The sequence below is a fragment of the Phocoena phocoena genome, chromosome 11 (assembly GCF_963924675.1).
Source record: "Phocoena phocoena chromosome 11, mPhoPho1.1, whole genome shotgun sequence".
NCBI lineage: Eukaryota > Metazoa > Chordata > Mammalia > Artiodactyla > Phocoenidae > Phocoena > Phocoena phocoena.
Genome location: NC_089229.1, coordinates 59724982 through 59795788, shown reverse-complemented (window position 1 = coordinate 59795788; position 70807 = coordinate 59724982). Strand labels below are relative to the sequence as shown.

The 70807-nt window shown below is 44.9% G+C and overlaps 3 protein-coding genes across 6 annotated transcripts; 1 reads left to right on the top strand and 2 right to left on the bottom strand.

Annotated features, from left to right (window-relative positions):
* Positions 1-16556: 16556 nt before the first annotated feature.
* On the bottom strand, positions 16557-43639 carry CBX5 (chromobox 5). Its single transcript, XM_065887306.1, has 5 exons — positions 43505-43639; positions 26468-26646; positions 21659-21845; positions 18501-18601; positions 16557-16843 (listed from the first exon to the last, which is right to left on the bottom strand). The coding sequence occupies exons 2-5, from the start codon at positions 26602-26604 to the stop codon at positions 16693-16695; spliced, it is 576 nt and encodes a 191-aa protein (XP_065743378.1). The 5' UTR covers positions 26605-26646; positions 43505-43639; the 3' UTR covers positions 16557-16692.
* Positions 43640-44234: 595 nt separating this feature from the next.
* Positions 44235-48800, top strand: HNRNPA1 (heterogeneous nuclear ribonucleoprotein A1). Of its 2 annotated transcripts, XM_065887791.1 has the most exons (11): positions 44254-44331; positions 44891-45007; positions 45276-45422; positions 45568-45778; positions 45876-45968; positions 46055-46147; positions 46402-46476; positions 46680-46829; positions 47368-47523; positions 47791-47856; positions 48091-48427. In XM_065887791.1, the coding sequence occupies exons 1-10, from the start codon at positions 44317-44319 to the stop codon at positions 47844-47846; spliced, it is 1113 nt and encodes a 370-aa protein (XP_065743863.1). In that variant the 5' UTR covers positions 44254-44316; the 3' UTR covers positions 47847-47856; positions 48091-48427. The 2 variants fall into 2 exon arrangements, with proteins under 2 accessions (XP_065743865.1, XP_065743863.1); XM_065887793.1 differs by lacking the exon at positions 46680-46829 and having other exon boundaries at positions 44235-44331; positions 48091-48800.
* Positions 48801-52724: 3924 nt separating this feature from the next.
* NFE2 (nuclear factor, erythroid 2) lies at positions 52725-60220 on the bottom strand. Of its 3 annotated transcripts, none has more exons than XM_065887460.1 (3): positions 59924-60220; positions 55187-55355; positions 52725-54013 (listed from the first exon to the last, which is right to left on the bottom strand). In XM_065887460.1, the coding sequence occupies exons 2-3, from the start codon at positions 55298-55300 to the stop codon at positions 53012-53014; spliced, it is 1116 nt and encodes a 371-aa protein (XP_065743532.1). In that variant the 5' UTR covers positions 55301-55355; positions 59924-60220; the 3' UTR covers positions 52725-53011. The 3 variants fall into 3 exon arrangements, with proteins under 3 accessions (XP_065743532.1, XP_065743535.1, XP_065743533.1); XM_065887463.1 differs by lacking the exon at positions 59924-60220 and adding an exon at positions 57209-57249; XM_065887461.1 differs by lacking the exon at positions 59924-60220 and adding an exon at positions 55566-55794.
* Between the last annotated feature and the right edge of the window lie 10587 nt (positions 60221-70807).

Below are 70807 nucleotides of genomic sequence, written 5' to 3'. Positions count from 1 at the left end.
GCCAGTTGCACCCACCAGATTGCTAAGACACGGACTATGTTCGTTGCTGTGTCCCAGTTCCCACGTTCCTGGCCCTCCTGCCCAGGAGATGTTCAGAAATACTGAATGAATGAATGAAGCTGCAATTGCCCCAGGCACTCGGAGTAGGACACAGCTGAGACACTGTGCTGGTCCCAAGCATCCTTTACATGACATCTGTGAGCCCACAGGAGAGCTCCTGCTCCCACCCCATTCCCTTTTGGTCCAAGCACCTCTCCAAGCAACAGAAAGATTGTGGGGAGTGAGAAACCAGGATTATGAGAGGAGAGCCAGTGCAGTGAAAGAGCAGTGGACTCAGAGTCATGGGGCCTAGGGTCAAACTCTAGGGCTGCAAGGCCTCAGCAAAGTAACTTCCTCCCACTGAGGCTGTTTCCTTAACTGGGAATAATAGGAATAATATTGACCACTTAATAGAGACTTCATAATGATTGAATGAAATAGTTCATGAAATGCTTACTCTGTGTTAAAAAGTGTTGGATTCCTTGATATTCCAGGCAGATGACGCGAGGATCCATCTTGTCCCTTCCCTGGGGAAGAGAGCACATCCGCTAACAATCCAAGCCAAGAAGCTTAAGGGATTGAGGTTTCCAGAGCCTCTGATTTCACCAGTGCGCATTCTGCAGGAACGTTTGGGACAGCAAGACATTCGGCGAAGTAGGGTGGAGGTCATACCAGCGTGTCTGATGAGGGCCGTCCTCACTGCTGTTCCCCTAATGGCTACCAGGGGGCAGCACAAACCCCCAAATCACATCAGGCTGCCTGACCGCTAGAGGCAAGTACCCTCCCTGGCTATCCTCAGAACTGAGTCCTGGTCCCTGACTCTCTTGTCTGTTCTTACCATCCCCTCTCCTGTCTCCCCCACCCCTCTCCCGGTGCCTCCTGTCTTTTTTGGTGGTTTCATGCTCTCTTGGTCACTTACAGCAGGCTCCCAGGCCCCCTAATTGCCCGGCCTCCCCTTGATCATGGCCAATCTTGCCCTAAGTAGGCATCCCAGGACTGGGGAGGACACAACTAAAAGCTCTGGGAACAAAACACAGCATGAAGTTCTGGGGAAGACAGACCTGGGTTCCAGGCCTGACTCTATCACTAATCAACTGCGACACCTCAGGCAATTCACAAAGGGCTTGGTCTCCTCTCAGAGTTGTGAGGTGTCAATGCATTCGTTGTGTGGAAAGCTCTACTTTGCTCTGTGGGTATCTTGTTCAACATTGATCCTTCTGACTCTGCCCAGGGTTCACCCTACCCCTGCTCAGGCCAGAGCCTCCCTCATACCAGCCCTATTTCCTGTCTGGTCTCAACTTCCTTGAACTGGTGACAAGACCCATCATCTTTCTGACATCGTCTTGGATACACATACCCCTCCCCCGCCCCATTCCACAGACAGGACATTTGGTGAAGTTGTCCCCATCAAGACTCATCAACTTTCTTTTATGGCGATGGTGTCCAGGAGGTGCTGGACACAACTCATGTGCCCCTCCCTCATGTGGTGCCTTTCCTTCGCTCCCCACCGTACCTCATCCTTCTCACCTTTCTTTTTACTCTTTTCTTTTCCTCTCCTTTTATACACCCACTTTTCTATTTCCTCTCTCCTCTTTCTTCTGGGACTCAGTTTCGACTTAGTTTCTTCCCATCCTCTCATCCTCTAGAAAGCCTATCCTCTCTCCATCCCAGTGTTTCCCCTGCTCTCCTAGGGGAGCTATCCATTGTCTCCCTCCAATACCCACCTCTGTCCTCTGTGCTTCCCTCCCAGGCCTGAGACACCACCAGGGCACTAAGGATTTAGGAGCCATTTTTGGAGACCCAAACTCAGAAACCAACATTTTCTGGTGCTTCAAGGGACATAATGTGCAATCTCACTGCTGGGACAGCATCACTGATAAGGGTATTGAGACCGAGACAGTCCCATGCAGAAAGCAGCAGGGCAGGAAGGAGGACTGGAGCTGGGGCCAGACAGTCCAGGCAGTGAGGGTCTTGCAAACCACGCTTGTGTTCTTGGTGAGTTTCACACTTGCTAGTGATGATGGAGACAAATCCAACCCACCTCAATGTCATATCATGTCATTTGTTAAATTATGTTCACATCCTGTTCACTGTCCATCTTTCAGAAAGTCAGTGTGTGATGACCATCCTCCAGCACCAGCTGTGTCCTGGACTGTGAAGTCAGAAGGCAGGGACGACATGTACTCCACCCGTAGAGCTCTTTGCTTTGAGAAGCCTCCAGGATACTCAGGAGGAGGCAGCAGGAGGCACGTGGACACAGAGGGGACAGAGAAACAGTTGAGGCCCAGACTTATAGGTCTGGGGCTCACGAGCCTTGTCATAAGTAATGGTTGAAATTATGAGAGTGCTTGAGCTCTCTCAGGAGGAGGAAACAGATGAGAACAAGTATTGAGGGTGGAACACGGGAACCACCACTAGTTCGAAGGTACGAAGCTGAGTTGAAGCAGCCAGAGAGGTAGAAAGGGGCCTTCCAGACCCCAGGTCCTGATAGAATTCATATGTAATACATTCATAATCATTTTATTTTTATTTATTTTTAATTAATTAATTTATTTTTGGCTGAGTTGGGTCTTCGTTGCTGCATGCGGGCTTTCCCTAGTTGCGGCGAGTGGGGGCTACTCTTTGTGGCAGCGCGTGGGCTTCTCATTGTGCTGGTTTCTCTTGTTGCAGAGCACGGGCTTTAGGTGCACGGGATTCAGTAGTTGTGGCATGTGGGCTTCAGTAGTTGTGGCTCGCAGGCTCAGTAGTTGTGGCGCACGGGCTTAGTTTCTCTCATAATAATTTTAAACAATAATTGTTAAGAATACATAGTGCTATTTGCATCCCACCTGGGCTACCGAAAACAAAAAAGAAAAAGAAAGAATACATAGTGCTATGGAACTATTTTATGATAAATGAAAGCATACAAAATGGTACACAATGTAAAAATAGGAATTTGTCTCCTATGGACAAAAATCTGATCAAGCGCACAAACATAGAAATATGTATTGTATTAACGTGATAGGATTATGCTTTTTCCACTTTTTTCTTTTATCAACTTTCTGTTATGATTATAAGAAAAGATAAACTATTTAGTGAAAAATGAAATAATTATTCAACATTTCAGCTGACTCTTCTCAGGAAACTGACACCTAGAAGGGAAAATTAACTTAACCAATATCACACAGCCTGTGTAAGACAAAGCCTGATAGAACTCTCACCTAATGATTTTTTTCCAGTGCCCGGGCTGTTCCTAGGCTGGTGCTTTGGCCCCAGAGCAAGGTCAGTTGTGAGCTTCTATTTGCTTCCTAACCTCTCTCAATCCACACTTTATCCTGCCACTCTCTGTGCCCTTACTGGCCTCCTTGCCTTTCCACCTGAACAGACTCAGTGCCTGCCATTTTCTGCCTCTGATCTGTATGGCTGTCCTGGTGCAGAGCTAAAAGCAGCTTTCCTTTGCCGCGATTAATGACTTCCTCCTCTTGGCCCACGAGGCACCTTCCAAAGCCCATCCCTAGCACAGTCCAAAGCACATTTCAATCATATTCATAAATGGTTTGGGGGTTATCTGTTGCCTGGAATTACCTAGGCCATTGCTTCCCCGCCGTTAGAGTGACTGAAGTTGGACGCCATGGAATTTAACACCTTCAGATGAGCAAAAACATATATTCAGAGAGTTATACTCAAATTAACACATCCCTCCAACTCTCATACACACACAAACCTGCCATTTCCTTGGGGGCAAAATTGGAGCTGTTTGCCCCATCCCTTCTGTGGAGGTGATAGCAATAGCTATTCAGTTCTGAATCTCTAATGAACATTAGTGCACCCCTATCTGCGGCCAATGGGGCCCCTGTGTGGCCAACCCCCGCCCCCCCACCAGCGCACTCTCCTCTCAGACCCTTCCTGGGACCGTCTGAAGCAGGATCGGGGATTGAAGGGAGGAATACCAGGATTGCAGGCCCTCCACCTCCCATGCCAGTGTGGAAACAGAAGTCATTCGGGGTGCAGAAGGGCCTTCCGAAGTAACTGAAAACATTTCTTAGATTTTCTGGGTGGTCATCCAGTCTAGAGCAAAGACTGTTCTAACTCAGAACACATGAGGGTAAACACTACATTGATTCACTGCCCAGAGCTCTTCAGAAGTGAAGTTCCAGCCAGCTGCGTCAGAGCGAAGAAGACAATATGCCTGGACACAGGAGATGCAGCTTCGGAGGGCCTTGCAGGCCCCTCTGTGAGCGTCCACATTCCTCGCATCTGTTCTGGCACATGGCACATGCGCCCCCTGCACATCATGTTTTTCCAAGCCTCTCATCTCCCATCCTTCCTCATTTCATTCCAGTCTCCCAGTTTTTCACGAGGACAGCCTTGTACCTGCTTCTCTCCCTCCCTCCCTCTCTCTCTCCCACCTCCTCCATCCAAGCTTGCAATTTCACCCCCAACCATCCCTCCTAGCCCAGCTCCTTAATCCAAACCAGAAACCCTCTTCTCTGATCCAAACCCTCAAATTCTCAATGACTGAAAAAAGCGTGGGTTGAAGTAAAGGGAGGGGATGAGAGGTCAGATCACTGTTCCTCACCTCCCTCTACAGGCAGACTGGGCTGCCTTTTAGGGTGAGGAAGGGAAACTGGGAACCGATCTGGGTTTGACCTACCCCATGATCCCCTAGGCTGAGGAATGGGGCAACGGGAGTCCCCCAGGAAGAAAGTTTTCACTCCCATGCTGAAAGGCTGCAACAAATTCACACAGAAATAAGGATCCAATTGGCTTAGCTGGACACTAAAAATCAGTGACTTCCTGCCTCGTTACAACACCCCAGACTCCAATCATCTCAACAGGGTTATGAAATTCTCAAAAGTGATCATCTTAAACATTCTAATGGAAACATATCACACAGGGAACTGACTTTGTAAGGATGGCAAGGTTTTCGCTCATCTACAAAATCATAAAGAAACAAATAAAAATAGAGACTGTTTTTCAAGGTTAGGAATCCCTGTTTTAGACATCATTGCTGAGAAAATCTGAAGGGCTGAGGGTGGAGAGATGCTTCAATCCCCAGAAAGAGAAAAATGGGCGATATTCCTCATCCCCACACCTCCAAAGGGGAAGTGGAAAAAAAAACCCTGTGTCCTTTTCTTTCCCTCTCAACCCCTTTCCTGAAGCCCCCTTACTTACTTCTACTCTTAGTAACATGGAAGTAAAAAACAGAGAAAAAAGGGAAAAGGAACTGATGATAAAAAAAGGGAAAAACAGGAACAGAGAAAGGATGAACAGGAGAAAAAGTCAGAGAGAGGCAGGTAGTTGGGGAGGGGAGAGAAGGGTAGAGAACACATGGAAAAAGAGAGTGTCCTGGTCTAGGAGCCGATGTGCCTGCACCCTCCCCATCCCCTTTGAGGAACAGGTAGCCCCAGCCCTGCTCTCTCCCAGGGCTCAAAGCAGCAGCTCCCTCCCCTCTGCCACCCAGCTTCTCCTGCAGACGGGACTGGAGTGGTAAGGCAGGAACTAGAGAAAGGGTGTGTGTGACAGAGGACAAAGGAGCACAGTCAGGCTCAGGTCTCTGAGAGCTGGCTCTCCAGGCTTTTGCCCGGAAGAGTTGAAACAGAAAGGAGCAGAGGGTTACAGCAGGGGTGAGAAGTTATGGCGGAAACAGGCTGCATAGAGAGGTGCTGCATGGTATTGGAAGTAGCAGGAAGGAGGGTCCATGCCGTTCCCACACAGCACAGGCAAGGGGCTTGGGGCCCCTGCCCTCCTCCCCTTCCCTGCAGAGCTCACCTGCCCCCACTCCCACCCTTGCCGCAGGTGTAGAAGCAGAATTTCATAAGCTGCAGCAGCTGTGGCCAATACCTCGGCTCCCCACCAGCTTCCTTCCGCAGAAGACAGCAGCGGCAGGAAGGGGGAGGGAGAGGAAAGGGTGCAATAATAACCCCAAAAACCTTTTCATCTCAGCAGCCCCCATATTTACCAGCAAGCTCAATTCTCGGCAGCTCTCTCTCTCCTTGGCTCATAACCAAATGATCGCACAAGGCTCTGCTGAGAAGGGGCGTGAGGCCGCTGAGCCGGCCTCACCTCCCCCAGTCTGGGAGGGGGCATCACATTATACGGAGAAAGAGATGCACCTGTTTCCAGAGGTGGTGTGGGGTAGAAAGAGCTCGTAGAGTCCCAGGTTGTTGCAAGAAAGATAATAATTTGATGGGGTTGAAATTAAATGTCCAAATTGAGGCTGCTTATGGACTTTGAAGGGGGTGGAGAGAACATGGGGTGCGGAGACCAGAAATGAGAAGAAAAAAAAGACAAAGAGAAAAACACACACGATGGAGTAGACAAAGGGGAGGAACCGTAAAAAGAATACAGACGCACAAATAAAGACAGAAGCTGAGAGAGGAGGGAGCTGGCACCTGGAAAACAAGATGTTACAGCTGCAGAGGCGGTGGGGGAAGCAGGAGAGCAAGGGGGAGGATAAAACAAAGGCTGAGGAGCCACGGAGCTGAGAGCCAGACCCTTCCATTCACGTGTCTTCACCGTGTCCACGACTTTAAGCGGGGGAGTCCGTGAGGGTTCTCTCTCATCCTTTAACCCCCAGCTCTGCTGGAGTAGCAGAGGGCACCGTACCGTGTGGCACGCTCGAACACCAGTTGGCCCAGCTTTGCTTTGTTTATCCCCCATCCACCCCGCAGGTCACACCCCAGGCTCGGGGATCAGCTCCGCGTATCCACAGGCTGTAATGGGCTCCCCTCTGTGTAGCCGCTCTCAACAGTGGGGCTCTCAGCCCCCAGCTCACACTTCCTTCCAAAGGGCGGAGGCTGCCTGGGGGGCTGCTTCCTCCTAGCAAGGCGATTTCAAGCCGTGCGCTAAGTGCAGACTCCCACACTGCAGCCCTCCATTTAGGCTGTCGGGGCCTGCCTGGACTTCCATGAGCTCTGCGGCCCTTTAGCGGAGACAAAAGGGAAGGCACAACTGGACGGCGAGGGCCTGGCCCAGCACACAGAGGCAGGGTTCCCGGGAGAAGACGAACGGTGCAGAGCTCGTCTGAGTGACGGCCAGGCAGGCATACCCCCTGACACGTCAGAGGGAAACAAAAGCCAAAACACAGTTGCTTAGGAGTGGGAGTGGGTGTCAAAACCCCAGAGTCGTGCTTCCTGATGAGCCCAACGCAAAATGGCACAATGGTAAGAGGACTAGAAAAAGATGGAAAGGGAAGGGGGTGAGCAGTCCCAGGCTGCAGAGTTAGGAAATAAATAACATTCTGAAAGGTCTGGCTCTGAAGTGGACCAAATGGCTCTCCTGTCCCATGTTTATGGGGTCATGGACCATTAAACTAGCCAACCTACAGATGTCTTCATAAGACTTTACGAGATTAGACTGGGGAGACCCTATAACTCAGCAGCAAGAAGGGAAAACAAGAGGGAGAATTGCAGATAAGAGATGGTGGAAAACGAGCGGAGGTGCCTCCCGGGAGGATGTCTGGGTTCTCGGATCCCTCCGTCTTCACTTCTCACTCCTCTGTGAGTTTTTGCCCACGTATCCATTAGATTCAGAATGGCATCAGGCTTGTATCACCCAATAAATGCTTGACTATCCACACACTCTTTTTCCTTCCTAATCCAACCTCCAACTGCCCCCACCATGACCCACAGTCATTAGACCCTCAGTTTCTTTGGTATTTGTGAAATCAAAATCAAATCAAAAGCGTAACAGCTCATAAATATAATTCACATGTATTGGGATTTTCAAACCTGATTCAGATTGTTTGTCCATGTGGTTTTCCACAAATTCTAATAACCAGGGGCTGACTTTTCTAGGGGTCCCCTGGGTTCCTAAGGGTTAATGTTTACTCTCTGAGCCATTTCAAGGAGACACCAGCTCCAAGACCAGGAAGGCATACAGTCTGAAGGGGTTACCGGAAGGAGCAGGGAACAGGATACACGTTCTCTTATTCCCTCAGGCTTGCGCCACCCTGTGGCTATCTGCACAAAGTCAGAGACCGACAATCCTTAGAAAAAAGCCCTTGCTCTCTAAGCCTCCCAGCTCTATCACAAACGCATGCGCAGCCACTGGATGACATTTGGGGCCCAAATTAACGAAGGAGTGTAAGACCCAGATTTTGGAAACCACCACTCAGGATCCGTATTTGAAAAGCAACCATTTATTAGAACCAATACAAGAGTATGAAAAGAGGGAAAAGAGGAGAGTGGAAGAGGGGGAGAGAATGAGGTCTGCATCAGATGTCAGTTGTGGAAACACATAAATTGCCTACTTTTAAACATTTACATTTAAAAGGCGAACATATATATATATATATCACTTATCCTAAAAAAAAAAAAATCAAAAGCAGACATGTTTGGCTGAAATAAAACCCAGAAACACAACCAAAACTCCCCCACAAACCAAAAAGGTCCATAGAGAATTCAATTTCCCATTTTTCCATTCAGAAATCTGGCTACAAAGTGTGATTTGTTTTGCTACTCAGGATGGTACCGACTGCTGAAAGAAACCCAGCCTCTGGAATCTCTCAGATCCCATCCTGTGGGAAGGGGTGAGAAGGCCTGTGGCCGTGGGCAAATCAACTCCTGGCTACTTGGCAGGATGGCAGACCGTGCTCTCTCCATCCTCCAGGACTCCACAGAACCGCCTGGTGCCGCCAGTGCGGTCAACAGAGGAGCAGAGTCCACTAAACACTGAGAACCAGAATGTGACTGCGGCAAGGGGCCAGGACCTTGTGCTTTTTCAGGCGTTACACATCTAGGGCCAAGGAGAGGGAAAGGAGAAAGAGCCCTGTTGGGGAGAGGAGCCAGCCGAGCCCCTGAACTGAGACGGAGAGCAAGGCTCTTGCGCCCACACCTGGGCAAATACAAAGTGTCCAAAGCTTTCCCAAACCAGAGGGAAGAAAGGTCAAAGTCAGGTTCAGACAGTGGACACCGAGAAAGAGATGACAGGTGCTGAACACAGTGAACTGGATGAAGCTTTCAGGAGCATCACTGCCCAATTCTGAGTGTTAAGCTTATCTCTAGAAAAAAAAATTTTCCAAGATGTGGCCCTTTTTTGGTAGGGGATGGAAGAAGTGGTTATGCTTATTGAACCAGCTGGTTCCTATGGGGAGGCAAAGGCTCGGGTACAGATACCACGAAGGGGTGAAGTGACCCAGCCGTCCTGGGATCGGTTCAGGGAGCAGCAAGCCAAGATATAAATCAAACCCACTGTGTGTGCTCTGCTCCCGAGACAACCCAAGTCTGTTCCAAGCCCATGGGGTATGGGACCTTAATTCCCAACCAGCAGAGAAAGCAGCAGCAGCATCCCTGATTCCCTAATCCAATGCTCTTGGGTCTCAAACAGCCTCTCTTTGTGGATGCAAGACATAAAATATACTAAGTGCTTTCCCCCGTAACATCCTAAGTTAAGTCTGGACTATTAGGACTTCAACATTCATGGAAACACTGTCAACATCTGAACTAGCAGCTTTGATGAGGGGTGGGGGGCAGAGAATTTGCCAAGGTCACTAAGTAGTTCCAACCTTGGGACAGCTCAGTGAGGACAAAAGCCTATGGCAGGCCTAGACCTCGGCTCAGGGCATCCTCCATCGAGGACCCTAAAGTATTCTAGCAACTTTGATTTACAATGCCTCACAACACCCCTGTGAGGTAGGTCAGTATTATTATCCCCATTTGACAGATGGGGAACTGAGGCATTGAAAGGAGTGACTTGCCCAAGGTCAGCCATTATGAATCAGTTGAGGAGGTTGGCACCATAGTCAGCATCCACTCAATTCTTGTCCATCCCCGGAGCATTTTACATCTTAAGAGTGCACTTGGGAGCAAAAGGAAGCCGGTAGCACACCTCACCCTGCAAACCAGATGAACTCAATCAACCCACAAGTATTAACTGATGGCCCATTATTTATCTAGCACAATGCAAGGAACCTTGAAGGAAGAAGTTGCTTCTGAAAGTCATGTGTTAATGGGTGTCTGGAAAATAAAATTACAGTTTAAACATTAAGGACATGAATTTTTTTTTTTTTTTTTTGCGGTACGCGGGCCTCTCACTGCTGCGGCCCCTCCCGTCGCAGAGCACAGGCTCCAGACGCGCAGGCTCAGCGGCCATGGCCCACGGGCCTAGCCGCTCCGTGGTATGTGGGATCCTCCCAGACCGGGGCACGAACCTGCGTCCCCTGCATCGGCAGGCGGACTCCCAACCACTGCGCCACCAGGGAAGCCCAGGGCATGAAGTCTTTTGTAAAGAAATGCTCACTTTACCTTAAGAGGTGAAGGACTAAGTCACACCAATTTCTTGAAGTTCTATACTGAGTAACCCAAATTCCTAAAATTCAGAGCGAAGAAAGACCACACTCAAGCAGAAAGCTAAGAACAACTTCCTCAGTGGTGGTCTGGGTAGTGCTCTGAGCTCCAAGGTTGGTGGGGAAAGGCCAGCCACTGCGGTGGCAGCAGCAACATTCTCTACAGGCTAAGCTAGGAACCCTAGAACCACCAAACACCCCCTGCTGCTACTCATCCCTCCCCACAATACCCAGGGCCAGCATCTTTCCAATCTTTCTGCCTCAGCTCAACCTCAGGAATTGCAGTATCTTCAAAAACAGTTAAGGATATAGGTGGTGACACTTACTTTTCCATTCAGGGAGAGGGTATAAAGTGATCTCTATAACTAGTCAGAAGACACTTGTCATATTCTTACCTCCTGCCAGAGGCATAAATCGTTAACAAAAGAAAAAACATGTTCCCCCCTCCTTTGGATTTACACTGGATTCTGGGAGAAATCACTATGACCCTTACCCTAAAACGAAGGGGAAAAAAACTTAAAACCACAGCCAGTCCTGGTTTAGAATCAAATCCTAAAGCTCCTGGAAACTGCAAAACAGTGACTCGAGCCTTAAAAGGGCCGTGACATGATGAAACTCTATCTTCTAAGGTCTTCTGGAAGGATCTCTAGGCAGGAAGCCCCTCCTTTCCTCCATACCTACTTGCAGTAGCCAGAGCAACAGGACCCTACATACCTCAGGAGCTCGAAGAATGATTTATCAACACACACAGTATAATGTTCACCAGGGATGCTCTAGTTCCAGGAAGGACCAACCGTTCCAAGACCTAAATATAAACCTTTTTTCATTGATGGCTGATCGCATTGGGTGAGACCAGGTGATGAGAAAGTTCAAGACTGATTAAAGCAGCAGTGACAGTTCAGGTTCAGTCTGTGTTGGAATTTCTCAGAAATCATGACAAACTGGCCACTGGGGCCTGGTCAACTGTGAGGGTCACACCTGCCAATGCCAGGGGACATCGCCAAATTAAAAAAAAAAGAAAAAAGAAAAAAAGGAGAGGAGAGAGAATGGCAAGAAGTTCATTGCATTCAAGTTGGCCTAATTTCTTGATAATAGTTTCCTATTAGATTTTCTGATTAATACTGATGGCTCTTACCTAGGCAGTGATAATTAGGTTTTGATCTATTGTGACATTAATGATCACAATCAGTTGACTCTGAAATTGTTTTAATTAATGGTTCTTCCCCTGTCAGCTGCCTCCAGTGCAGGTTCTGTCCCTTCCCCCACCACCTTGCTTTAACTCCTTCTCTCACTGACCTCAGAGACAAATATAGCATTGGAGGGTCTCTTTCTTCCCATGAACCAAGATTTTAAACTATCTTAAACTATTTCTCTGACAGAGGAGCAACATGTGATGATGTTAGGTGAAATGAGGACCAGGATAAAAGGCAAGAAAACACGCTCTCAACAAATAGGAAACATTCCATCTTAGAAAAACACCACAGTCAAGCATGATGTTAAAGTGGCAACGACAAGCTGAAGTAACTCTAAGAAGACGAGATGAGGTAGTTTAAAATCCAAGAAATCCAGCGCAAGCAAAAAGAAACTAGAATTTTTATGAAGCTATCCAAGGAACCTTCACTCTTGAGTCAACTTTCAATTATCCAACTCTCAATTATGCAGGCAGAGAAAAGTAGCATTTTTCCTGTGGTCACATGGTCAGAACTAGGACATTTCTTAAGGTCAGACTGTTTCTTCACAGGGCTAGGCCTCACCCTGGACCCCCCTAGGCTGATTAAATCCGAAACTCTGGGTCATGTGTATTTCTGGGAGAGGTTTCCACATAAGTGCCACAAGTCTCTGCTTAGAAATCCCCATCTTGAGGGGTTAAATAAAACTACACTGCCCAGAATAGATGCCCAGGTGTTACCAGATGTGCCCCAAGCCTTTTTTTTCTTCTTGGCAAATCTTCTGTCATTGGAAAGTATGTCCCTGTTTTAGGCTTCAGGCCAGCCTCATGTTAATTCCTTCAAAAGGGATGAGAAACTGAAAAAGGTATGAGCAACACTGATGAAGTATCCATAAGGAATACATTTTACAGAACCCACAATAAAGCAACAACACGTAACTGGATCTGCAACATAGCTAATACCTTCCACAAGCAAGGATTAACTACCTTTAATTACTTGGGCAAAGAGCCTCGAATAGGGACTGAAGCCAGGGGTTCTCAACCTCCACTCACCTTTCTCTTGTAGTAGCATTTCTAACCAAACCTGTTATCTTTATTTTCTGGAATAAAACAACCCCTTGTTGTGGTCCATCTATGGCCAGTTAGTTCAATTCACCCAAGATCACGTCTTTTCTACACACGAACCAGTTGTCACCCTCCTACTTTAGGGCCACAAACTATACCAACCAGTCAGTTGTCTCTGCCCTCAAGTATAAAATGTGTGCCCATTTGTAGCATTTATTACAATGAACTGGTAGTAGTTCATCCCACACCTGTATGAAAATTCTTTGAGGTCAGGGACTGCATCTTTTTGAACTTGGTATTCCCAGGGCCAAAAAATGTCCGTTGAATGAAATGCATGTTGATGTTCACTAAGGCGGCTGGAATGTGGATGGCGCGATAGAAATCCACCATGATTAATCTGGGGGGCGGGCAATTCCGAGCATGTGTTCTTGGGGGCAAGGCTGGTAACATCTCTATTTTTGAAAACATAACTTTTATGATTAGTGGTAAAGCCAAAATGAAACAAATACACTGTGTCCAGACCTTTCCTCTCTCTGACCTGACACAGGTATGCTTGCTTGGTGGTCTAATTACAAAGGTACAGATCTCAACACTCTAAAAACCTAAACCAAAAGGATGGAGTCATGGGTGCAAAATGAGCTTTTCCTTTGACCTAATTTGTGAGAAACTATTTCCACATTTCAAATCTAATGATATAACCCTTCCTGAAGTTCTCAGGTCACTGCAAACTTATTTTAGGCCCTCAAATTTGAACCCTAAAGGCAAAAACAATCACTCCCCAGCCCAAACACGGATCCGTCACTGTACCTTAGGTAAGCTGGGCTACACACAGATCAGACAAAACCACAAGATGAAAATCACAGGCACCTTCCCTGAGGCCAAAGGATGTGGCCTGAAGATAAGGAAATTGGATTGCAGGGAGGCTACAGCACAAGTACGAAGAGTTAAGAAGAATCTAAAACTGCAGGAACTACAGGAAAAAGACCAACTTTTCTTCAACAAAAAAAAGTAGTACGGATATACGGCTGGGGGCCAGCCAAAGACCATAGACTTTCCAGCATTAAGGAACACCACAGGTCCAAATGCTCCCTTGAGCAGATGAAAACTGGACTGCAGGAGGAAAAATGATACGGCTCTCTCCAGGTTAAAAATGGGTGCTTCCATCAGGGCTGACGTTCTCTAACAGCTGATCTTAATGTGAGGGGATCCGCCCAGCCCAGGGCTCAGAAAAGCAGCTATGCTGACCTTGGTAGACTCTGCTGGTCAAAGCTCTGCTACATTCTCTGGAAAGAGAAATCCTTGAATGCTGATTTCAAGAAAAAATTCAGCATTAGAAAGATGTTTTGAAAGAGGACTTAACGTAAGAAAAATATACTTTGAGCACCTGAGACCGAGATGTTTAAGAGTGCTTAACCCAGGGCCACTGACTCTTCTGAGAGGAGAAAGCCCCAGGAAAGCAGGTTTCTCTTTGAGGCTGCAATCCTCCAAGGGCCTGGACGGCTACTCAGCACTAACAAATGCCAGAAGAACAGGCAAGCACCCGTCTCCTTTCTGCTGAGGGCTGAGGTCAGTATTGGCCTCTGGCTCCCTCCGTTCCTACAGAAGTAGCGGTGGGTAGGCAGGGAGAGAGCAAGTTGTTTGGGCAGCACTCAGTACAAGACCAGGATTCAGTAAACTGTGGACAGAAGAAGATGAATGGAGCGAAGACTGAAGTATTAAAGGGGTGATGAGTAGTAGACGATACTGGGGGTTTTTTGTTAAAAGAAATCAGATTTTGATGAATGCCTTACGTATTACCTACAACCCTGGCAACCATGTGTCCCACGTTTCTCAAGACCAGTCTTAGTACCAAATAATTCGGTTGTGTTCTTTGTCCACAGGCTAGATTTGGGCTCTAAAAATATGGTCACTGTACTTTGCTCACAGACCCACTGCTCCTGGGAGACACACTCTGGCTACATGGATAAGCTGTCATTTTCTCCACCTGCCAACTTAAGAGACCCGGATCACCTCCTCAGTGGCTCTGGCCTACTTCTGTCCTATTCTGGTACACACTAATTGATATCCTTAGTTACTTGCATGAAAAATCTCTTTTCTGACTATCCTTTCTTTCAGATGCCCATCAGATTAAGTACTAACAACTGTCAACTATCCAGCACTTGACCTAGGCCTTTAATTCCTTCAGAGTTAAGGAAGATGGAGATAAAACCCCTACCCACCTGAGGTACGGGTTATGCGTTCTCACCCAATCACATTACCATTCAGAAGGGTTTTCCTGGATGGCTGAAACCAAAAGCTTCATTGTTCCAGTCTGTCATGTCACTGCAGCAACAGCTGTCTTCTCAACCATGCAGTATAATTTTTGACATAATTTATACAACCACACAGAATTCAATCAGCAGCTGAGCAGGGAAGCAAGGTTAACAAATGCTATGAATGGGTATATGATTTGCATATTATCCGGCTCATCTGTGGACTGGAGCAATCTCTCCATTCCCCTCGTTACTCTGAATAATCTAGAAATGGTTGAATGCTCCTTGCCAGACAGCTATATATGTTTTAAAAATCAAAAGCAACCACAAAAACCTCAATGGCTGGTGAACTCTAGAGTTAAGGCTATTTCAAGCATTTATTCTTATCTCCTCAGCTTCGGGCTGGGACAAGGATGCTCAAAACCCTGCTATTTCTTTACTTTTAGTCTTGATTCTCTAGCCCCCTTCAACTACAAGAAAAAAAGGGTAACGGGAAGTAGGGTGTTTCTTGGGGAACAAAGGCAGAGGATATAATCAGAAAAATAATCTCTCAATATAATGGTAAAGCAGGAAGAAGCCAAAAGGGAAGTATTTTGCTGAGTAGGGAGAGGTTGTGTCAACATGCGACTGCCGGGGCCTGTCACTCTCTGAGGTTGATAGTCTTCCATGGAAATGCATTTAAAAAAAAAAAAAAGATACAACTAAGAGTTTGAGGGTGGAGAAAGGGAAGAGCATTAATACTTTGGGGACTCTTGGTGGCAAATCCAGGAGTCATCAAAGCAGGACATTTATGATTACAAACACTATGAATGCTTAAAATTGATACTGTGGCCAATGGCTCCCCTCTAAGAATTCCCCACTGAAAATAATGGCATGGAGGGAAACTTGGGTCCACTGAGAAGTGAGGGTGAGGTTTGAAGCCTCTTTGGTAACAGGAATGCTTTGGGAGGCCACAAAAGTTGGCAGGGCTGGAGGGTGCCTAGCACCTTGGCACAAGCAAGCACCAGGCAGTCACTCACACCTACATAAATAGATAATCCAAATGGGAGGGATGGAAGGAAATAATACATATATACCGTATGTGATCGTAAAGACAATTGTATCCTACCCCGTCATCCTCATGTACTAACAGCTACAAATCTCCACAGTCAATAACCTTGTCATTTTATGACAGACTACACGAACTTGCAGAAGCAGAATCAGGGATTGCTAAGAGATGAGGCCAAAAGTCCTGGGGCTAAAAGGAGTGCCTTGACAAATCGGAATGTAAAATTTCAAGCCCTCCAAAGGATGGAGCTATTCTGGGAGGATGGGTGAGGATGAACAACAGAGGGTGGTCCAGAAGACCACACGAGGAACCCTGTATTCTCCTGGGTACAGCTGAATGAGGCTGGGGAAGCCCCAACACGTAGGCAGTTGCTATTGGCTTTTTAAAAAGATGGGCAACATCTTTTCCAACCCAACATCTCAAAACAAAGCCTAGCTGATCATCAACATGTTCCAACAGCCAAAGAAAGAAACCAAAATTCATCATCATTATAGCAAAATCCCCCACTAAAAAGCGACCAACCCTGAAAAGATCAAGACTCTAAGGTGATTAAAAAGTTATAACTCATCTTGAGGTCACAGGGGAGCAGAAGGAAGAGAGCAGGGCAAAGGAAAAACTGGTGAGAATTACACACAGTATGTAAATGCCTGGTCTTCACAGAGAGACACCTATCATGAATCAGACCGTCAGTTATGTTACAAGAGAACCAATACCGACATTTCTCCTGTGGAGCACAGTGATAAGCACATTTTTTATGGATGTGTTCAGGATAGAAGGGGGTGGGTAGAGGGAGAGGAGGCAGGGAGGTGAATGTATTATGTACAAAGAGAAATGGCAGAGACCACCCCCTCCTTTAGCTCTTTGCTGTTTCTTTCTCTTTGTTTTCCGCATCCTCAGGATATGCATGCCACGTCAGTCTCTCTTCATAAAATGCTATCACAATTTGTGGACATTTAACATTAGCTTCTTTTGCAAGAACCAGGTCTGCTTCATCTGTGTCTTTCCTGGAGAGAAAGAATATGAGACTTCAGAACGAGAGGAAGAGCGAGAGTCTGTCCAAACATAGATTTATGTTATTAAATTATGATTTAGCTGACTTGATTTCCTCTCCATCTTGATTTCAAAGGGAAAAGGATCCTAACAGTTCCACACTTTCAAGGAGAAATTTAAGTAAATGAATCAAATTGTCAGTAAATATCATTTAACCACTACATCAGAAAGAAACAGAAGTCTGCAGCTAGAATAGCCTGAAAACAGCAGGTTCAACAAAAGGCTGAAAACTAAACTACTATATAAATTCTGCTCCCGTAACTTTTATTTGTGTGTATGAGCATGTGAGCGCACACACAATCAAGCCTACATTCAGCCCTATTGATTATGCATAAATTGCTCAATCCAGTTTCTGGATCATCTGGATCGTGAAACGGTCCTAACCCCCATCTTGTGGCCTTTTTAAACACTCATCCTTTTGGTCAGAACTGTGGATTGGAACAATAAGAAAACAGAAATTTAAGTCATCAAAGAATGTAAAATCTAGTCACTAAAATGAAATGTAGGAATTAGCTGCAAATTTCAAGTACCCAAGTTACACATGCTCTACTCTCCGGTATAACAAAAAAATCTAGCAAATTCCTTAACTAACCAGGATTCCAAAACAAGAAAAAAAAATATTTTAAATTAAAATTCCACTGAGATGTGAGCAAAGACAACTAACTCCTTCTCTAGAAAACGGAGATGTTGAATTCATAGAGGTGAGCATTATGGATGAGAAGAGATGGGGGAAAACACACAGCTCAGAGCAGCTACCCAAATTTGGGCAGTGGTCGAAAAAGCTAGTTAATATGTGAATGTAAGTCATAAGTCCCATATATGGCTGAGTGGGAAAAGCAGTCAATACAGCTCCTTACTTCAGAGACAGTATAGTGATTCTTCAACTATAGACTTCTGGGTAATTTACCAGCAAAATTTCGATCAGATAAAATATTGAACCTCTTGACTATACAACTTTTAATGTAATTAGCTTCCTTTGTGGCACTGTAGCACGAACCCTCTATTTAGAGACCAAACTTAAATCACAAGCCCAGAACACTTGGAAACAGAGAGGTAGTGAGGGCCACACCATAAATCACTTCGTCTTTAAGAAACCAAACTGAAGGGAAGTAACCACACCTTCCTTTAAGAGCCATTCCCCCTACCGGATGAAATAACTTGTGCTTTGGCTAGTGTTATTCTTAATGCTTTTTTTTAAGATTATTTTTCTCTTTTAGACGTTATTCAGTGGTCTTGGTCTTCAACGATGGCAGAAAGCCTCACTCAACTCCTATCCCAGGGCCACAGGCTCATGGTGTGACGGTAAATGATTCAGAACTGTGTAAATAAACGGTTAGGTCACGTTTATATTGCTTCCTACCTCAATTCTACCATTCTCTGGTATGTGGGCTAATATAATTTGGCTTCATACCAAAGCTTTACAATGTCTTAAATCCATTCTGAACCATAATTCCCATTTAATACTGACAGTTGGTATCAGTTAACAATTTAGATCACTGACGATCAAAATTCTTAGTTGGGGAATACTCAGTCTTCCCTCCCTATCTTCCATACGAATTCAAGCCACTGGTAAAGAAACACAATCGCAGAGTGAGGCCCAATCTCTCTCACCATTTCATTAGGAACATTAAATCGCCACAGGAATCTGTCGCCCCAATGATCTTTTCTGGTTCCAATCCTCTCTCAAAGCCCCGAGCGATATCATTGCTCTGCTATAAACAGAAGATGAAGAAAGGTTACAGCTTGGAGATAAAGAGTAAAAAACCTCCCCATTCCTCAGCTCAACAAAGCACAACCTAAGTTAGTATCACCGGACACCATTTTTGTCACCCAATTCATAAAGTTCTTAGAACTTAAATACAATACTGGGTCAGCCAGTGACAATGATGCTAAGAGATATTTTTGCAGGAAGATGCAGTTGTCCTTCAAGTATTCCTTCAAAGGGTTAGGAGTGGTCCCTAAAACTGCGTAATATCCCTTAAAATATTCTGGAGTCATCATCTAGTAACTTCTCTAATCCCCTAATCTAATCTTGATATGATAAACAGACTAGCCCTAAACTGTTGCTTCTGAGATGATAAACAAGCCCACCTGAACTAAATCCTTTTTCATTTTATAAACTTCAAATATACCACCTCTCAATCTTTATTTTCTAGACTTTTAGTTCACCTAACACTGACAAACATTTTTAATACTTGTTTTCACATAGTCATCTATATTTATGAAAGAACAGAAATAAGAATGATTCAAGGCACTACCATAAAATAGAAAATTTCTTTCAGAGCTCACATACTGTAATACCCACACACTTGGGGAAGAGGCCCTGATCTGTGCCTATCCCCTCCTGATGGAGATAGGTCATCAGCTTTAGAGAGCAGAACCAGATAGTGATTTAAAACAAACTGATAATTCCGTAGGGGATTATCCAAACTTGGTCAAACTGCAATCTAGATAAGGAGCAGAGGGTCTGATTCAGGTGTGATGGCACCGGTGAGAGCAAAATGGTGAAATTTTATACAAACCAGGTAATTTAAAAAACCTCATTATGGAGGATAATGCCACTTATCTAGTGGCAACACAAAAAAAGATTTAGAAAGACTGCCCAAGTGAACGAAATCTCTGTCTGATTTTCATGATAAAATCTCTTTGATCTGACATTCACCTCGCTTTCTTCTGAGAGACACATTCAGCATCCAGGTGGTCCCCAAAGATACCAGAACCCACACTGGGAAGGAAATTCCATGCATGAATCAGGGGACATACAGACTCAAAAGCATAGCCTCTTTTGGAGGGTGCTGAAAGGGAGGAGGTTCCCAGATGTGCACACAGCTGCTCACAGCTGGAATGCTGGTGCGCAAACCAAGTCGTAAATCGTAGCTGGCGGCTGAAAACAGTTTGCCACGTAGGGAGGGAAGGGAAGAAAACTGTTCAAGCTGCTGAAAGGGAGCCGAGGTGAGGGAAGTGCTAAAATCATTACACAGGGGGTAATCTTACATCAGGCATAATGCCGGCTAACGAAGTTCTTCTGCAGGGGTCTGAAGAAAGAAACGAAACCCCCTCCTGCACCTTTAAGATACACAATCACCTATCTTCCCAGCTGCCTACCTAACAGCCTCCGGCACTGCTGAGAATGCTATGGGCCCCCAGATGAACATTACAATGTAAGGGACACGTGGGGTGGGTCTCAAGGTCAGCAGCAACAGAACCTGGCCTAGGAAAAAAACTCTCTGCACTGGCCAGCGTCTAAAAGCCAGGTCGCTTCTTTTGAAAAGGACAGAAGCCTTAGGTTGAGCCAATACACACTATACAATATGTCTGTATGTCATAGTTACAGAAGTCTTATGCTACGTTATTTTTTGGTCTTTTTACTTAGCTAGAAAATGAATCAAATGACAAGAGCCAGAATACAAAGGGCTAAAAAAAAAAGAAAGAAACAAGTCTTAGCTCCTTAGAGAAGGGAAGGCATTCTCAAATTATTTACTAGTACACTGTATCACAATGATATACACACCTCTCCAGAATAGGGCAGTTTTGAAAATAAGACTGTAAAACATAAAATTAACTAGGGAAACAAATAAGGAGACAAACAAAAACCTAGAGTCCACTTCCACTGGCAGCCTCCAATCTTTCACTCTTATTTCAATTCTTTTTGGAAAGCTGGTCTCCCATTTTCTTTCCTCGGGAGACCAGGAATCACTTGTGTTAAGTCTCTAGAAAATACTGATGCCTAGGTCTGACCCACAGAAATCTGAATTTAATTGGTCTGGGGTGCATCTTGGGCACTGGAGGTTTTTGAAGCAACCCCCCAGTCCCCTGCCATGATCCTAATGTGCAGCCAGGGCTGAGAACTGATGCTCTAGAAAGATGGGTATCCAAGGAGAATGAAGATAAATAAGGATGCTTACGGCAGTGATGCTAGAAGATTCAGAAGCAGACTTACGCTTTTATTTTATTAAACTTTAAGGGTACAGTACATCCTTCACCACAAAAGGCTTCACAACCTTGAAATAAATGAAAGGAGTGGAAGCTGAGGGGTGGGGTATGTGTATATGTGTGCCCAGAGGGAAAAGATATAGACGAAAAAAGGAGAGAGGCAATAACTGCTTATGGCTAGTTACTTGAGAGCTAAAATTCAGAAGAATTAAGGCAACTGAATCAAACCAAAATTTCATAAACACACTTTTCCAAACTGAACAATAAAAAGATTCAAAAGGAAGATGAAAATTAGTTTATTTGGAGTATGTAAAAATATAATAGGATAAAAAGAGAATATACATGCCACTGAACTGTTCACTTTAAAATGGTTGATTGTATTTTATGTGGATTTCACCTTAATTAAAAAAAGAAAATATAAAAGAAGTAAGTGCTACCTTTGGAACAAAAGAAAAGTGAAGCTTTTTAAAAGCTCCTTTATATCCTTAAAAATATTCACCAAAGACTCTCCCTCTCTAAGATAATTAGCCACTTATTCATGGATAAGGCACAGAGTAGCTGAACGTTTTATGGGATTTATTTTTGCCACCCTAACGCAATTCAGCAAACACATATTACGTTTCTCACTCATCCAGGAGGGGGCGCTGTGTTCGATCAACATGTCTCCCTGGAAGCTCTTTTGTTCAACAATTTACCTTGCAGGCCATCCTTAGAACAGAAATAACCAAAAGAATGCCCTTGTTTTGGAAGGAGGGGGATTGGGGGAGGCAGAATAATAGTTTGCCGGGGGGGGGGGGGGGGGGGGGGGGGGGGGGGGAAGGAGAAATAAAGCTTACCTCTCTCTTTTTTTTGGATTTGATATCATCAGCATTGTTTGAGAAATTGGATTTCCTCTTGTTACCTTCTGACTTCTCCCTGGGTTTGTTATTTTCACCCTCCTTCATCTTCTTATACTTTTTCATAAACTCAGAAATTAGCTCAGGGCAATCCAAGTTTTTCTCGGGTTCCCAAGTATTGTGCTCCCTGGGCAAAAAGAATGGAGAAAAAAGGAAAGAAATGAGGGGGGCGGGGAGGAGAGGGAATCCAATGCCTTTATTTTAAAGACAACAAGTAGGCAAAAAGGAAAGAACCTTGGCTTAAAGGAGATAACAAATTTGATCCTAGGAACCTAACCAGCAGAAAAAATATATCCACAAAAAAAACTTGCACACAATTACTTATAGCAGCATTTTAACAGCCAAAGACAGAAAACAATTCAAACGTCTATCAATTGGTGAATAGATAAACAAAATGTGGTATATCCAGACAATGGAATACTATTTAGCAACAAAAAGAAACACAGTATTAATATATGCTAAAACATGGAAGAACCTCAAGAACATGCTAAGTGGGCTTCCCTGGTGGCGCAGTGGTTAGGAATATGCCTGCCAATGCAGGGGACACAGGCTAGAGCCCTGGTCTGGGAAGATCCCACATGCTGTGGAGCAACTAAGCCCGTGCGCCACAACTACTGAGCCCGCACTCTACAGCCCGTGAGTCACAACTACTGAGCCTGCGTGCCACAACTACTGAAGCCTGCACGCCTAGAGCCTGTGCTCCGCAACGAGAAGCCACAGCAATGAGAGGCCTGCGCACCACAAGGAAGAGTAGCCCCCCCTCACCGCAACTAGAGAAAGCCTGCGCATAGCAACGAAGATCCAACGCAGCCAAAAATAAATAAATTTATATATATATATGTATATATATAAAGAACATGCTAAGTGAAAGAAAACAGATGCAAAAGACTATACATTGTCTGATTCCATTTAAATGAAACCTCTAGGAAAAAGACAAATTTAAAAACAGAAAGCAGAACAGTGGTTCCCTGTAGCTAGGGCTTGAGATTACATACAAATATTTAGGTTCAAGGGAATTCTGGGAGGTTACAGAAATGTTCTAAAACTGGAGCATGCTGATGGTTGCATACTCTGTAAATTTACTAAAAATCACTGAATTTTATACTTTCAATAAATAAATCCTATGGTATATAACTTATAGCTCAATAAAGCTGTTAAACACTCAAATATAAGTTCTGCTTTGTAAGTGGCAAAATAATGTGATTTCATACATATAATCATCTATGCAAATGCTGAAGAGAAGACAACGTAATTCTAAATGCACTCCAGTTTATACTGTCTTAAATATGTTACTTGTATTTTGAAGAAATGCCAACAAGTTATTAGAAGATTAAAATAATCAGAAAAGAGGTAGTAAGGGCTTAAATCATTAGAATACAGACGAACTATAAAAAGGAAAAGACTCAAAACTGGAATTTGGAGTGCATTAATTCAACGCTCTGGATTCAACCTATCGTTACTAGGTATACATTTTTCAAAATACATTTTTATATTAATAAGCAAAAACAATCCAAATTAAAAAAAATTGTGTCTAATTAAACTTGGATCAAGGGAGTCCTACTATGAGGAAAACAAATAGTTGGTATTCACAAAGCTGTTCTCTGGATCCCCAGCATAGGTTTTAGAAAAGCAAACCACCAACTACCATCTACAGTTTATGGAATCAAAGCAAGAGATGTCTCTACACGGGAGAAACTAGACCAGGCATCGTCTTCACTCCTAGCCAGCGGCAGAGGTTCTTTTGGTTATATAGTAAGAATTAGCTACATTGAGATATATCTGTAAATATATCATAACAGTTTCTATAATCCCTTCATTGACTGAGGAAAATTTTTTTACATTTATGCACCATTCATTTTAGATCCTTCATTGTTTTTGTTTTTTGAATAAGGTATCTTTAAATTGGAATGGTTTGAACACATGCCATAATAACTAGGTAGCAGAATGATGAGAAAATCTGAGATATTTACTCTAGACTTCAACTTTCCACAAAAACAGCTTAAGAATGAAACAAAATTTATTTCTAAAACATTTGAGCCAAAACCGGAAAAGCCTCTTCCTCATAGCTCTTCTTTCAGCAAAAAAAAAAAAAAAAAAAAAAAAAAACCAAAACAATTTCCTCATACAATAACTTTCTCCTAAATCCACAATATATGTAAGTTTACTATCCCAGGAGAAATTAAGGCACGGATATCAAGAGACATGCCAACACTGTAGCATAATAAGCAAGCAGATGCAGAGGTAGGAGAGAATCTCTGTTGCTAGCAAGGAAAGCCAGTCTTCTAATGAGATTATCCCTTTTCCTACCATATTGGTATTGTTGTTTCTACATCAATTTTCACCCAAAAGATAGCACGGTATTAATTTATAAAGAATCTGGGTTTTAGCGCCAAAGAAATCTGATGCTGGGTCCTTGTTTCAGCACGTACCAGTTCTGTTATCTTTGGCAAACAACTAATTTCCTCATATGTAAACTGAAAATACCTCTAAAGGCTGTTATGAGAATTAAAGAGAACACATGAAGTAGAATATGACCACTGCCTAGTAAACAGTAGGTACTTAGTTGTAAACAATGCTGAAGGGGCACAATCTGTTCGGTCTTTAATGATAAACTCTGGATATTTCTGACAAAGTAAGGACAAATGTTTAATCTGGGACTTCCTTGGTGGTCCAGTGGTAAAGAATCTGCCTTCCAATGCAGGGACGCGTGTTCGACCCGTGGTGGTCGGGGAACTAAGATCCCACATGCTGTGGGGCAACTAAGCCCGTGCGCCACAACTACTGAGCTCGCACGCCTCAACAAGAGAGCCCACATGCTCTGGAGCCCACGCGCCACAGCTACAGAGAAGCCCACGCACCCCAATGAAAGACCCGCATGCCCCAACTAAGACCCGACACAGCCAAAAAAAATAAATACTAAAAAAAAAGGTTTAATCCATCTACCCTAAACCTTTTCTTTTCCTCTTTTATGTATGTAAGGTACCAGTAGCTCAATTATATAGTCTTGAAATTCTTCAAAATGCCCAACAATTTCCAGTGGTGATTCACTGGGCCAAATAAACACCCTCAAAGTCTTTAGGTGTATTTTAATTCCTTTCTCATGGTGCTCTAGGTCTCTCCAATTTATAGTTCACATCTCTAGAAGATGTTGTGATGCCACGCCTCTTTAGAAATATGGAGGGAACATTCTGATTGCTGTGCTACCCACATTTAGCGCTGTGTGTGTGCTACAGATGCTAAGCATCGTGCAGTGCATACACTGCCCCACCTAAAACACCAACAGTGCTCCAGATGAGAAACTTGATTCATGTAGTAAAATAACCTTAAATATATTCTTAAGGCTCCTGTTCATAACTTTCTCCAAAGGTACTGGCAAAACATTCCATCTTTTATCGTATTTAAGTCTCACGCTTCAAAGTTGTGATGTTCAGTATGGTAACTACTAGCCACATGTGGGTAATGAGCATATGAAATGTGGCTACTATGAACTGAAACGTGCTACAAAATGTAAAATATACATCAGATCTTGAATTCTTAAGCATGAAAAATGTAAAATTTTATCAATAACTTTTGTATTAATTAATTTTGAAATAGCATTTTGATGTAGTGTGCTTAATAAAATATATTATTAAAATTAATTCCACTTTTCCTTAATGTAGCCACCATAAAATTTGAAATTACGTATGTGGCTTGCATGACATTTTTATTGGACAGCGCCACTCTGAGGAGCCTAAACCAGTTCCTAAAAGCTCACTGGGGTCACAGAAACCCATTCTCTGTTATCAGGCATCCTGAGAAGAGAATTAGTGAGAAATTGAGGCAAAATGCCTAATGATCACACAGCTTCATGGATTTCACTTTTCAAGCTACCTCGCCTATGCCTGTGTGTCTAGTTCTACTTATTCCAAAGGAAAGAATAACCTACTTTAGCACTTCAACATAAAGTCAGTTACTGCCTAATTCTGAATAGTCAACACTTCAGTACCATTCTTAAAGCTCATTGACCTAAAAAGAGGGGTTTTATAATAATAAAAGATAAATTGAGAGATAAAGGGATAGATTATATTAAAATGTTAACTGTAGAAACTAGGTGGTATCTGAGTGTTCACTCAATTTCTTTTGCCTCCGCTGTATGTATATTTGAAATTTTTAAAAATAAATATTGGGGGGAAAATGAGGTCTCAGATTTAAGTCTCTCATTAAGATGAGTGTTTCATCCTAGGACAATCTTGAAGTCCAAGGATCATTATCGAAAGCTATGGGCTATGGGATCAACTACGACTTCTTCTGCTTAAATGTATGTGTTTTAGCTTAGTTACATCCAAAGGAATAGTAACAGCAGCAGTTTATACTTACATTGAGCTTATGTGTCAGGCTCTACACATCTCCCCAGTATCTCTATGATATATACTATTCCTAATCCCTATTTTATTGAGGAAGAAAAAAGATTAAGGAACTTCACCAAGGTCACCCAGCTCATATCATAAGTGGTAGGGCAAGAATCTGGACCCAGGCAATCTGGTCCCCAGTCTATGCTCCTAACCGGTTCATTATACTGCCTCTCAAAAGCATTCTCATTACAACATCAGCTCCAAGAAGGGGGAGATTTTGCTTAGTTTACTGCTGTGTCTTCTGACTCTTAGAAAGGAGTGCAGGTGGTGAAAGAAAAAGATGGTGATGGTTCGCAGGGAAATGTCTGTGTCTGCGTCCACCTGCGCAGAGTCCCAAAGCCTGAGAGACGGCACTTACTCGGAAAAGCCTTTCCACTTCAGTAGATACTCCACTTGCCCCTTAACCACACGCCTGTCTAGCACCTTCTCCACGACATACTCCTCCTCATCCTCTGAAGAAGAACTGTCAGCTGTCCGCTTGGTTTTCTTTCCCATGTCTCACGCTGTTCCACCTGAAGGACTAAGGCCACCGGGTTCCTGCAAATGGGAAGGACAAAAATGGTCAGAATCCATGTAAGCAGTTAAAACTCTGTCTCTTCTGGATGGGATGCAGGGGGTATAACACAAAGTTGCCATGTACCTTTTTCTTGCATCTTAAAGCATCCTACGGATGAGGCCTAAGAGTTTAATCAAAAATGGGCAGATCCCCACTTTCCCAATTACCACTTTCTCTTCAGCTAACAAGATCAAAATTATTAGATGGCACAATTATCTAACTCCTCTAATTTCAGATTCCATAAGACAAGTAATGTGTGGGATTTTACTCCTAGCTAATTCTATAACTGTTTACAAGTCATAAACTCAAAGACAAGTATGGAAAACCTTCAGTTAAAAGAACCGTGATAGAATTAACACATTTCCCTCAAAAGTTAATAAGGTTTTTTATAAAAATGGAAAAAAAAAAAGTAATAAGAAAAGCCACCAAAATCTAACTTTCCTCTGCTCTGAGCATCCTGAACAGTCTCTTAGCAGCACAAAAAAAGTCCTGCTCAGGCATCTTTCGCCACATTTTCAGTGACTCAGTACATTTCCCTTAAACAAACTGAGCTTGTCCCTTCTGAGCATCCATCAGCTCACAAAAGCAAGGCTGACATCTCAAACACATTAAGCCTCCCCTTTCATTTGGGGATGGGAGGGAGGCAGGAAGGAGAAAAAGATTTTTTAGTCCTAAAAATCAAAATTAGTCATTGAGTTGTTCAATAATTCTTAAGGCTCAACTAATCCAACTATTAAGGAGGTACACCTCTCCTCTTAACTGGAGTTGACTTTGGGCCAAAGGAAGAGGAGGAGGAAAAAGAAGTCTGGTCCCAGACTCACATCAACATGAAGCCTCAAAACACAGAGGAACCATTCATAGGCCCAAGGAAAGCTGAAGCAAGGCAACACAAATGGAAATTGAGTTAAGCTCAGAAATATGCACAACCAGGGGTACTCAACAGAGAATCTAGTTTTTTAAATTCCCACAATCATTTTTAAGAATTCTTCCTTAACCATGTTAAATGGTGCCTAGAGTCTGGATTACAGAGTAGCAGGAATTGTTTTCTTAGCTGAACTCTATTTTTATTTTGCTGTAACCTTTAAAGCTTTTTTTCAGCGCTAAAAATATTTCCATCCTGATCAGAAGACCACCCCAGGAATAGGGAAGGTCGCTACTGATCTCGGAATTTTGTTTGAGTAGCATAAAAAGTTGCATTTATCAATTTACTTCAAATTAGCAAATTTTAGGGAATTATTCCCAGAATACATAGTTGGAAACCATACCTCCAGAACTTACTAGCAATAGGTCTGCCCACCCAAAAAACTGTTTGTACCCATTACTGCCTCGTAATAAAACTATGTCTTCATTAACATACTTTATTTGGAAGAGGGGGTGGGAGGATGGGGTAATGTAGGTGAGGGGTTTCAAAATAATTTTTCCATGAATTCAGGGGAAAGTCCTAAGCTTCAAGAAAAAAAATCTGATTTATTTAAAATAAAAGCAGCCTCCAACCTCACCAGAGACAGGAAATGTCATATTCCAAGGAGAGTAACCCACCCCCGCCCCCACTCACCTTGGAATTTCCGGGAGCTGAGCAGCTTAGGTCAGAGCGCCAGGGTTAAAACCAGCCCCGGGTTAGATGCATGCAGTGAAGCATTGTGGCTATGGCCTCCCCTGCCTCACAAGGAAAAACAAGGATTTACATATGTGCTCTTCAGTTTGAGGGAGAAAAGAGGAAAATCTACCTTTACACCTTCATGCAGAAGAGGAGCCCCAGAGGCAGCAGATGAATGGGGGTTCCCTCCTTTACCTACCGGATCGCCCCAGTTCTTTCTTTCCCTCTGGGCTAACAGAAGGGGCCTCCCCTCCCAGGTCTGGGGCTTGGCGGGCTGGCAGCTCCCCCGCCCCCACCCAGCTGCCTAGGCGCCACTGCGCAGCTGTCCCAGTCCGTTGCCATGGCAACTGGCAGCCTTACTAGACTAAGGGAGGGGCGGGGGGAGAGGCAAACGGAAAAGTTAAAAGGCTTAACTTTTCTTTTCAGTGAAGACTGGGTGGAGAAGTTGGAAGGTACCTCCCTTGGCCTCAAGGCTAAGGCATTCAGAGCTCTAGGGAATTGGCGCTTGGATTTTAAACCCAAAACTTGTGCTTATTCCTCTAAGAGCACTGGGAATTAATCAGTAGCATTTTAAGATCTAACAGGATTATAGCTCAACTGGGGGGGGGGGCGGGAGGCGGGGAAAGGCTAGCTCCTTCTTCAAGATCAGTACAAACTACCCACCCCCTAATCCAGCCCACCAGAAGCACTTTAGACAAGGCCTTTTCTACCATCTGTCACTGAACAGTTAATTAAGATTGCTGGGGTGGGGGTGGGGTGCAGGGACTAACCGGGGAGGGGGAAGGGAAGGATTTCAAAGATGCTATACAACTTTCCCTTTGGGGGGAATCACTGAATACAGAAACAGAATGTAGCGACTTGAAGCACTACCAAAGAACCTTTCAGCTGAAATTATAGATAGAAAAAAATTTAATTCTTAAGTAGTTTTAAAAAAGAGAAGGGAGGGAGCAGTCCAGTCACAACCATTACTATTAAAACCACTTCTCATTAGTTGTTCCTGTAATGTTATAAAACAAATTTTCAAATAATTACCCACCTGGAACATTAATTATACAGTATAGTAATTTAAAACTTTGTATATTAAGAATCCCTAATACTTGAAAAAAGGAAGACTGAAATAAAGAAAAGAGAATTAAGACTCACAGTCCCATGAATTCCTTTCTCCTGGCCCTAAGAACATTTTAGAGAGCTCCAAAACTCTGCTCTCTGCTTTACAGATATGGGTCTTTTAGAGATAGAGGCTGCTGCCATAGGAGATTAAGAAAAAGGGACAATCAAAAGCAAAGAACCCGACTGAGGAAAAAAAAAGAATGGTGATTCTTTTACAGTTTAAGGGCTAGAGCCTGGGCCAGATAAAGCATCAAGACTGGTTATTATTTTGGTTATCAAACAGAAAAAACTGTAGGGTATGAGGGCAAAGTGGACAGTTTTCAACTACGAGGATTTCTTCAACCTTGAATAGACCCATCAGGAAATCTGAGTAAAAACTGCCTTTCTCGATTCTTCCTAACTTTTTAAAACTTTTTGTAGTTAAGGGATATGAAAACAATGCCAAAGGAATTAGATCAGGGTTGTGATTCTGTGATTAACTTGCCATGTGTGATCTTGAGTAAATAAATTTTAGCTCTAACCCCAGAATCACTAAAGTGGGCCAAATAAATCCCCACTGCCTACCACCTAGGGAAAGAGTGAGTTTATGTTGAAACCAAAGGGCTGTTAAGTCTCCCAACGAGAAGCTTTTGTAAAAATATTACAGGGCCTAATACAACAGCAGCAGGAAATATGTGACCTTCCAAATTCCTAAGCCATTAAACCATATCCCATGCAGTAACTCCTGCAGTTCAACATGTTAGAGAGCAAGAAAGGAGGAACTGTGTCTTTGTTAACCAGGTGCTGGTAAACTAATAAACCTTCAGAGAAAAGGCAGGTAACCCTTTCTCTCAAGGGCAAAATTCTTACTCCTTAAAATTCAGGAAAGCATTGGAGATGGCAGAATGAAAAGACTTAACAGCAATTCTGTAAAGGGATAAAGGACAGGAAAGAAGGACAGCAATGCTAACATTTTAGCGAAACCTTTCAGGCGAAACAAGGGAATTCAAGGAGAAAAGGGACAAAAACATTCAGGTGTCCATCCTTCTCCTTAAAACATCAGGAAATAAAGAGCCAGATCAATTCCCTCCTTCCCACTCTTTTAAGAACTGCCTAAAAGGCACAGGGCTAAGATCCCTTTCTCTTTGGGAAATGGGTTTTGTAACAGCTGACAAATCAAATTGGGCCTTATGCCAGGAGTCAGAGTCCAACCATAATATTCTGTAAAGAATGGCATGCAATTGTCTTGTAAATCTCCTGGACAGTCACAGACCAGAAGCTGGCAAGGATGACGACATAGTTCTGATGGAATGTGTCTTATCTTAACCTTGAAGTTACAGATCTGCTCAGGAGCAGCAGTAAATGAGAAATGCACTCAGACACTGGAGGGGACGTAATTCTCTTTTAGACAGTGCGACCCAGAGTATTAGGGTCAAATGAAACACAGAGTCAGACGGACAATTTAAGGGCTAGAGCCTGGACCAGATAAAGCATCAAGACTGGTGGTTCACACTGAGCTTGGACGGAGGGAGCATTCCAGTGTGAGAAATGAGACGTGGCTGGCAGGATGATGGCTTGATTAAGGTAGAATCCCGATACCATGACAGAGAAAGAGAGGCTAAGCCTCTGAGCACAACCTTATTATCCTTATGGAAATCTCCATGGGAAGGGGTGAGCTTCTCAAGTTTCTAGAGTCTTTCAGACATAACAGCTCTCAGCCTTTTCTTGAACATACACAGGAACTCTCTGGTAAAGACATCACCAACCACAGAATCCAGCAATTTAATGGCCCATCGGATCACGAGAAAGAGCAGGCCCACCAACTCTTCATATCAACGATACAAGGCAAATTCACCTTACAGGCCTCTGAGTGCTGGGGGAAAAACACCTAAACCAGGGATCTGGTGAAAATTCAGCCTTGGACAAACATCAAAGAGCTTTGCGGTCAGGTGCAGTCAGAACCCACATTCCAAGTCGATGACAGGAAACTTCTTTAACACATGAATCTTCCAGAAAAAAGAAGTGGGGGGGGGGGAGAGGTGAGGAGGTGAAGCAGAAAGAGAGGGACAAACGGGTAAAAGAAAAAAAAAAAAAAGGTAAAAACTGCCAGTGCCCAGAAATTACAGAGAAGGCATTACTGAGAGCCGGAGCAATTCAGAAGAACAAGGGATGTAATGATTAGCTGTTTGCATCAACCAATCAATCCTGGAAACAGAGAACCACCCACGTGAGATCCCTGGTATCTGTCTACTCTGTCTAGTTCAGGCTCTGCTCTAGTCCCTCCAGTCACTACTTTTCAATGTCAACTGTCCTGGTGGCTTTTCTTAGATCTCGGTGTAGCACACTGTATTTTCATCACGACTTACGAGCAAAAGCATATATATGTATTATATATATTCTAAGTTTTTCTCTAAGTTTTCTTTGTATTGTTTAAAAAGTAATGAAACCGACGGCTCAGCTGCCTCACTGAACTACCTACTAAACTGACATTAGTGAAACCAAATGTCAAAATGCATAATCAATGAGCTCTTTATTTTAGAGTTTCAATATAAATTTTATAAGCCCACTAAAAAGGCAAAATCTTCTATAAAGAAAGTCATTCTAAAGAGTAGGAAAGGGCGAGGGCATATGCAAAGGTCCCTATCACATGTATTAATATGCCACTGATGGGTGACTTCAGTTGGTCTAGGCTTGAGAAACTCCCATTTCTCCCCTAAGGCCCTTGGGGAAAGCTGGTGGCTTATGCGAAGATTAAACTGTCAGCTACAACATTGTCTTCAAGGCATCCTCTTTATAGCTTTATTGCAGCAAATAAAACAGATGAAAAGCAACCAAATTTACAGAACCATTTTAATCTGGTTTGTGTTCTTTGCTCTTTATAGATCTAGAAGTACCAATGGTTTTAGGTTTGTAACACATACAGCATAAAACTAAAATACCCTCTATAAAGATGTTTTCTTCCACTAGATTTATGATTTCCAAAGTATAAGCCATGTGACATTTTAACAAAAACACAGCATAGGGATGGCACATTACAGCTGTCCCGGCTGTCTCAGGTTTTGTTAAATGGGCTGCTAACTATCACTCAACCTCCACCAAAAGCCTATGAGCACCCAACTCAAGAGGAGTTAAAAGCTTTCTAAATGTCTATTTAAGAGACTGGATTAGGAAAGAGTTGAGGAGGAAGATTAACTGTGGTCGTTAACACCCCTGTCATTAACAAGCCACATACAGAGAACACAAACTTTATTAATAGAGAGGAGTGTGGAAAGAGGAAATGGTTTTCCCTTGGCTAGCACAAGCTCCAGTTCATGATCCTTCAAAAATCAGGCCAAGGCACTGCTTCAACCAGTCACAGAATTATTCTGGGGGCAAAGTATCCTATTTGTTGATTATCTAAGCCTCCCGCTCCAGCGAGCAAGGGAGTAAAGAGACTTTTGTTCTTTTAGATTAAAACATCTACATTATAAATGGAGATAAAGGGTGCCTTATAAATTTCATTTGACTGTACTGTCCTCCAAGCTCTGAATGCCATTAAAAAATATAAATGAATGTGTACTATAACAATTCTCAGAACTGCTCAAAGCGTTAAGTCTGCTTCATTGGTATATTTACCACTAACACACAAATTCTTGATAACTCATTACCAGATCACAATTCCACAAAATAATAATTTTACATGAGATTTTTTTTCCTTTATTCAAATCTACCGAATTTCTTCTCCCAAGTGTCCATCTTCTCTAAATTTAGCTAGGGCACACCTAAACCCATCGCTGGGCAAGAGGTTAGATAGTCAATTGTTCCAAGATTCATGAGAAAGTAGAATTTGTATCACTATGGGCAAATGTCTTCCAGATGGTGCTTCCAACAACTCTATCCTTGGAATGTACTGAATTCATCTCAAAGCACCACAGTCTCTAGTGAGTGTTAATCTCACACCCACTCCTCTCTATTAATTAAATGTGATGAAGCATGAACTAGTAGATCTTGTCACCTTTCATGAAGAACCTAGCAATTTCATCATAAATCTTAAGAAAAATGAGTAAGAGCAACGTTTGAGTAGATTACCACGAATCTTAGATTTTTACATACCACTTTGGCAATTCATGTTCACAAAATATGGAAGGGTTAAAAGAGAACTGAAGTATCCACCACCAAATAAAATTATGGTCATAGAGCAGTTTCTAAACAGCCATAAAATTAAGACTCACACTTATCTAGCTTGTACAGATTTTGGCCATCAGCAGTTTAAGGGTTACAAGGGCCCCTTCAGGTCATTTCAACAAAACCTCTGTGTGAAGGAAGAGCTTCTACTATGGCAAACAATTTACATTCTAACGTAGTCTTAGTTTTGCAAAGACATTCAAGAGTCATAAAAATTAATTTGCATAACCAAACTAAAATCTCTAACTGTTGAGATGGTATTAGACTTTAAATCAATATGCTAAAACCTGATTAATACATCCTGACAAAAAAAGTAGTTTTTATATAATTAGAATAAGAAAGATATCTCAGACTGTACAACTTCAGGAGTAAAGAGAGCATTCCTTCAACATATGGCATAGTTTTGTGCTCTGCCATTACCTTGGTGTATTAGCAACATGAATTATATTGAAGTCACAGCCTACAATTTAGATAAATAAAATCAAGCCAGTATTGAACTTTCTCCCATCCCATACAACGGTATCCTTGGCAGCTCCTTGGCCATCTATTATGATCCTGACCAGTTTCTCTCTGTGGCAATTTAAAAGCTGTAAAAAAAATACATAATGGGTGGTGACAGGAGAAACAAACCTACACCAGAAATTATTGAACCTTGTACGTCTCTGCAAGCGTCTCTATTGACATTTAAGTGTGAGTTACTATGCCACAATATCATAAAAGTGTGCTCTACACTTCAGATATCTTGATAGTTAAATGCAAAGAAAGGCCATCAGATAAACAGCTAAAGGGATGGCCAATCTCAGACCACCCAGCTCTTCCACTGAGCACTGTGACACATTGCTTATGCCAAATAAGATGTTTCTCTCTTTTTGTCTAGCTTCCAACCATCATCCCAATTCAGATCCTATGCCAAAAGGATGATGCAGTAATACTGATCCTTGCTCTAAAATTGGTTATGGGACATTTATTGAGGGCCAAGTAGGTGTCAAGCATTGTATAAGCAGTGAGTCTAGCCCAGTCTTCAACTTAAGGACTAAGGATTTTAAGATTCTCCTTAGTTAAGTCAGCACTGGTTAGCACCATCCCCAAAGGTTATTACAAAAAAGCTACTAAAGGGGTAACTAGTTAACAGTGGCAATATCAGGACTAGGAATAAGGAGATGTGGGTCCTATCCCAACTAGATCACTGAAAAGTTGAACTGGACAGTTCACTTAACTTTAAGGGTGTTAGCTATTTGCCCTACTTATCTCATAGGTCTGCTGTGGGGGTAAAAAAAACTAAACACTTTAAAAAATATAAAGCAGGGGCTTCCCTGGTGGTGCAGTGGTTAAGAATCTGCCTGCCAATGCAGGGGACACAGGTTCGAGCCCTGCTCCGGGAAGATCCAACATGCCGCAGAGCAACTAAGCCCATGCACCATAACTACTAAGCCGGCGCTCTAGAGCCTGTGAGCCACAACTACTGAATCCCGTGCACCCTAGAACTCATGCTCTGCAGCAAGAGAAGCCACTGCAATGAGAAGCCCGTGCACCGCAACGAAGAGTAGTCCCCGCTCGTCACAACTAGAGAGAAAAGCCCGCGCGCAGCAACAAAGACCCAACACAGCCATAAATAAATAATTTATTTATTTAAAAAAAAGAAAACTATATATATATATAAAGCAGGGAAGTTAATAGTAGATGAAGTTAAAAATAATGAACATGTAGTTAAAAATAATGAACACGTTGGTGTTTCCTCCTCTTCTATTTTCTGGAACAGTTTGTGTAGAATTTGATATTATTTCTTCCGTAGAAGTTGGGAAAATTCAACTGTGAAGTCATCTAGACCTGGAGTTTTCTTTGTGGGGAGGGTGTTAACTACAAATTCCATTATCCTTGATACACATACGGCTAGTAAGGTTCTGAATTTTTTCTGAAGTGAGCTTTGGTCGTTTGTCTTTCAAGGAAGCCATTTATTTTACCTTAGACATTGAATGTATTGGCATAGTTGTTCATAATACTCCCTTATTACCCTTCCACTGTCTGTAGGATCAGTAGTGATAGCCCTTCTCTTATTCCTGATATTAGTAATTTGTGACGTTTTCCCAGATCAGACTTGCTCGTTAATTTTATTTATCATCTCAAAAAACCAACTTTCAGTTTCATTGATTTTTCTCTACTGGTTTTTCTTATACTTCATCAACTACTTACTGCTTTTACCTTCACTACTTCCTTTCTTCTGCTTACTTTGGGTTTAATTTGCTTCTTCTTTTTTTAATTCAATAAATTTGACACGTAACACTGTAAGTTTAAGGTGTACAGTGTGTTACTTTGATACATTTGTGTATTGTAATATGGTGGACAATGTAGTGATATTTATGTTACATAATTGCCGTACAACATTATTGTCCATATTCACTATACCATGCATTAGGTCTTTAGGGTTATTTACTAGTTACAAGTTTGTACCCTTAAACACCATCACTCTTATCCCTTCTTTTTCTAGGTTCTTAAGATAGAAACAGACTCTAGATCTTTCTGCCTTTTTAATTAAAGCATTTAATACTATAAATTTTCATCTAAGCACCGCCTTGGCTATATCCACAAATTTTGACGTTATCATTTTTTTTTGATGTTATCATTTTTATTCAGTTCAAAATATTTTCTGTGTGTGATCTCTTCTTTGATCCATGGGTTACTTAGAAGTGTGTTTAGTTCAAATACCTGGGGATCTTCCAGATGTCTTTCAGTTACTGATTTCTAATTTAATTCCATTATGGCCAGAAAACATACTTGTATGATCAAATCCTTTTAATTTTGAGATTTGTTTTATGACAGAAGATGGTCTGTCTTGGTAAATATTCCCGTGCACTTGAAAAAAAATGTGTACTCTGCTACTGTTGGATGGAATATCCTATGAATGTCAATTACATCAGACTGGTTGATAGTGTTGTTCAAGTCTATTCTGTACTGACTTTCTGTCTACTTGTTCTGTTAATTACTGAAAAGGGGTATTGAAATCTTCAATATAATTGCAGATATCTACTATTTCAGTTCTATTGTTTTTTTAATTAAAAGAGGGTGTTGCGGGCTTCCCTGGTGGCGCAGTGGTTGAGAGTCCGCCTGCCGATGCAGGGGACGCGGGTTCGTGCCCCGGTCTGGGAAGATCCCACATGCCGCGGAGCGGCTGGGCCCGTGAGCCATGGCCGCTGAGCCTGCGCGTCCGGAGCCTGTCCTCCGCAACGGGAGAGGCCACAACGGTGAGAGGCCCGCGTAACGCATAAAAAAAAAAAAAAAAAAAAAAAAAAAGAGGGTGTTGAAGTCTCCAGCATAATTGCAGATGTCTATTATTTAGTTCTATTGTTTTTTTCTTTCTTGTACTTTGACACTTATTATTAGTTGTGTAGAATTATTGTGTCTTTTTTTTTTTTTTTATTGTGTCCTCTTGATGAGTTGATCCTTTTATCATCTAACCTAGTGTTAGCTATTTGCCCTACCTACCTCATGTCTATTATGGAAAAAGAACAAGAAAACGAGAATATACAGGAAACAGAAGGTAAAATGTTGGATGTTAAAAATAACTTTAATGAATTTGCTGAACTATCTGTAAGTTTCACCTATGCTTGTCTCTAACTACACATATGAGGTTTGCCTATGTTTCATCAGATTCCTAGATATAATTTATTGTTGTGAAATACTGAACAAATTAGCAGTATATTACCCTCCACAACTCCCTGTGAGGTAGTAAGTGAGTCTTACTGATTTAGGGGTGAGAAACAAGGCACAAGGATTTGCCTCAGAAACCAAACTTAAGATAGATTTCCCAGCCTATTGGCTGACCTCTTTAGCAGAGGGCATTTTATTCCAACATAATTATGCCTGCTGGCTCAGATATGAACTTGCTTTATTCTAAGAATTGTAGATTACAATCAGAGAAATACTTGAATTCAATTTGATTCCTCCTCTCCATGGAAGAAATAAATAATGAGTGTGTTATGAAACTTGATCTTAAAGTAGTCCTTTCAGTGACACCATCTCAATCCTATGCTTTCTGGTGTCCTTCCTAGCAATGAAACACAATGCAACAGGCACTTAATAAGTCTGAAGAATAAGACTGCATGTTGGGACTTCCCTGGTGGTCCAGTGGTTAAGAATCCGCACTTCTACTGCAGGGGGCACGGGTTCGATCCCTGGTCAGGAAACTAAGATCCGGCATGACAATTGGTTTAAAAAAAAAAAAGGACTGCATGTGAAAAAATTTTAAACTAGGTCCATGACCTATTTTCAGTTAGAAAAATCTGTCAGTGCTATTTTCTTTTCTTAAAATTCTGCTTACTCCCCTCTCTTTAAAAATAATTTTAAATTGAGGTATAATTGATTGTAAGTGTTTAAATTTGATGAACTATTCTTACTGGATAGGAAATCCAGACTACACAGTCCACAGCCTCATTAGAAAGAGTGAAAAGTGGCCCAGCTAGTCCATTACATTCTTTTTAGAAAATCACACACAATTAACAAGTACAGTTTGTTATCCTGTGTTAACATCCTGAGAAGTTGACAAGCAGCCAAGGAAGTCTTCTGTCCCTCAAGTCCTAGGCAAAACCACCAGTGGACTACATTGGCCCAAAATATAAGAATGAGTTCTTGATTTGCATTTAAAATTAACTTCAAAAATAAACTCCAAGACAATTTAGGAGTCACTTCATAAAAGTCCTAGGTCCAGAAGGCTATTAGTTCTCACCTATCCAATTTCTTCCATATAAGAAACTAAGGACTGGGACTTCCCTGGTGGCACAGTGGTTAAGAATCCACCTGCCAATGCAGGGGACACGGGTTTGAGCCCTGGTCCGGGAAGATCCCACATGCCACAGAGCGTCTAAGCCCATGCGCCACAACTACTGAGCCTGTGCTCTAGAGCCTGAGAACCACAAGTACTGAAGCCCGCGCACCGGAACGAGAAGCCACCACAATGAGAAGCCCACGCACCGCAACAGAGTAGCCCCCGCTCACAACTAGAGAAAGCCCATGTGCAGCAACAAAGACCCAACACAGCCAAAAAAAAAAGAAAGAAAAAAAAAAGAAACTAAGGACTGAAGAGGGCAATTGGCTCACCTGGGTTTCCTGAGCCTTCCCCGCCCCCCAGCTGCCCCTCATTTTTAAAAATAACCTTTCCTTTTTGAATTAGGTAAAATTTATTTGGATAGGGGTTAGAGAACCAGGGTATAACAGTCTGAATGATGGCCCTCCAAAAGTTATCCATGACCTAATCCCTCAAACCTGTGAATATTACTTTACATGGCAAAATATGTGATTTAAAGATGTGAAAGGAGAAATTTATCCTGGATTATCAGTGGGTCTTAAGTGCAATCACATGTATCTTTTTAAGAGAGGCAGGAGTTCTGAGACAGACACGCAGAGAAGGCAACATTAAGACAGAGCAGGGAGAGATGAGGCCATAACCCAAGGAAAACTGACAACCACCAGAGGCTGGAAAGGCAAGAAAGGGACTCTCCCCTAGGGCCTCCAGAATGGGCTCAACACCTTGATTGCAGACTTCTGGCCTCCAGAATTGTGAGAGAATAAATTCCTGTTGTTTGAAGCCACCAGGTTTGTGGTAATTGCAGCCACAGGAAACCAAGACACAGGGGAAATAAAATTTTAAAAATCATAAACCGGACATATATAAAACCAATTACTGATGCAAAAAGAATTGTGCTTTAAATGACCCAAAGAATGCCTAAACCCTTCAATCTTTCATTTCAAAGGGTAAGTTGAGGCAATCACAGGATGCAATTTATCTAAAATTATGGCAGATCTGAGAAGATAAATTCAGAAAGATCTAATATTTACACAGCTTCCAACAAGAACAGTATAGGTCTTCTCCCAAACATGCTAACTGGTAGAGCTCCCGAACAGACTAAACATGGGCAACAGTTGTCACTGTGGGTGTTCTGCCAACACAAGTGTAAAGTTGTCATCAGAAATGAACACGTGGTTTCGAGTGGCTTACAGAAATCCAACAAATCTGCGTCCTGGACTCTGCACAAGCCAACTCTTCTCAGGATGACCTGGACTCCTTCCCATTAGTACGATGATCAGCTAAAGCCATCCTCTACAAGGAGGGAAGGAAAATCAAAGTTTATGTCAGGGAAAAAAAGACAACTGCCCAGAGTCCAAGTTCATAGATAACAATGTGTAAATATCAGCCATACTAAGTCAGTTGTGATATCTCACACTGTAATTTATTGCTTTTTAAATCAACATCCAGAGCATTTAGGCCCAGTTTCACATAAGGTAAACAGAAATAAAAATAGACCAAGTAAAAGGACAAGAAAAAATGCTTTACCAGGGGATGTTAAATGGGCTATTTCAATAAGATATATAAATCATGCTATATGGTTAAATAAAATACCTTGATAAAAGCAAAAAATAGTAGTCTTCCTTGGAAACCTTTGTACCCTGGATACCTTTCTCTCTTTTCCAGAGGTACTGTCAAGGGCAGTGAAAATCACCAGAACTTCCCTAGATAATATAAAAATCCAGTCACTTCAGAGGTATGGTCTTTCTTTCTCTTTCTCTAGTTATCATCTTGCTCACCTCCCGCCCAGACAGAAGCTTTCTACTTACTGTATTTCAGACCGACCAGTGAAGATGTGTTATTTTCCCTTTTAGTGAATAATATTTCATGTTTGGATACAATAATATGCTTCTAAATTCTAAGTGCAAGTGCCTGAAATTTAATTTTTGTAACAAAGGCTCAGCATTTTATATTGTTAACAGAGAGGAACAAATTAACAACCAAACCAGGTTCTCCAAAGGCAAGAAATAAGTCTAAACTTAGGATTTTCAATGTGATAGTCTCAGAATTTCAATGAAAAATTACCCACCAGAAAGAAATGCTTATCAGACCTATTAACTGTGACACTGTAAGGGAAGCTACAATAAAACAAACAACTTTTATTTGCACACCACAGTAAACCAAAAAGTCTAGCTTCAAGTCCTGAAATTTTTCAGATTAAAATATACCATTAAAAACATCAAATAAGGGGTCACTGATTACAGCCAAGTAGGTAGGGCTGGAAATGAGATGAATCTACTCGGAGTAATCTAGGGTGGCATGATTTGGTTACCTATTTTTCAGTCAGTATTTCTTTTCCCCCAGTGTACAGGTCTCTACACAGCTGAAAAATCAGATCAGCAGAAATCGACCTGTGTTTTTAAGAAAATGAAATAGAGTACTATAGATGAGAAAATGTCAGAGAGGGGCTTCCCTGGTGGTGCAGTGGTTGAGAATCCGCCTGCCTATGCAGGGGACATGGGTTCGATCCCTCGTCCGGGAAGATCCCACATGCCCAGAGCAACTAAGCCCGTGTGCCACAACTACTGAGCCTGTGCTCTAGAGCCCATGAGCCACCACTACTGAAGCCCGCGTGCCTAGAGCTCATGCTCCGCAACAAGAGAAGCCACCACAATGAGAAGCCCACGCACCGCAACGAAGAGTAGCCTCCGCTCGCCGCAACTACAGAAAGCCCGCGTGCAGCAACAAAGACCCAACACAGCCAAAAATAAATAAATAAATAAATTTTATTAAAAAAAAAGAAAATGTCAGAGTGCTTTGCACATTTATTTGCATAATGAAACTTTAAAGGAAACAGGATTAAGTCAAATGAGAATGTATAAGCACCTGAAGCAAAGTCTACCTTCTTCAAGAACATATTTGCCATTATTTTAGGAAGCCAAACGAACACAAGATGTAATCAACGTTCAAACTGCAAGAAATGGTAAAAACCTTAATGAAATTTTCCTTTTATCCAATCAAACAATGATCATGCTATATCTGAAGACATAATCATGAGGATTTAGTGATCCATTTACCAAAGGACACTTCCTAAACACTTCACCCATCTTCTCCCTCTAAATTCCAATTGGCAAAATAAGATTTTGTCAAGATAATCAACTCTACCATCTGTCATTTCAGTCAATGGTTTTCAAGTGGAGATTTTGCACCCCTCCCTCCCAGGACATTTGGTGACATTTTGATTGTCACAAGTGGGGGTGTGGGGGGAGGTGAGATGCATTTATCAGGCTCAAAATATCAATAGTGCTGAGCTTGAGAAACCCTGTAGTAGATCAAGATTGTATTCCTTTCAGACCTAAATAAATTAGGGACAGATACCCTTAATCTATTTCACTTTAGTTCTTATAAACTAAGTAGCTGCATTATTAGCATACCTACGAATAGTTTAGAAGCAAATACAAAATAGGTTTTCCTTTTGCAAGTGCCAGAGAACATGAAAATCTCTCCTCTGGTTCACGATAAGCTCATCTAAAATCATCTTCCTTTTGTACAATGTCAGAAAGGTCTCTACTCATAAGAGAACTTCATATGTATTTGAACTTATTACAGTATTTTAAAATTTTCCCTTGACACTAAATAAATCAGTAAATATTAGAGCAGTATAGACTCTGATATAGCCAATCTGCAATGAAAATTTCTGTTTTACTAAAATACACTCGACTGATACGAATGGGCATTACTAACAAGATATGAACTGCATATAAAATACTTTGAAGGAAATATAATCAAAAGGCAAAAATATAACCCAGGTGATGGATGAGTCCTCCTGTCTCCAACACCCTAAGTATCATCCTCCTTAAGCAACTTCCTTTTTATCCAAATCCAGATATCCTCAATGGAACAGCAGAAAGGGCTTAGGAGATCTGTAATGGTGTAAAGAAAGAGATATATATGGAGAGAAAAGTTCCACAGAGAAGAGCCTAAGATAAAGGCACTGGGGACATGGACAATACTTGCAAAGCATTTAGCATAATGCCTAGCAGGTATCAATACTAAGTACTCAAAAAAAGCTACCTTTTTAAAATTTGTATTTTTAAACAGAGGATCACCTTAGTTCTTAACTGAAAAATAGAACTTTTTTGAGGTGTAAGGGGGTGTTGAGAAGTACTTGCTTATAACTGAAAACACAAAAACAATTGGCTTTTAAATTTAACTTGAATCACAAATTATTATCCCTGAAAAGATTTAAACATTGGAAATCGGACCTGTCTCCATCCCACTGTATCCCTAGAGGTAACACGCTCTGGTATGTAGCTTTCCAAAACTTTTTCTGTGGATTTACAAATCTCTTTGTCCGTGAAAATATGCATTATTACAATTATGTTGATTTTTCTTGGGTACCTTTCCACAACAATACAAAGAGATTTATCCTATTCGCTCTAACATTTCAAGTCCGTCTTCCTAAAGAAGCGAGTTCTCAAAGTCAAAAGACCTCCCTTGCTGCCCCCCCCCGCAAAACCTAAACATTGCTGGATGGTGCGATGTACCTACATGGGGAAATAAAGCCAAACTCGAGAACTATAGGAGCAAACGTACAGGTTCCCTACCAGAGAAGTGTGTGGCCTAGAGACCCAAAGGCTTCGTTCAAGTCATTGTAAATAAAATACCCACCCCCTCGCGCCATCGCAGGCAGTGACTCCCCATCCTTGCATCCACAAATCTAAGACCTCCCTCTTTTGGAGCGCTGATTGGACGGCCAGCCCGAGCGCTTTCCGTAAGCTGTCCGCCTACTGGCTCCAGATTTGGTCCATCCATTTAACCGCCCGACTGCCGCATCCCCCATTGGAGTCAAACCGCTGCCTCTTGGAGGAGCCCAACCTACCGCGCGCTTCGTGCTCATTGGCTCAGTGAGCCGCTGCTCAGGAAGAGAAAGCCCGCCTCCCACATGCCGATGGCCCAAGGACCGGTCAGTCGGCAGCTAAAGGAGGACCCAATTGGCCTAGTCACTCGCCAGTCAAACTCTTCGGCTGCAAAGCTCCACAGAAACTACGGGAATAAAACATCCCGCCCCTGTTCTTCCATTGGTTGCGTGGACCCACCGCTCCCCCTTCACTAGCCCCCACCCCGCGGTCCATTCATTTCACACAATAACGGGGCCAACTGGAGTCGGTTCAAGACCTCGTATGCGTAGGCAAGACTGTCCGCCACTTACCCGGGATCGAGACCGATCACTCACGCTAACGTCTCCCCTGTTCCTCGGTGGTGAGGCCGGACCACAGGCCGCCGCTGCCGCCGCGTTCTGCGTAACGCCAACCGCCCGCCAAAACGGATCCTTCCCTGCGCCTGCGCGACCAATCCTGGGACTGGACCCTTTCCCCGCCCATTACGCCTGCGCAAAAAGGGGCCCAACTCCCGCCACTACGCAGGCGCCTTAGGTTCGCCGCTGTCTCCTGCCCGCCATTTCACGTGTTCCAAGCGCCAGGCGGAACTTCTTAACGCGCCTGCGTAAACTCGCCATTTTACTACACATGCGCTCAGCAGGCAGTCGCTGCCAAAAAAAAAAATTGCTACATGCTAACTACTTTTCTGATACATAGTATCAATCATGGTTTGGCAGATGAGCTGAACGTAAAATTCGTAACGTAGAGAATTAAAAAGTTACCTAAATAGCCTAAGTGCATTCAAACATGAATGATTGGTTGACTAGCCTATCAGACTAGTTAATAATATTACTCGGGAACCCATAGACCCCCGTCGAGGGGTGGAGACTGCGTAGAACGCCCAAACGGATGACGTTACACAGCACTGCAGTACCAGAGGCCAATAGTAGGGGGCGAGCAATTTCAAATATCCAATCAGAGCTACTCAGGGGCGGAGTCTACCAATGCTGAAAGCGAGGAGGCGGGATAAAAGAGCGAGGCCGAAGGTAGGCTGGCAGATGCGTTCGGTAGATTACTCCTTTCTGCTCGTGGACGCCGCCGAGTAAGCATCGTTGACGTCTGCCCCCCACCCTCCACTGCCGTTATGTCTAAGTCAGAGGTGAGTAAGACGCTCTCTCCACCTAAATTTTCTTTTTCGCGCCTTCCTGAGTTCAGTAGGGTTCGGCCTGGTTTGGCTGCTTGCCCCAGCCGGTTCAGCAGTTCTTCGGTCTCTGCCAGGGCCTACCCCTCCCTAAGTTGAGGTCGCCATTTTGTCCTCTTCGCCATGAGGTTGCCGTCCTGCAACCCTTAGCTATCACGCAGGCTCGGTCCACCTTGCAAAACTCTTAAGTACATTCAATATGTTTTTTTACCTTGTCTCAGTGGGCGATTTTCTTAAAGAGCATTTACAGTCGATATTGGCGATGTACTCCTCCCTCCTAGTCCTTTTGTTGCGCGTGCGTCGAAGGGAGTGCGGGACGCATGCGCTCGGCGCCTCCCGGCCCACCCAGCACCCAACAAACCGCCTCCCCCAGTGCGGAGAAGCACGTGGCTTGCTGCGACCAGAAGGAACAATAAGTGTTTCGTACGTTGCTATCTAGTTTTAGTTTTGGTTCTTGTAGCTGGAAGGTGTTTTGCGTTATAGCCCCACTTACCGCTTTTTTTTCCCCTACTCATAGTCACCCAAAGAGCCCGAACAGCTGCGGAAGCTCTTCATCGGAGGTTTGAGCTTTGAAACAACCGATGAGAGTCTGAGGAGCCATTTTGAGCAGTGGGGAACGCTCACAGATTGTGTGGTAAGACTTGAAAGAGACAAAGGACCGTAGAACTCGTTGATTTCTTTGGCTTCGCTTGCTGTAGTTACCGTCTGAATGTTAATGGGATTATAGTTTCAAGTAAGGTGTGGCTTTAACTGATTAAAAAGCTCCCAATTGATTAGCTTTAGATGGTTAGTGGGAAATTGAAGGGCTTCAGACAAAGGGTTGGTATAAAGTCTCCTATTGTCTTACTTAAGGTGGAAAAGGCAATAGTTTCTGGGGGCTTACCACGTATTAAACATTAAAGGTAATGAGGGATCCAAACACCAAACGCTCCAGAGGCTTCGGGTTTGTCACATACGCCACTGTGGAGGAGGTGGATGCGGCCATGAATGCAAGGCCACACAAGGTGGATGGAAGAGTTGTGGAACCAAAGAGGGCGGTCTCAAGAGAAGTAAGTGATTTCCCCCCCCCTTCCTTTAGTCATTTGGAAGTGTGCCACTAGGGGGACTTAACATTTAGGGGTGTAACAAACTTGAAATTCTTAACTTGGGGATAGGTTTTGTTAATATAAGTTAACTTAATTTTTTTCGTGTTAGGATTCTCAAAGACCTGGTGCCCACTTAACTGTGAAAAAGATTTTTGTTGGTGGCATTAAAGAAGACACTGAAGAACATCATCTAAGAGATTATTTTGAACAGTATGGGAAAATTGAAGTGATTGAAATCATGACTGACCGAGGCAGTGGCAAAAAGAGAGGCTTTGCTTTTGTAACCTTTGATGACCATGACTCTGTAGACAAGATTGTCAGTAAGTATCAGGTGGCTGGCATTTGCTAAGGGTTTTGAAATCCATGCTGTATTCTAAATGCTGTGTTGGTGTTTTCTTTATCTCCAAATTTTTTCAGTTCAGAAATACCACACTGTGAATGGCCACAACTGTGAAGTAAGGAAAGCCCTATCTAAGCAAGAGATGGCTAGTGCTTCATCCAGCCAAAGAGGTCAGTTTGTTACTTACTTAAACCTTAAACATAATTTTGAGCAATTCCAGTTTGTACAGCCTAACACTTAAAACTCGTCTCTTCAGGTCGAAGTGGTTCTGGAAACTTTGGTGGTGGTCGTGGAGGTGGTTTTGGTGGGAATGACAACTTTGGTCGTGGAGGAAACTTCAGCGGTCGAGGTTTGTGTGGTTATAGTTTACTAATGAGAGTTTATGGTAAAATTATAATTACCCCCAGATGTCTTATTCGAAGTTACATTTTAATCCAGATGTAGTTCTGGCTTCTCACTAACCGGTAGTTAGTCTTGCATACGGAAGTAATTTACTGATTTAACGCTTCCTAAAATTTAGACTTAGAAGGGGGTGACTTGTAGGCGATCCACATACTTCAAACCTGGTTTTTGTTTGTTTGTTTTAATTCTGCTTTTCTCCAGGTGGCTTTGGTGGCAGCCGCGGTGGTGGTGGATATGGTGGCAGTGGGGATGGCTATAATGGATTTGGTAATGATGGTAAGTTTTGTTTTATTTAAGGAACCACAGATTAAAAGTTTTGGCAACCTTTAGAATAGGCTAATAGAGATTAAAACTCTAGTGCATGATAAGCTCAATTCTGACCTAATAGCATGTTGTGAGCAGGCCTTTAGCTGTCATGCTATCACAGAATTTGACTGTTGAATACTTTTGTCTTATTGAGAAGAATTGTATTCTTGTAGGTGGTTATGGAGGAGGCGGCCCTGGTTACTCTGGAGGAAGCAGAGGCTATGGAAGTGGTGGACAGGGTTATGGAAACCAGGGCAGTGGCTATGGCGGGAGTGACAGCTATAACAACGGAGGAGGCGGAGGCGGCTTTGGCGGTGGTAGTGGTAGGTATCCAGTGATCCAAGTACTGGTGCAATAGCTAGATTAGCCTTTTAGTATGGGGACTTGATGCTTTTGTGTGTTAACGCTGCATGGTACTTTTTTAATTAACGGGCTTGCAATGCTACCTCCTCCTAGCTTTAAGCTGGGGCCGCCTCACTCCCAAATAGATAGATGGATAAGTGGATAGTGGTGTCTTCAGATGGAATTAGATTAGATTCGAGCAGGATTTAGTGTCTTAACTCTTGGGGTCTTAGGCACTTAGTTGACGTATCCAGCATGTGTTTGCTGTGCCCCTAAATGAGTAAAGGTCTTCAAGGCAAGGGAATATATTATTTGTTATACCGTCGTGAGTTGGGTAAATATTCTTAAATTATTGGATTATTCAACTGAATGCCTTGCCCAGGAGGGATAAAATACAAAGATAAACATTGGAGCCACCAGTTTTGGGAGCAAGGCAGATCAAGCAACTTTTTTACTTTGAACACCAGAATTTATCATTTTCCCCGAGTAACAGATAAAGGTCCTCTTTTCCATTCTTAGGAAGCAATTTTGGAGGTGGTGGAAGCTACAATGATTTTGGCAGTTACAACAATCAGTCTTCAAATTTTGGACCCATGAAAGGAGGAAACTTTGGAGGCAGAAGTTCTGGCCCCTATGGTGGTGGAGGCCAATACTTTGCCAAACCCCGAAACCAAGGTATGGTGTATATGTGGTATGGGAGGGCTAAACTAGTACAGTTGAGGAAAATATTAGACATTTAGTCAGGGTAGGTGCAGGAAAACGGACAATTTAAAATCTTGAGGAAATTTTAAGTGAATGGTAACTTGTTCAGTTAGGAAAATCATGTGAGCCCAAACTTGTGAATTTGAACTTATATGATACAAATATGAAAGCCCCAAATATAAAAAGTATTACTGTTATTACTCATACTCCTAAAGCTTAAGGGAACAAATTTGTTCTTAGGTGGCTATGGTGGTTCCAGCAGCAGCAGTAGCTATGGCAGTGGCAGAAGGTTTTGATTACTGCCAGGTAAGTGAACAGCTTTTTTTGTTTTCACTTAATTTTCTTGTAATTGATAATGAACACAGTAACCCTAATGTAGCTGAGCAGTGAAACATAGTTAACATTATAATTACAGTAAAATTGTGGATATTAAGTTAATATTCAGATCAGCAAAATTTGTGGGAAACGACTTGCTATTGGATTGTAGCTTTGAGTCTTAATATGTTTAGATTAACAACTTTATTCCATATTGTTCAACAGGAAACAAAGCTTAGCAGGAGAGGAGAGCCAGAGAAGTGACAGGGAAGCTACAGGTTACAACAGATTTGTGAACTCAGCCAAGCACAGTGGTGGCAGGGCCTAGCTGCTACAAAGAAGACATGTTTTAGACAATACTCATGTGTATGGGCAAAAAAACTCGAGGACTGTATTTGTGACTAATTGTATAACAGGTTATTTTAGTTTCTGTTCTGTGGAAAGTGTAAAGCATTCCAACAAAGGGTTTTAATGTAGATTTTTTTTTTTTTTTTTGCACCCATGCTGTTGATTGCTAAATGTAATAGTCTGATCGTGACGCTGAATAAATGTGTCTTTTTTTTAAATGTGCTGTGTAAAGTTAGTCTACTCTGAAGCCATTTTGGTAAACCACCCCAACAGTGTGAAGTTAGTATTCCTTCAGGGTGATGCCAGGTTCCATTCAAAATTTATTTACAACCTGCTTTGGTGGAGAAGCTACTGTCTTCTGAAACCTTGGTGTAGTTGAACTGACAGTTACTGCGTTGTGACCTTGGAGTTCACCGTGAAAAAGGGTCACCCAAGCCAAGTCATGGAGTTTTTTGATTATTAATATATGATTGTTGGCACATCCTATGCAATATATCTAAATTGGATTATGGTACCAGATATAGATGGGAATGAAGCTTGTGTATCATCCATTATCATGTGTAATAAATAAACAATTTAATACCCTCTTGAATGGAATGACAACTGTATGGATTTGGGACTGGCAGAGCTTTGGACCTTCCCTACCCACTACCCCTGATAATGTTGAATGCTTCTATCACAATTCAAGTTCAAAACTCTGCCAGGGAATAGAGACCAGATGCTGGCTAATGCCACCCCATAAATCCACAAATTAGAAGTTTTGGGGAGACCTTTTTAAACTGACCAGTACCAGTAAGGAATTTACTCTTGACACAAAAACAGGTTTACATTAGAGGAAAACTGCAGTTTTTGTTCGGTTGGGTGGGTATATATAGGTTTATGGATTGACACACTAGTAATTATCTGTATGGAGATAAAAATTTGTTATGGTGAGGAGGCATTTTACTTTAATTCATGCTAACTGCAGTTTTCCTTTAAATACGGCACAAGATGACACAAACATTCTAAAATGTTGATTGTATAGAAAATGACTTCTAAACCTTTATAACAGTTTACTTAATATCCAATCATTGTTATTTGTACATAGCTTCCTTTGAGCCCTCCCTTTGGTACCCTCAATTTCAGTGCCATTGTACTTAGTAGAATAGAGATTTGTTTATCACTAGGACTGTGTATTCCATCCCATGGGTGTGTTACTTGGAAGTTTGGGGAGGGGGTTGGGTGGGGTTGGGTGGGAGGTGGAGGTGGGTGGGAAAGCGTGGGTAATAGTTCCATGGGCTTGATACTGGCTGAGTTTGCATATGGCAGGTGGAACCTTAACTATTGAGGGAGTTTGCAGATACCTCAGGATTCGTGACAATGCCTTTAAAGATCCAGGAGAGATGTTCAGCTACTAGGAACTGCTAGCAAGTATAGCGCGAATGGCTCCGAGGCCAGACACTCTACAGCTGAGAGTAGACACTTGTGGTATGTGGAGTACAGATAAGCCAGGGGCAGGCCACGGCACGCTCCATGAAAGCTAGGAGGGAGTGAAGTTTCAGTGACCATCGCAAGGAAGGAGGCAGACAAGAGTAAGGCACACCTGACTCTTAGGACTAGCAGTCAGAACCAGGAGAAAAGGTTTTATTGCTATGCTGGTAGGTAAGAACAGATTTTACTTACATCCATATAGCTCTCTAAAATCCAGCTTTCTCTTATATTTTCTTTAATATATTGAGCCAAAACTAGTCCAGTTAAGCTGAACTTGGTTTTTCTGGAAATGAATTGCTTAAGTTGACACCCTACTCTTGGCGGCTCCCAACTGAAGGAAGTCAGCACTTTAATTACTTCTACAGTGATACATTTTTACCCTTTAATTTCTATACTTCCTGTCTTTTGACCTATTAACTTAAAACAATGGCTCAAAGTAATATATTAGAATCTTCCCCAGAATGCCGGTGGGAGGGTGGGCGGACCATTAGTGGGGGGTGGGAGGGTTTAGCCTGAGATGGAACTTGTCTCTGAGAAAAGCTAGTTCTTAAAGGCTGTTTACTTTTCTAGGGAGGAGTGTGCTACCACAGGCTTAGCAACTCTTAAACAAAATTCCAGTTCAAGCTCATGGCTAAAAGGTAGGTTTTTATAAAGTAACTGCTTAGTATTCCTAAAGTAAAATGCCAGGCTGTGCCTCAGAACTAGAAAAAGTAAGATCTATTGTTCTGTTACCTGACAGACTGTAGCCAGCAAGAAGCTATTAAAGCAATTGGATTCTCAGTAAAGAGAATGGATGTAGTTGGAGAATCTTTCACCTGCTTATGTATATGCTTCTTTCTTTTTTGCAGGACCATCCTTACGAGGACCTTTATCTGAGCCACTGCACTCATTTTCACTGCCATGCAGTAGTCATTAGCTGCTGCGCAGCTTGAATTAATCATTCAGTTTTGTGAATGGACTTTTTAAAAATAAAATGCATTTGACTTGGTTTTGGTTCTTGTTTTCTATGTCTTCTTCATGACGTTTATGGTAAATAACTTGAGATCGTGCATGTTCTTTACTAGGTCGTTTGAGAACGGGAAATGGAGGAGTTAATGGTAAACCAGAAGAATTTTACCCTCGTTCCTTACCAGTGTTTCCATGTAGTCACTGTAAGCTGTTTAAAGAAAACTGCATTATAAATGTTTCAAGCATAGCCACGTGTTAATTCAGATGGAGGAAGTACTGGGTTTGTTGGAAGTGATTCTAATACTATGTATTACTATTTTTTAAAGTTTGTCCCATCAGCATCCATGGTTTAGTGAAATCAGAGAAACTGGTTTAATTTCACTGCAGGAGTAAATCTTGACCCAGAAGTGAGCTGTTCGCTACTGCTCCTCTTGAACGGGTCTTTTTTGTAGCTCTGGCAAGGGAAAATGGAGTTGTAGTGAGAAGGCTGGCAGATGCTGTTGAGTTTGAGTCTCTTCTGGAACTGTGCTTATCTGTTCAGTTCCTGAGGGGCATAGTGGATCTCATCTTGGGTGAATAAACATTTAATTGGTCTGCTATTTCAGGCTTCAAAAATACTGAGCCAAGGGTAAGAAGGTAAAGGAAGTCCATACAACAACGGTTTGGAGGGATAGAACAACTCAGACTACCAGTTTGCTAAAAAGTAAATTCCCTATTTAAATGAGGAAATAGCCTGTAGGAAGATTAATACCTTGTTCAAATTCTTGTGACCACCCTTCCATCTTTTGGCCTTAGGTACTGTTAAATATGTGTATCTGAGAGTCTTGCCTGCTGTGGTGTACTCCATGAGAAGTGTCTCCTGTTGACTATCCAGTGCCTAGAATGATACCTAAGCTTATTGGGTGCCCAGTAAATATTGGTTGAATGAATGTTTAAATTTGCCTCTGAATTAACCATCTTTGTGAGTTTGGTTAGAATGAAAAACTTCATTCTGATATCCCTTAAGCAAACTAGTTAAATTGAACAACTAATCTCATTACCACTTGATCCCACATGTTAAGGTTTTTGGAAAGTTGACAGGTTGGACTGTCTTCAGACCTATTAGGAAACTTTCATTTCCTAGAGACCACTTTTTTTCTGAATCTGTAGGCATGAAGATTCCAGTTTGATCACATCTGTCTGCTTTTTTGTCTCAACTAATGAATATCAGAACTTGGAAGTAAGGTTTCTCTATTGAAATGGAGCCAGTAAAATTGAATAGAAGTGTAAAGAAGCAAAATGTAATTTATATAATTCAGTGATTGGGAAGAGTGGGAACCACCGCAATTCCAAGCAAGGAGATGAAGGTGTGTGGAGGTTTGACTGGACTTTGATCCATGTGGCTAAGAATTCTGAAACTTAGTCGTGTTCGAAGGAAAAATATACTAATAAAAGGCCCTAGATCTTCAAGGATCTAGAGAGGGGGGCGGAGGCACCAAAACAAGAATTGGGTAACTTCTATCTAATGTAACCAGGGAGATGGAAGATCTCACTGAAACGCATACTGTGCTCCACTGTGGAGCAGACTTGGTACCCAGACCTGGGTGTGAAATCCCCTGAAACTTGGGTGTCCAATCAAATTCTCTCATTCCAATCAAGAGCAGCTCACTCAGTCTTCTGAGAGAGCTCTGGCATCACGGCCCAGGCTGAGGGAGTCCTGTAGAAGTAGGCATGAGGAGGGGAAAATGGCCTGTGGGCGTTCTAGGATTTCCAGTGCCCCAAAGTTTGTAAAAGGAGTGGCCTAACCCTCAGGGACCTCTCACAGAGGATCTAGCCGGCTCTGGCAACAATCCCAGCTCTATAAATAGGGGGCCACCCGAGAAGGTGTGGTTCCTCAAATCATCCATGGCCCCTGGCTGTGAGAAGGGGAGTGAAGGTGGTAGATATCACACTGCTCAGGCCCAAGCGTCATGTGTCCACATGTCCTCATACAGAGCCGTAGGGGAAAGAAGCAAGCTCAGCAGAGCTACCTCCCTGCCAGCAGCAGGCAGTGAGCTCTGAGGGCACCCCGCTTCATCACCCTCCCTCGAGAAGGAAGACACAGCGGAAAGCTGTTTCTGTAGAGTGCTTTATATACCAAAGCTCAGACAAGAGATTGGAGACCTGGGAAACTGATTCACGAAACTGATTCACGGAAGAGAGATTCAAGCCCTCCCCTCACGTCCTCGCCTCCGGGCAAGCCTCACTGAGCACACCTTGGACTTTCCAAATGCCAGGTTTCCCACTGTGGTCCCTCCTGGTCTACAGAACTCAGCTCCTTCTTGGCCTCACGGTTGGGGAGCACCTTTATCAGAAGAGAATGAAGGAAACCTCCATCACCAGCCCCAACCCTCCGGCCAGCTCAGTCTGTGGCCTCCATCTTGGTCCCCCGGGGCACCAGGAAGATGGCGCCATCAGCAGCCTGGTGCAATGCATACTCTTCAGGGGAGTAGCTGTTGCCTGCCTCATCCCGCAGGTGCTGGAAAATGTCACGATACAGCTCCGTCAGCTGTTGGCGCATGACCTCCAGGGTCCGGTCGGCCTCGCCTCGGGCCCGGAGGAGGCGCTCCCGCTCACTGCCCAGCCGCTCCAGTTCCCGCTCCAGCTGCACGATGGTCTCCAGCTTTCTCTTGCGACAGTTCTGGGCGGCCACCTTGTTCTTGCCCCGCCTTCGGATGTCCCGGACTAGTGCCAGCTGGCTCTCCGTCAGCGGGTACCGTGCCAACAGCTCGTTGAAGTCATCTACTGGCAAGTTGACGATCTTGTCCGTAGGGAAGGGGATCTTCATGGCCAGGGCTCGACGCTCATCCCGACTCCCCGCCTCCCCCCGTGCAGTGGGCTTGGCCCGCACGGGGCCCGAGGAGGGCTCTAAGGCTAAGGGGGTCTCGGCAGGTGGCAAGGCATAGTTGGGGTGGGCCAAGGAGTTGGGCATTAGTGAGTAGGGGTACTCCACTGGGTACATCTCTACGTACTCGCTGCGACGCCGACCAGCCTCCGTCCCCTCCAGCTCAAGAGATTCAGCGTCACTGTAGTTGAGGGATAATCCTGAGTCGGACTCTGGGTCTTCTTGGGGCTTGGATGGCCCCGCTGACAGCCCAATGTCCAGGAGGGCCAAGGGGTCTGGGAGGGGCTCACTGAGCAGGCCCGAGAGGGTCAGCGGCTTGGAGGCTGGTACGGTCATGTTGCCATAGGCGTATGGGGGGTCTGGGACGTGAGATGTGGGTGCTGGGAGCTCATAAGGTGGTGAAGAAAGGGGAAAGCCAGCCTCCAGGTGGATTGAACAGGGGCAGTAACTTGGAGGCGGCGGGGGCCCAGGGTATGGGGCTGGGGGCTCGAAGGATGTCTCACTTGGAGCGTTTAGGCCCTGCAAGAAAAGACACCAAAAGGTTTGGAGACAGGCTGAGAAAGAGAAGAAACCAGCTGTCTCTCAGAACCAAGCTGGGTCCAGCTGAAAGACCCAGTGAGATAATCACGAGGGAAGAGAACGGTGCTGAGTATCAATGAAAGCTGGCAAAGTTGTGATACTGTTCGTTCACGAGGAAAGCGGCTTAAACAAGAAGGGAAGTCACGCAACAATTATGGAATCCCCTCCTCTTCAGAAGTTCTTACTGTATTGAAATGGCTCATGTCCCTTTATTTCCTTCAGGAAGACAAGGAGTGTCTCCAGCTGCCACTATCTAGGGTCAAAGGGTCAAGTTCAGACCCTGGCCATGCCCTGGGTGCCCAGCAGAGGGAGCTGCTGTGTGGGAAGAGGGCTTAGGGCAGATCCTGAGGGCCCAGGCAAGGTGGCAGGGAAGAGAAGGGGGTGGGCACAGAGCCAGGTCTGGGGCTGAGAGTTACCTTGGGGAGCCGGCACAAGCTCTGCCCTCTCCCCTTCAGTCCCTCTGTCCCTGCCCAGGTGCAGAGAGGAGGAGAGAACGTGCTGGAAAAGGGCCCCCAACCCACATCGGGGAGCCACCCTGCTCCAGCCCAGCTGGGGACAAAGGCATTATTGTTAGGCCAACAGACACCCCTTTGTCCAACTAGCAGGAGGAGAGGACCCCGGCATAGTCTGACCCCCCTTCCCAAGGTCAGAACTACAGCTCTGCTACCTGAGGGAAAGGGGACCCACCCCCCCCACCCCCCCCACCCCCCCACCCCCCCCCACCCCCGCCCCGCCGGCTGCTGAGGGCAGTGGGAGGAAATGAGGGAAGAAGATGGGCAGGATTGGAGGAGGTCAGAACAGAAGAAGGTGAGGAAGGGAAGGCGGGGCAGAGAGACGTAAGCAGAGTGACTGCCAAGAGAGCTTACACCCCCAATCAGATCCTTCCTTCCCCACCACTCCTATCTCCTGCTCATCCACACTCCCTCCCCTTCAATGCTCTGGTCTTCCATCCAGATCGCCCTCTGACTCCAGCCCTTCCTTTCACAGTGCCTGGAACATTTCCATCTTGAGACCCTGGGCTCTGCTTGCTCCAGCCCCCGGCCTCAGTCCCAGCCAGACTCCCTGTTTCTCTGCTTTTCCCTCCCCCCACCCCTGCCCCCTAACCCCACTCACCTGCAGCTCAGTGATGGACATGATCTCTTGCCAAGTCAATTCCATCTCACCCAGCTCCAGAGTGGGCAACTGTGTCACCCTGTTCCTGCTCTGCTGGGGAGGACACGGGGGCATCCTACTGGGCCAGGGCCTGGTCCAAGGTCCCGAAAGCCCAAATGGTCCCAGCAATCTGTGTCAAAGGAGAAACAGGAGTTAGGGCCCCTCTTGCCACAGGTCAGCAATTTTGTCCTCCTCCATGGAGAGGCTCCCTCCAGCTTCACCTGAGGGAAGGAGACGCCTCATTCCCCGCCCTACCCACCCCCATTCATCGGGCAAACTCATCATCGGACAAACTCCTTAAGCTAGAAAGCCTTTTTCTGCTGTGTTGTCTCTATCTCACCTGCTATGGCTGTAGGCAGTTCGTTTGGGAGCACAGTAGGTTTTTATCTTCTTTTCAGACAAGATGCCTTCACTTTCCCCTACTTCTTACTCCTCAAAACTGTATCACTGGCCAGGACAAAAGTCACATCATCCAGTGTTTTTTATTTTTCCTGTTTCCTGCAGCAACATCAGGGATCACTCCTGCTCTCCTCCTCTGCCCTCACTTTTAGGATCTCAGTCTTTTCTTTCCAAGATGAGAGCGAGTGCTTGGGGATCCCCAAGGAGTGTGTTGTGGGAAGAGCCAAGCAGACAGCCCCTCCCCTTCTCTAAGATATGGCCCAGGCCTGGTGACTGATAGCAGCCCTGCCCTCTCCTCCTATCCTGGCCCTGGGCTCCCCTGCCTGGGCCAGATAAGAGGTTTATCAGCCAGCAGGCAGCAGAGGAGGAATGGTCTCTGGAGACACTGGACCTCTGCCCTGTGTCCCACAGGGTCATCTTGGCTATACCCCACTCCACACAACCAGCGGTCTTTTCTCTCCTGAGGTCATATAATAACCACGGCAAAGACTTATTTGGCATTTGTTGAGAACCGAGCTGGTGGTTTATAAGCACTCGTTTATGAGATTGCTTTCCACAAAGATCCTGTAAGTTCCATTCAGAAGTTGAGACTCAGGCTGATAAGTAGCAGAGTCAGGTCTGGTACCTAGAGTCGCCGACTCCACTAGCCTATCCCACCTTCCAGGCGCCTTCCCAATCCTGCTCCCATGTCTCCTCCATACGCCGAGACTCTATTGGCGGTCGATATCAATCAACTCTTTCTGTGGAATCTCAGACTCTTTTTTTTTTTTTTTTAAATTTATTTTTGGCTGCACTGGGTCTTCGTTGCTGCGCCCGGGCTTTCTTTAGTTGCGGCGAGCGGGGCCTACTCTTCGTTGGCGCTGCACGGGCTTCTCACTGCAGTGGCTTCTCTTGTTGCGGAGCACGGGCTCTAGGCGCACGGGCTTAGGTGCTCCGCAGCATGTGGGATCTTCCCTGATCAGGGCTACGAACCCACGTCCCCCGCATTGGCAGGTGGATTCTTAGCCACTGCGCCACCAGGGAAGTCCTGAATCTCAGTCTCTTTTCTCTTCTAAGGAATATTTCTTTAGAGGCTTGAACACACACTTCCCTCCAGCCCCCTTTCTTTGGATCTGGGCTCTAGCTGCAGCTCTGCCACAGGGCAACAGCATGATGTTGGGCAAGCCATCGCATTTCTCTGAGCCTCTGTTTCCTCATTTGTAAAACCAGGGAGTGAGACAAGTTGAACTTGGAGGTCCCTCTCTGCTTGGATAGCTCAACATTCTCGGTAACCCCTCACCCCACCTTCATCTTCTCCTCTCTGTCAACCTCTCTCCTCATCCCACCTCCCTATTCCCTGACACCCATCTCACCCTCATCTGTTCTCCCTGCCTTCGGCAAGAGACTTCAAGTAGATGTGACAGGGACCTCCTGATCTCTTAGGGCCAGACACCACACCCTACCTTTGCCATGTAAGTGAGGGCAGGCAGGCTGGGTGGGTGAGGGAGACTTATAGAAGGACAGAGCATAGGACTGGATGACCTTAGATCACCACAAGGTTGGCCTATCACAGCTATTTAATATGGGCTCCACTCTTTGACTCACCACAAAATTGGTGAGAACTTTAAATTGTCCTTTCGAAGGAGGATCTCCCCTAGCCCCTGCCCCCTAACCCTAACCCTAACCCTAACCCTTGTTATATTGCCATCCCCAGAGCTGGGAGTTGGTATAGGCACAGGCCCTTGGCAAGTGGGCAGAGGGTGGGGTGTTTATGTCTGTCCAGGATGCCATTTCAACACCGGAACCCCACCTTCCCCCACCCAGGTTCTGGCGGAAATTGCCCAAAGGCAAAGTGAATGAAGAAGGGGTTTAGGGGGCAGGGACGATGACTCTTGCCTCACAGTCCTTCACACACACACACACACACACACACACACACACACACACACATCCCATTTTGTCCCTCCTAGTTTCCCAGATCTGACTCTTAGGTGCAGTACAAAGATCCTGTCCTAGGAGGCAGGAGACCAGGTTCTCTAGCCTTCCAGATGCATGATCTGGGGCAAATCGCTTCTTATTCATACTCTCCTATTAAATGGGGACAGACTTGGAGAACCTCCTCGCAGTAGATTGCATCTGGCTCAGGCAGTCACAAACTTTACTGTGGCCTGCCTTCACCTGGGGTGCTTGTGAAAATACAGAATTCTGAAAGCCACCCTGGACCTATCGAATTGAATTCATAGGCACAGGTACCCAGCAATCAGCATTTTAACGAGTGGCCTCGTGTTTTTGATGCCAGAGGCCCACCCTACTTTGAAAACTACTAAACTGGTCCAACAATATGGACTTAAAAGAATGCAAGGGCAGAAGAGCACCTGGCAAGTAATCTCCAGACTTCTCCTAGCTTCACACCCTTGACCCAGGCGAGGCTGGGTTCTAGGCTGCCCTAGTCTCTGAGACTAGATATCAGCCCCTCCTCATAAAGACCAGGAATTGAATCTTCCCCTCACCCTGGGACAGGGAAATGAGAATCCAGAAGGGCTGCTGGGGGAGGTGGGAGGTTAGGAAAGAGGCAGTTAAGGAGAGCCTCAGGATCAAATCCAACCAGCTCTCTGGTGCAGTGGCAAGTTTGCACCAGGCCAAAAAGGCGTAGTCTGTTTTTCCCTAGACACTCAGAGATGGGTGGTGGTCTATACAACAGGCAAGGTCAGGAAGTCTACCTTCAACAGGTCTTAGGAGTCTCCCTTCCTGAAGACGGGCCAGGGGGCTGGCAGCCAGAGGTATGAGGGTATAGTCAGAATTGGATCAAATAGAACATCACAGAGGGTACAGAAGCTGGAGAGATACTGGGAAAGTGGAACATGCCTCCCTGTGTCCCTTTTCTTTTACAACAGACGGTTCCCACTTTCCAGTTTAGCCCACACTTTGAGGTCACACAGACATCTTGCTCCCCAACATTGCACATCAGGTAGGACGGACACCATCTCCAGAGACTATAACCCACGCTCTTTACTCTCATCCTGATGGGATTACCCGGAAAGATCTTATCACAATCCCTGAGTACACACAGAATGACGTGGAGCTTTATGTTTCAGGATACAGAATGAGGGCCATTTGGGGAGGGATGCTGGGGAAAGGAAGATATTTGGCCCCATCTGCAGCCCAGGGCTCTGTAACACCTTGACAAGGGGGAGAGACAGAGAAAGGGCTCGCCTCTGGGACGCTGTTGTTGTTGTTTGTCTGGGACCGTGTACTGGGGCTTACTAGACAACGCCTCCTCTCCAGGTGTCAATAGAGGCAGGGAAAGGATGGGGAGGGATCAGTAAAACTTGGGGTGTGTTATGGCAGATAAGCAGCCTATTTAGAAAGATTAGGAAGAATCCCCAAGGAGGGAGAGGCACACAGAAGTGAGAGAAAGAAATAGCCTGGAGGGAAAAGGGGCTGGGGAGAGAGGTGGGGAGGGAGAGTGAACGGGGTAGGGGGGGGCAGTTTTGATCACAGTAAGGTTCAGTCTCCTGGGGGCATACATGACTCAAACAGGCGCATGGAACAAGGGAGAGAGGGACAAGTTTCTGCCATCCTGTCACTTGGTCACTAGACCCCCCAACTCCAGTCCTTCGGGGGCCAGTGACTAGAGAATCTCAGCCCCAGCAGATGTGATACCTGACCTCTTCTCTTCCACTGTTTCCCAGCCCTCTACCTCCCAAGCCGCCAAGATTTCCAGTCAGGAGAAACTATGCTGGGGTGGGACGCCTTCCTCTCCCTTCCAGTTCCAGCTACTGCCCTAGGCCCAGAGAAGAGAACGGGCAAAGGGAGGCGAGAACTCAGCACCCTCTACCCCTAGCAGCCCATCCTGCTGCAACGACACCTCCCAGCAATCCAGGCATCCACTGCCTCGGATTCCTTAGCATTCCCCAAACCTCCCAGATGGCTGGACAGGGCAGTGGGATAGGACGGAGTAGGGGAAAGGATGGTACCATATACCTGAGAGTCTATTGGCTGCCCCAGGGCAGCCAGCCTGCTGAAGGGTTACTCAGTGTCACTCCCCAGCCCCTCAGGCGTGCCTCAGGGGACCACTGTCTCGTCCCCATCCATAGCCTTTCACCCCCAGAATCCCAGAGGGCTCAAAAAGCCATCTAGGTCTTCTCCCAGAGAAATTCCCAAAGATGTCAAATTCCTAAACCAGGGGCAGCCTGGAAAGGTCTGAGATCTCCGAGGAATGCACGGCAAGTTGCTTATTTTCTCCCGCTGCCTCCTTCACCTCCCCAGCTTGCCCCTGGGTCCCCCTGGAATCCTCCTCCCACCCTGCCCCTCAGGCACCTGTGGCAGGGTCCAAGCAGGGTGAGGAGAGAGATGTGGCTCCGGGTGCTGTCTCTGGGGAGGCTGGGCCTGGGCTGACACCTTCTGGGTGAGGATCCCTGCTACCTCTGAGAACCGGGGAGGGCCGAGCCCTGCCCCCAGGCCATCGCTGAGCGCCCAGTGTGTAGGCTCGGGCCCGAGTGAGGGGACCTCAGGGGCCGGCACACCAGCCTCCTCTCTGAAGCCCTCAGCCTGAGTTCTCCGTCCTTCCTCCAACCCTCCCCTTTCCCCGTGGCCCTCCTCTCCTCCTGCCCCTTCTGGCCAAGAGAGGAAACTTGAGCCCGGTGTGGTTTCTGCCCACACCCCACCCCCACCTTGCTCCCAGCCAGCGGGGGCACACATGGCTCCAAGCCTCTCCCAGCCCTCCTTTTGAGCCCAGGAGTCCAGCCAGCTCTGCGTTTCTCCCATGCATCTGATGGATTCCAACCTGATGATCCGTGGCAGAGTGACCTCTAGACTTTATACAAGTTGTAACCTCCTTCTCTTTGCCCCCTTGACTCTCTGAGGGGCAGGGAAACTGAGTCCTGGCAAGGTGGAGGGCAGCTGAAGAAAAGGACCAGATGTCTAGCATCCCAGCTGTTAGGCAGGTGGGCATTCAGGGCACTGCTTTAATTTCAGGAAAGCCTGGGCTCTGGGCAAGGGGTAGGGGAGCTTTTGGGGGGAGGAGGGGCCGGCTGCTTTGATGTGTCCTTTCACCTGTAGCCTTCTCCCCTCCCCCTGCAGCCTCAGATGTCCTAGGACAAAGGCCTCTTTCTTGGACAGGTTTGTTGTCAGTGTGTGAGGGGAGTTGGGGGTGGGGGAGGCTACCGGCAGGGACATTATTCACCTCCCTTAAAGGGGACCCTAGATGCCCTCTGTCCTTTCTTCCAGGCAAGGCACCCCAGCCACATGGCAGCCACATACACTGGACAGACCAGGACACGTGTGTAGGATATCAGGTCCATCCCCCAGCACCCAGGGCAGCTCTGGGGCAGGCCAGTAAGTACACCCCAGAAGTCACTCATTCATCCATTTGCCTCAAACTCACAACCCAAGTCCCAGGCCAAACGGATCTCTCTGCAGAGACTAGGAGAAAAGCCTTGCTTCCTCTTAGCTTTTAGTGGTTTTCAGCTCTAAGGAAAGTCCTTCCTATGTCTAGCTTCACTCCTTATAGCTGCAGCTTACACTTTTTTCCTATTTTTTCTTCTTATGATGTTCAAGTTAAATTGGAAACAGTTAAAGACAGGGGAGGCAGGCAGGTGCCACCCTAAGGCAGAGCTGGCATTCAGCCAGCATTCTCTTATAGGGTTGCGTTCACTATTAAAATAATGAAAATATTCTGTCCCTGTTGGTGAAGAATAGCTTCTGGGAGTCTTCCAAGTGTCCCCACCATTCCACCACTATGTCAGCCACCCCGATTCTCTCTCAGGACCACCCCCACAACCCAATGACCCAACCAAGCAACTCAAGAGGCAATGTGATACCCTCCTCTTTGCAGCCTCCTTGCAGCCTGTGTGTGGGGGTTTGATCAACACCCATGCCAAACCCATGGTTCAGTGTTTTGAATTCCATCCCCAGGAGATCATAATTCTACAGGCATGATCTGTGTAGGGCAGGAGGTGACCCCTGGCTTCATTGCATGTTACAAGTGGGTTCAGAATCTCTTGATGACCCAGGTATGAATCTGGGTCACATACATGAGCATTCAGATAGCTTTCTCATTTATATACTTATTTGGGCCCCTCAGAGGGGATGAGGGGTGGAGATAGTCACACTTGTGACTGATTCAGTAATGATATCGGGTTACAGCTAGTGGACAAACATTTACTGAATGAAAGCTACCAGTTCAGGACGTTATTTGTGGCATTGCAGATACAACTATGGATAACACAAGTTGTTCAATGAATGAATGGATATTTACTGAGTGTCTACTCGTTCATTCATTCATTCAACAAATATTCATTGTGTATCTACCATGTTTCCTACTCCAGGAACACAAAGATGAATAAGACATAGTCTGCGTCCTCATTAACAGTCTTGGCAGGGAATTCCAGTAATAAAGGTCTATATAAAGTGCTATGGAGCTGAACTGCTGCTGGTGAAATTCACAGCCGGCTTCACAGAGAAGATGACAATTGAGTTGGGCTGTGGAGAATGACTCAGGGTTCACCAGGAAAAGAAGGGGAGAAGGGTATTCCAAACAAAGGTGTGAAGACATAGAAGCATCAAACACAGAGGAGTATTTTGGGTTTCCTAGGATGGGGTGTGGGGTAGCAAGTAGTAAAAGGTAAGCCTGGGAACTTTGACTGGGGCTAGATAGTAAAGTCCTGAAAGTTAAACTAGGGAGGTTGTATTTCATCCCGTGCACGGGTCATAGATGTGTTTGAAGCAGTTTTCTTGTTTGCGGGGACAGGCATGGTCGTGCAGGCTGAGCTAAGTGAACAGACAGCCCTCATTTAGGCGATGGGCCAGAGTGTCTCTCCCACCTCACTCCACTCCCCTCCCATAGGAAGAGGCTGTTACTGCGGTTCCCGGGCTCTGTCCTGCCTCCAGAACGCTCTTTATAGCCCTCGGGGGTGCGGATGATTCCTTTAGCTCCCTCCTCTCAGATCCCTGAGGTCCAGAGTCAACCTCCTTCTATCTTAAATCTCTTTCGCTTGATGTAAGATGAGCAGGGGATTAGGAGCCTGAATGGGTTGGATAGTGTCTGCGGCTGGGCGAGCCAGGATACCTAAGATTTTCCTATCCCTAAGATGGGATACCTAAGATTCTCCTGCTTCAGCAAAGGTGGCAGAGACAGAACATGGAGAAAAACATGACCACGTATCTTCACTGTTATACCATTCTCCATCTGTGCTGCTCAGGCACCCCCAAAAGGCTGACTTGTCATCACCCCCCGTCAATCCACCCCACCCTCACCCCAGCGCGTGTGCACACATCACCACCACCACCATCAGGGCAAGCCACAAGCAGTGTTGCCAAACACCCCGCTGGGTTATGCAACCAGCTTCCCGAGTAGGGCGGGGTGGCTAGAGGTGGAACCTGGGGAGGGCCACAGGTCCCGGAGGGAGCTGGCTGCCTAGCCTGCTTGCCTGCTGGGCTGACCGCAGTGGCCCCAGGGGGCGGGGGCAGGGCTGCCCTTTTATCAGTGCCCTGCAGGGTTGCACCCGCCACCCCCTGGCTTCCTCTCTCAACAGACGGAAAGGGAGGCAGCCACAGGGTGCAAGGGAGGGCTGGGCGTTATCCTAGGCTGCAGAGCCCGGCGGTTACCCCGGATGGCTGGGGGAGGTGTTGGAGGGGGTCTGGGACCAGGGAATAGTGAGGCCCCTCTTACTAAAGTAAGAAAAGGGAGATAAAAACTGAGGCCCAGGTGGTGGAGACAGATCTCCTAAGCCATCCACTGGTTTTTCCTTGTGTTCTGGTTTGGGTGAGGATAGAATAAAAAAGTCTTTGAAGAGGTTCCTTTCCACAGATAAGAATTCTTAGAGGATTGACTCAGGAGTTGAGGACACTGAGCCCCACTCTCAGGCCAAGAGGGTCCAGAGAGTTGGGTAAGACTGAGGTTCCCAGACCTGGGCGACTATGAGTTATGCCCTGCTAGCAGAGCCCCGCACTGAATCCGAAACAGATGAAGGCTGATAAATGAGTCCAGAATAGTCCAGAAGAAAAAACCCCTGGAGCTTAATTCTAAATCTAGAGAGAGGAGCAGGTTGCATGGTGCAGAGGAGAATGAGGGAGGGTCAGATCTTGAACCTTAAAACCTGGACTTGAGTCCCTGCATTCACGGTCACGGGTTACGTGGCTTTGGGCAGCTCAACCTTTCTGAGCCTTGCTTCCTCACCGGGGAAATGGAGATAATGGAGTTTTGGGGAAGATAAAGGGAGTTTTGGGGAAGCTAAAAAGAGATGAATAAGAAAGTGAGTCTGTTATTATTAGGAGATAGAAGCTTAGAAACCTGGAGCCCAGAGTGCCTCAGGGGCTTGGGAATTGAGAACAGTCTATCTGGAAGCCAGACTCTGGTGGAGAGATACCTGGGCCAGAGCTGAAGCCGGTAGGCAGCCTGGTTCTGGGAGAGAACCAGGACCAAGATGCGGCAGTGTTTGGGGGGGAGGGGTGGTACACTTCCAGGAACTAGCTCTGGGACCATGGCTCTCCCACCCCAGCGCTACTGGGCGGGGCCAGTTGTAGCCACACCATGGGCATGGTGCCAGCCTTACAGGCTTCAGTCACCTTCCAGGAACCCCAAAACCCCCACCCCCACCCCACCCTGTTGCAATCCTCTACAGTGGGCGGAGCTGCCTAGGAAGTCCCACCCTCTGCTCCTTAGAGGATGGAAGGCTTGATGCCTGACTATTTCCTGCTTTAAACAGGCAGCCTGCTCATTCCAGCCTCCTGTCTTTGCTCTTCCGGCCCCCTTGCACCAGAACGCTCTCCTTGGCTCTTTTTACCAACCAGGGGGCAGTACAGAGTGGAAACGAGATCTGGGTTTGAGTCTCAGCTCACACTTAGCAGTGTGGACTTGGGCAAATTATATAGCTTCCTTGAGCCTCGGATTCCCTTTGGTAACTGGGGAGAACAGAGCTTCTTGTTAGGGATCAGATGAGACAATGTACACATCGTGCCTATACACAAAGGACATTAATGTTGGATCCCTTCCTCTGATCTACTCTCCAAGACCCAGCTCAGTTCAAGTTCTGTCTCCACAACATTTTCTCTGGCTACCTCAACACTTACACATATTTCTCTTGTCTAACTCCTTTTGCAATTATTATATGTACCAGAGAATTAATAACCTCATTTAAATATTTTCTTTTCTGGGACTTCCCTGGTGGCACAGTGGTTAAGAATCCGCCTGCCAACGCAGGGGACACGGGTTTGAGCCCTGGTCCGGGAAGATCCCACATGCCCCAGAGCAACTAAGCCCGTGCATCACAACTACTGAGCCTGTGCTCTAGAGCCCATGAGCCACAACTACTGAGCCCACGTGCCACAACTACTGAAGCCCGCGTGCCTAGAGCCCATGCTCCACAACAAGAGAAGACACCTCAATGAGAAGCCTGCACACCACAACGAAGAGTGGCCCCCACTCACCGCAACTAGAGAAAACCTGCACGCAGCAATGAAGACCCAATGCAGCCAAATAAATAAAATAAAAAATATGAATAAATTTATTAAAAAATTTGTTTCTGGGCTTCCCTGGTGGCGCAGTGGTTGAGAGTCCGCCTGCCAATGCAGGGGACACAGGTTCGTGCCCCGGTCTGGGAAGATCCCACATGCCGCGGAGCGGCTGGGCCCGTGAGCCATGGCCGCTGAGCCTGCGCGTCCGGAGCCTATGCTCCGCAACGGGAGAGGCCACAACAGTGAGAGGCCCGCGTATCGCAAAAAAAAAAAAAAAAATTTGTTTCTTTTCCAATTGAACCATATGATTTTGTGTTTTGTTGCATCGTCTTGTAATAGTGATGACATAAACAGTATTATACACAACTTATCATGAGCATCATAGTTTAATGGTGAAGAGCACAAGTTTTAGAATCAGAAATGCCTGCATTCAAATCTTGGCTCTGACAGTCACTTTGAGATCTCAAGCAAATTCTTTAATCTCTCTGAGCCTAATTTTACCCATCTGTAATTTAGGGATAGTAGCAATACTTACCTTACATGTTATTGTGAGAAGTTAACAACTGGGTATGTATGTTTAATTTAGTGATTCAGTGTCTGGGATATAGTAAGCACTATTAAATGGCACATATATGGTACATCTATTATTATCAAATAAATATATTAAATTAACTTATTGTTAACTAATGGGTAAATTTCTTGTGAGGGGTTGCATTTTATGTTTTGTCTTTTTTATATATACCTCAAGGTGTCTAGTTCTGAGTACAATATACGTCACTCACCCAACAAATATTTATAGAGTATTTAACAGATTGCTAAATTTGGAGGATACCAAGATGACTAAAGAGGGAGCTTTGGGGGCTTCCCTGGTGGCACAGTGGTTGAGAGTCCGCCTGCCGATGCAGGGGACACGGGTTCGTGCCCCGGTCCGGGAAGATCCCACATGCCGCGGAGCAGCTGGGCCTGTGAGCCGTGGCCGCTGAGCCTGCGCGTCGGGAGCCTGTGCTCCGCAAGGGTAAGAGGCCACAGCAGTGAGAGGCCCGCCTACCGCAAAAAAAAAAAAAAAAGAGTGAGTTTTGGGACTCCCTGCTGGTCCACTGGTTAAGAATCCGCCTTCCAATGCAAGGGACACGGGTTCGATCCCTGGTTGGGGAACTAAGATCCCACATGCCGGGGCGCGAGCAGCTAAGCCCGCGTGCCACAACTACAGAGCTTGCGCGCCTCAACGAGAGGGCCCACGCGGTTCAAAATACAGAGCCCGTGCACTCTGGAACCCGCTCCACACCTAGGGAGAAACCCGAGTGGACCGCTTGCTGTAAGGAAAAGACCCCGCATGCCTCAACAAAGATCCCGTATGCTGCAACTAAGACCCTACGCAGCCAAATAATAATAATAATAATAGGGAAAATAAATAAGTAAAATAAATGCCACACCAACCAAAATGAATAAAGTGCTAAATTGGTTCAAATAAATAATATTAAAAAAAAAGAGTGAGCCTTGCCTTTGGGCAGACTCATATATAAACATGTGATGTGATATGAGAATGAGTAAGTTACATTCCGGGAAACAGAGAAAAAGGAGCGACTAATTTTCTCAATGAAGGCCTCAGGGAGGAGGTAACCTTTCAACTAGTCTTGAAAAAAGAAGAATCTGAATTTTCTAGGGAGAAAAATGGGGGACAGAATTCTGGGAAGAAGAAACAATATGTGTAAATACATAGCTGTGAGGGGAAAGTCTATAAAGGTTTGATCAGTTACAGAGTCTGGAAGTCCAGGGGTATAAAAGGAGGTTTGGGTGGAGGGGAAGTTTCCCACACTTTCCTGGGACAGTAGGGTAGCTCATGGTGACCAGGCTCAGGGCCCACTCCCTGCCAGGAGCCTAGTTGCCTATCAAAGTTCTCAGATAGTCCTTTCCTTCCAAGGACCCTGGGGCAGGTTGGTCTGGCCCTCCCTGGGAAGACTCAGGGCTTTCCTGAGGTGCTTCCAGTCTCTTGGAGTGACCATCTGGGCCAAACCAACAAGAAGGGAGCATCCTGGGATTGTCTTCACTGTGTGAGCCCGGGTCCCTTTGATTCCCCAAGTCTCATGTATGGTGATGGAGAGCCAGGATGAGGGTTGTCTAATTTGCTCAGTGTCTCTGGGCCACTGCTCAAATTCTCTGGTGTTGAAAGTTCTTCCCCTGAAGGCTATCTCCACACCAGGGCCTCCCAATCTCCCTGGTTCTTGTCTGTGCTCTTTCTGGTTGCAGCTGAAACCACGTTCCTAGCCTGGTTGCTGCTATCTCTGGCCTTGTTTTCCCCAAAGAGATCATTTGCCAGAGAATGAGATACCCACGGGGAGGAAGGTCAAGGGCTCCTGGGCCACATCATCCCCCAAATATCAGCTTCCCTTTTCCAGAATGGAGAGAGAGAAAAAGAGAGATCCATCTGAGGATTGGTGGAGAGCCAGCCTCTCAGTCGTCCAGACAGGAAATGAAAAGCAGACTTCATTGCCTCTCTCTCTCTGGTGGGAGGAGAGATGGAAAGAAGGAAGAAGGGAAAACAAAGGGTTGGAAAAGAAGAGTGAGCTGGAGCAATTCAATCCAGATAAAATCCTCTGAAACTGAAAGTATGTATTCCCTTGTTGTCCAGTGTTTAGGATGCGGCACTTTCACTGCCAGGGTCTGGGTTTGAACTAAGATCCTGCAAGCTGTGAGGCATGGCCAAAAAAACCCATTCTCTGTTTACCATCTGCCTTTCCTTCTCATACCCTAACACCCCTCCTCCATCCTAATACCTTCCTGCCTCAAGGACCTCTAAACCATTTGTACTATTTTTAATTTTATTTTTAAAATAATCCATCCACTCCCCTTCATAGCCAGAACTACAAACTTGTAGACACTGTAAATTTCCTTGCCCCTCTCCGTCTCCACTGAACTTTCCTGGAAAGCAAAACAAAACCAAACAAAACATTTCTGGTTAAGTCCAACAATTCAGCTTCTCCACATCTATACCTGGGCAGCTAAATATTGATGGAGGAAATCTCAGAATCTTGCTGACTAGTATACTTCAAATTTATGCCCCCCAAACTCAACATTGCCAAATCATTCTATAGTTCCCTAGTAAATTCTTTTTTCTACTCTGCTCAATAACTATTTCACACTTTCTCTCTTCTAAAATCTCCAACACCCCCTCCACTTCCCTCTCAGCCGATGACCTTGCCCATATTTCATTGATAAAATGGATGCGATTAGATGAGACTGTCCTATCTTTCCAATACCAAATCTACCAGCTTACTTGCATCTACAGGCTTGACCTTCTACCTTATTAAGATGAAAGTAGTATCCCTGTTCCTAGTCATACCCTCTCAGGTCTGTGAAGAGCTGAGAAAATTAGATTCCTCTGAGTGCACAGCTAACATTCAATTCTGCACCACAGCAAAGTGATGTCGACTGCATGGATTCGGTCATGAGGAAGAATGATAAAATAATTCAGAGGTACGGCTGAATCACAAGGTGGCAGTCTTAAGAGTTCATCCAGGTAGAACTCCCCACCCATTCCCTCGGATGAAAACAGCAGCTATATAATCCCAGGAAGCTTCCTCTTTACGTCTTAAGTTCCATCATAGCTGTATGTTGGGGAGACACTTCCTACACCTCTGAGACAAAGCCAGACTGTTATTAGGTCAGAAAGATGCTACCTTCTTCTGTTTCCTTAAGACCTGTTTCACTGTCAGGGAGTGCCCCACTGAGCACCCAAGACTTGAGGGAGGTGTCCTCACCAGTCATCCTGTAGAGGGCATGTGCCCACATCTCCAGGCCATAAGCCGTAGCTGCCAACACTGCTGTCTGTGATTGCCGCTGTTCGTGCTGTTTCCCATTCTGCAGTGGCTGGAGTAGAAGCAATCTATGATTGCTTTAGCAAGAGGCAGAGCAAGCCCTGGGCTAGGAGTTAGAGTGCTCAGCTAATAGAAATGCATTCAACTCCTTTGGCTTTTTGTTGTTTTTTGTTTTTGGCTGCAGAAGGCTTGAGAGATCTTAGTTCCCCAACCAGGGATTGACCCCGGGCCATGGCAGTGAAAGCGCCGAGTCCTAACCACTGGACCACCAGGGAATTCGCTTATTTTTATTGAGTAGAGTTCCCTGTGCTATACAGCAGGTCCTTGTTGGTTATCTATCTTATATAGAGTAGTGTGTATATGCTAATCCCAAACTCCTAATTTATCCCTTCCCCCACTCCTTTCCGCTTTGGTAACCATAAGTTTGTTTTCTGTGTCTCTGGGTCCATTTCTGTTTTGTACATAAGTTCATTTGTATCTTTTTTTTTTTTTTAGATTCCACATATAAGCGATATCATATATTTGTCTTTCTTGGTCTGATTTACTTCACTTAGTATGATAATCTCTAGGTCCATCCATGTCGCTACAATGGCATTATTTCATCCTTTTTTATGGCTGAGTAATATTGCATTGTATTTATATACCACATCTTTTATTATTATTATTATTATTAGCTGTGTTGGTTCTTTGTTGCTGCACGCGGGCTTTCTCTAGTTGCAGTGAGCAGGGGCTACTCTGTTGCAGTGCGTGGGCTTCTCATTGCAGTGGCTTCTCTTGTTGCGGAGCACGGGCTCTAGGCGCGCGGGCTTCAGTAGTTGTGGCGCACGGGCTTAATTGCTCCGCGGCATGTGGGATCTTCCCGGATCAGGGAACAAAGCCGTGTCCCCTGCATTGGCAGGCGTAGTCTTATACACTGCGCCACCAGGGAAGCCCTATACCACATTTTTTTAACCATTTATCTGTCGATGGACATTTAGGTTGCTTCCATATCTTGGCTTTTACAAATAGTGCTTCAATGAACATTGGGGTGCATGTATCTTTTTTATTATTATTATATATTTATTAATTTTTGGCTGCGTTGGGTCTTAGTTGCAGCACTCGAGCTCTTCGTTGTGGTGCGTGGACTCCTCTCTAGTTGTGGCGCGTGGGCTCCAGAGCGTGTGGGTTCTGTAGTTGCTGTGCGCGGGCTTAGTTACCCTGTGGCATGTGGGATCTTAGTTCCTTGACCAGGGATTGAACCAGCGTCCTCTGCATTGCAAGACGGATTCTTAACCACTGGACCACCAGGGAAGCCCCTATCTTTTTAATTTATTTATTTACTTTTTGCGGTATGCAGGCCTCTCACTGTTGTGGCCTCTCCCGTTGCGGAGCACAGGCTCCGGACGCCCATGCTCAGCGGCCATGGCTCATGGGCCCAGCCGTTCCACGGCACGTGGGATCTTCCTGGACCGGGGCATGAACCCGCGTCCCCTGCATCGGCAGGCAGACTCTCAACCACTGCGCCACCAGGGAAGCCGCCCTATATTTTCGAATTATAGTTTTCTTTGGATATTTGCCCAGGAATAGGATTGCAGGATTATATGGTAACTCAGTTTTTAGTTTTTTAAGGAACCTCCATACTGTTCTCCGTAGTGGATGTACCAATTTACATTCCCACCAACAGTGTAGGAGGGTTCCCTTTTCTCCACACCCTCTCCAGCATTTATTATTTGTAGACTTTTTGATGATAGCCACTCTGACTGGTGTGAGGTGATACCTCATTATAGTTTTGATTTGCATTTCTCTAATAATTAGTGATTATTATGAGTTGAACATCTTTTCATGTGCCAAACAGAGAATCTTCTTTCCTAAACATCACTGGAGAAATATTGACAACTTTTTGTTGTTGTTGTTGTTGAGGAGGGGAATTCTTTTTTTTAATTTTTAATTTATT

Coding starts and splice junctions, on each gene's coding strand:
- NFE2 (XM_065887460.1), bottom strand. CDS start 55,300: ATGCCCCCGTGTCCTCCCCAGCAGAGCAGGAACAGGGTGACACAGTTG. Junction 54,014..55,186: donor TGTCCATCACTGAGCTGCAG/GTGAGTGGGGTT, acceptor CTTTTCTTGCAG/GGCCTAAACGCTCCAAGTGA.
- CBX5 (XM_065887306.1), bottom strand. CDS start 26,604: ATGGGAAAGAAAACCAAGCGGACAGCTGACAGTTCTTCTTCAGAGGAT. Junction 18,602..21,658: donor AATCCAAAAAAAAGAGAGAG/GTAAGCTTTATT, acceptor TTCTGTTTATAG/CAGAGCAATGATATCGCTCG. Junction 16,844..18,500: donor TTAATGTTCCTAATGAAATG/GTGAGAGAGATT, acceptor CTTTCTCTCCAG/GAAAGACACAGATGAAGCAG.
- HNRNPA1 (XM_065887791.1), top strand. Junction 46,477..46,679: donor TAATGGATTTGGTAATGATG/GTAAGTTTTGTT, acceptor GTATTCTTGTAG/GTGGTTATGGAGGAGGCGGC. Junction 46,830..47,367: donor CGGCTTTGGCGGTGGTAGTG/GTAGGTATCCAG, acceptor TTCCATTCTTAG/GAAGCAATTTTGGAGGTGGT.